Raw genomic sequence first — 72,089 nt, forward strand, 5'->3', positions numbered from 1 at the left:
AGCACGCTAAACGCATTCTCATCATATTTTCTAAACTGGATTTTTCTTGCAGTCAGATTTGCTCTGTGTTTGGGGAGCAGCATGCTTTTGCTAATGGCAGTGGGTGCGTAGCTACTGCCCATGCCTATTCCTGTATCCTGACATGAGGGAAAGAGTGGCATTGCTGTGCAAAGCATGGCAGATCTCTCTTCTGTCTATTAATAAATGCTGTGTACTTGAGGTGTCCTGCCTTCTCTCCTTCACAGTTCTGTAGGGCACAGGATTGCAGCAGAGCAAGTTGGGTATGAGTGCTCCGCACGCCTTCCAAACTGGATTGGTCTGGAGGTGTGGCCTCTACCTGTGTGACATGGGATAGGGGCGTGGCCGAAACCTGCCTCCTGTAGTTCTCTGCTTGCTAAAATTCTCACCTGCATACATCTTCTCAGCATCTCCTGTATCCAGGACACCAGCAGGGGATCCATATCTAGTCCTGCATTCTGGTTTCTCCATCGTCTGCCCTGTCTGTTTGCAAGTAAGTGCAGCATTGCTCACACTGACATTGCCCAATGCTGGGGTGTGTGTTTGTTTTTTTGTACTTAATCTAGCTAATCATATCTGTGTATATGCATGCAAAGAACTCACACAGGCTAGTGTATTTATGCATGCTGAACACTGTGCATGTAGAAGGCCTTTATGTTACACTGTTGGTATACATAGTTGTGTGTGTACAGAGACAGAAAACTTTATCCATGTATTGGCCACATTGCAATGAAAAGAATGCTGTGTTTGGTGTATTTTGTGTACCAGATGCATTAATAAATCCCTCTCCATTTGCATGTACATTACAGGGCCATCGCACTGTGAGCTCTCCAGGAAAATGGAGGAAGAAGTGAGTCCTGGAGTCCTGGAGTTAACTGACTTCAGTTATGAAGAGTGAGTACAAACTGGCACCATGCATTCGTACACATTTTTGCAAAATAACCTCATACACCAGTAAGGTAATTCATAAATAGGCTGTGCAGCGGGGTGCAACTAAATACGGGGACTTGTAATATTGGTAGAATGGTTTTATGAAGAGCTTTAGGTATTCAAGTACAGGTATGGGACCCATTATCCAGAATTCTCGGGACCTGGGGTTTTCCAGATAAGGGTTTTTTCCATAATTTGGATCTCCTACCCTAAGTCGACTTAATTATTTAAACAGTAATTAAACCCAATATTATTATTTTGGCTCCAATAAGGATTAATTATATCTTAGTTGGGATCAAGAACAAGGTACTGTTTTATTATTACAGAGAAAAAGGAAACCATTTTTAAAAATGTGAATTATTTGATTAAAATGGAGTCTATGGGAGACAGGCTTTCTGTAATTCGGAACTTTCTGGATAATGGGTTTCTGGATAAGGGGTCCAATACCTGTATACACTGTTACAGACTTGAGCTACAGAGGAGAGTATGCAGGCATGCTGGGTATTGTGCTCTTTCTGTTACTCACTAGACACTTAGCCAGTTGGGTAGCTAGTTTTTATTAACAGGCACTTGTAGCTGACAGATTTCACAATCATACAAAGACTAATTCTTTTTTAAGCAGCTACATGTGAGCCTTAAACAAGAATGTGGGTTGCATTATCTAGTAATTGGTTGACTTGCAGGTGTAGTTGGCCAATGGGTGATTTATACTGTTTACACCTTTTGGAGAATGTACTGTGAGTATAGAAGTATAGAAATATTATACTAATAACAATAATAAAGACCCGATGAGTAAAGAGATGAAGTACCGAGGACAAAGGGGGACACCTGGCAAAACAAATACAGAACAAAAGGGAAATTCAAAGGAACGAGACTTTAATGTGTAAATGTGTAATTAGAGTTCAGCCTACTGTAGCAAATGACAGGATCTGCAAGTCATTAACCCCAGTTAAGTGTGCCATGCTAAAAATTCTAGCCCCCCGTTGCTAGGGATTTGAGGTTGTTGCAGATGCCGATATGTGTCCTGCCCTTTAGCGGGGCAGGATGCAGTTTCCCTTTGCATTTCCCTGGCAAAATACTATAGCATTGTGTATATGATTGTTTGTGTGCGACAATATCAAATGCACCTACCCGCCCAGCCCTGGGTTTCATGTACAGATACATTACACACAAGTAAGGGTGCCCTGAAGGGATTTGCTAAACAGCTGTGGCTTCTGGAATGTCAATTTGTATTGTTGTAACAGATATATATGTGATGGGATACAATATAGATCATATTCTGTATCTTTTCTGAGAACTTTTGCAATGTATTTCTATTGTCCTTTGTCCATTCTTGCACGCTATGTTCCAATTAAGTGCATACTTATCATTGGGTGAAACAGCACTGCCCACAGGAAATTTCACCACTCTCTATTTACTTGACTGAGATTTTTTAGTGACATATTTCCGAATAGATAAAAATGAGAGTTTACGCTTTAATAAATATGACCCTAAAAGTCCTTTACAAGTCAATAGAAATTTCCCGCTGTACAACGGTGGTGCAGTCCATTTAACTATACCACATTGTGCTTCATTTCCGCCTGATAGAGGGGGGCTGGAAGTCTTTTTGACTTTCACTGAAATTGTTCTGCCCATTTTGTTTGGTGATGTGTTAATTTTTGTACTGTATAGTTGATTGTTTTGTTTTTTATTACAATTTTATATTAGTTTGCCATTTTTATTTATACTTAAAATATTTCAGTTCAGGAACCTAGAGATCCTAGCGCCAGGTATTAGTTCCACTACTGCAGTTTAGATGTAGCTCTTTTATATGCTGTTTAAGCTAGCGGAATAGCTAAGGGGAGCAGGAGGTGCTATGCACCCATTTAGCTTGAGGTAAGCAGGGGTTGGACCATAGCCATCGTCTGGGCAGGGTTTTTGTGATTGGATGTTTAGAAGACAAATGCTTGTGACAGGTTGCTTGGCCATACATTCTCAATTGGAAGTATACTGACTGCAAGTTCCATTGTGCTGGCTGTATTCAACAAATATAAAATCTGTATGGGACCTAATTATTCTGGGGGCACTGATGCATATTGGTACCTTAGATACTTCATTGTACATCCATCAGGGTCGGACTGGGGGGTGAAGGGCCCACCAGGGCTCCCGCCCCAGGGGCCCTGCAGGTGCCCCCACGTCCCTAATTCCCCCCCGCAGGGGCCCCCCTGACCCCCCTCGCAGGGCCCCCCACCCGACAGCCTCCCCCAATTGCGCGTAATTTAACGCATCAGGGGAGGAGCGTTCGGGCAGGGGGAGTGCCGGCAAGGGTCAGGTTCAACCCTGACATCCATACAGACAAGCACAGTGTCGGACTGGGCCCAGGGGCCCACCAGAAATCCTTAGACCCTAGGCCCGCTTTCCAAACTTTTTTTCCTTCTTTCCTCACTCAACCTCTTTATTCTCCTAGTCTCTTTTATTTACATGCTAGCATCTATTCTTCCATCTATTTATCCTCTTTGTTCCTATTCAGAAATAGGGAATGAGCATGAAACAGGCCAAATGGTCAGGAGCAGGAGGGCCCACTGGCACCTGGGCCCACCGGGAGTTTTCCTGGTATCCTAGTGGGCCAGTCCGACACTGTACAAGCATCCAGGGTTCTCAAGCTTTAGGCTTATAGCAGTGTAGTGTGTAGAAGATCTCCAGTTTATAGCAGAGCACAAGTAGCCCTTGATCCTCAGTTGCACAGAGCGCACACTCTTTTTTATATGTTACACTGTGTGTTAAGAATCTGTGCTACTCTTAGTGATCCTGTCAAAGTGATGGCTGGGAGCTGACCTTGTGGCTGTTTGGGTGGATGAAGAGCAAGTAAAACAGGTTGACTCTCAGAATGTCACTCTGCTGCTTCTCAGTATGGCACAGTTTGGCTCTGGGCACAAACCTTCATAGGGGTCTCAGCTCCATGCGCAGACCAAGCTCCATGCTTTCAATGGCATGTCTTGAAACAGTTCTCCCTATCTATCATTCAGTTCTCCCTATCTGTCATTCAGTTCTCCATATCTGTCAGTCAGTTCTCCATATCTGTCAGCTGGCTTCTGCTGCCAAACCAACTGTGCAGAGAATATACACAGCTAGCCATATATTCCATAGCAATTACAAATAACTTAAAAACCACTGACAATTTATTGTTTATATACAACTTCCATTCAGTAGTAGTAGCTTATAAATCCCTGCTCCCTGCCCACTCTCCTATTGGGAGCCAGGAGTCAGACCCTGTGGTTGCAGGGGGCCAGGGGGTCTGCTTCCTGGCTCCCAATGGCTCCTCTATTGTTACGCCACTGCCGTAAAGCATGACAGCATGGATCTTTTTGGAGAGAAAGGAAGTGGATGAAACCACATGAGTATCAGAAAATATTTGATTCTGTTCCAGCACCAAAAGCCTCTTATATGAAGATCCAATCTCCAGGGCCCTCCTACCAACCTCCTACCATCAGCCTTTACCTTCCTCTTCCTCCTTAACTTTGTGGCTGTGATCTGGGGAGGGGGCTTGGGATTGGGCTTGGTGTTCCGGCCTATTCCTACCCAGGCTGCATGTGCCCAATAATGAATGAAAATGTTGTGCGTATTGATGCCATTAATTAAAGGTACTTGCGTCCAAGCACATGCCTCACACACCGCTATAGTTACACTAATCACAAGTGCGCCTACTGGCAGCGGGGAACCCTGACGCTACTGACACCCTGAATATGGAGGTACTGACACGGGACCCAAAATGTCAGCCTCAGCTTGCAACGGATTCTCAAAAATGCATAGGAGTGTATTCATTTTGACTCAGACATGGTTACTACGGATACAACGGTGAAATGGCACTGGGGACAGCAATGCATTGTGGGAAGCTTTTTGCATCTAAAAACTTTGCAAACTTTGCTTTCGTGTTAAATAAGGCGTTAAAACTTTTTCAGTGTAAAAGTTATAAAAAAATCAGTTACAGTTACAAATATGTAGAGTTTTCCCTTCACATCCCCTACTGTAGCCTCTATCCTAAAGCCATACTTCCTGCTCACCCCATCCATCCTCTCCATGGTACTGCCCATCCTCTAAGCATCCTCTGTGCTCCCCTTTCCACCCCTCTCAGTCTCTCAGTCCCAGTCATGCTTTCTAACACTCTCTCCTTTACCTTCCCTCTTGCTCCATTTTCCTTCAGGTTTGCCTATTTTCTTATTTTTTCTCTACCACCCCCCCCCCCCCTCCCTTCCCCCAGTGTTTTTCCATTCCTACCTCTGCTCTTTCTCATTTGCTCCCTCTTCCTATTCTCTCTCCCCCCTCCACAGTCCCTGTGTTTGTTTCTTACTGGCTCAGACTGGGAGAGTCTGGAACAGGCAGGATAGGGGTGTGGGGAATTATTTGTGCTCACCGGAGGAGCCACAGGATTCAGGCAGCAGAGGGGATCATTACAACATATGATAGTTCTAAAGGGATGGGGCAGCTCAGGTGTGTGTGCCAAGTATTGGGCAAGTGTTGGGAATGGGGGTACCAAGTGCTAAGTCTGGGTATACTACCAGTCTCCAGAGTAGGGACCTGCAAAGTGACTGTGAGTAGAGAAAACACCTATTGGAGAGAGAATAAAAGGCAGCAGCCAGACAGACAGAGAGACAGACAGACGGATGGACGTACCACCCTTGCAATTAGGATCAGGCCATGGTCCTTTTCAGCAGGGTCATTCAGGGATGCCGACCGTATTGCTATTTTCAGAAGAGCTTGTTAGATTATCGACTTACAGGTTTTTTTTATAGGCTGTTTAACGTAAAGCGACACTGGAAACTCAGCGCTGCTCAGTATAAAAACAGAAATCTGATCCACAGAGCAGCCAACGATGGGCTCCTTCAGCGAAAGGAAAATGTAGCTATTAAAGGGGAAGTTTGTCATTAAGTTTTATTCCCCCCACACTCCTCTTCTGGTCACACACCCTACCAGTCACCTGAATTGGGCATCTATTAATGGCGCTGCAGGAGTGCTACATAAGGTGAGGAACAGCTCTGGCCGGATGCAATGTACTTACCCTTTAGTGTGATGTATTAAAGGAAACCCATCAGTTAATAGAGCTTCTCCAGCAGAATCCTGCATTGAAATCTGTTTTTTAAAAATGCAAAAATATTTTTTTACATTTCATTTTGAAATTTCACATGGGGCTAGCCATATTCTTCATTTCCCAGAGTGCTGCAGCCATGTGACCTGTGCTCTGATAAACTTCAGTCACACTTTACTGCTGAGCTGGAAATTAGAGTGATATCCCCCCCTCTCCCAGCAGCCAATCAACAGAACAATGGGAAGGGAGCAAGATAGCAGCTCCCAGTAGGTATCAGAATAGCACTCAATCGTAAGAAGCCAAGTCCAGCTTTGGACTCCTCCAGTTACATGGGAGTAGGAGAAACAATAGGTTAGCTGAAAGCAGTTCTAATGTGTAGCGCTGGCTCCTTCCGAAAGCTCAGAATTCCTGCAGTTACACACAGAGATGGTAGGTTCCTTGCAGAATGCTCCCAGGCACGCAGAGATTATTAATACAGCAGCTTTCAGTGCCAGTCTTCAGCCAATACATCAAAGTGATGGACTGGCAGGTTCTCTGCACCGGCGGCATTCTCAGAATGTTTGTTATTCTTAGCAGGTGAGAATATGACAGCCCAGTGTCACTAGAAATTGTTATGGCCCTCAAGGAAAATTCACAGGGGCCCTGACCAGTCCACCCACTCCTCAACTGAACCACAGGGCTAATCCCTTCCAGCTGCCTAGCACAGGCTAATGAATGCTAACTATGGGCAGCTCTATGAGCCATTAGCCCCGGTTGGGACTGGATTTAGAAAAGGACAGAAAGAGCATCTTCCCTGGGGCGACGAGCTTGTTGTTTTGAATGCCAATACCTCTGGGTCTTTCTCTCTTGTTAGAGTACTGTAGCATTATTGCACCTCACTGATCACTATCTAGTGCCTGTAGTCCCTCTGGGTTACCTCTGGGCCAACACAATGCCCATCAGGGGTGTGTTTAGGTCCGGTGCTGTCACACACAGCGTTTGCCGTGTCTTCCATAGAGCACCACGACGCCCTAACTCCACAGCTCTGTCGCTGGATTTCCTATGGAAACCCATGATGGAGGCTATAGGCATCCAAGGGCCCTCCAAAACCTGTCACCCTAGGCCTTATTATAAATACGCCCCTGTCCATTTTGTTGTAGGATCAGTGATTGTCAGAGACCAGTCCAACCCACTCTGCAATACCTACTGGCCTGTTTCTGGCACAGTTTGAGCTGCTTTGTACAGTACCGCACCAGACAGGGAAGGGCTTATTAAATAGAATAATAACACGTTATGTGCAGGTAGATGCGTCATACGTGACAGTGCCAACTGGCATCCTGTGAGTTCATAACATGTTATTACAATAAGCTCTATGTGGCAGGGACATCCTTCTTCTTGTCTCTAACACTTAAACTTGAATGCCCCGTGCACTTACCCCTCTTGAGTTCATAGTAATTATTACTTGTCATTCTTGCACAAAATGCCTCTAAACTACCATGAGTTAGCTACCCCTCCTGTCACTGCAACCAGGCATAGTGCAGCCTATTCCATTACTCCTGCTGGGCTGGGTGGGCAGGATGGTGCTTCTTTAGGCTGGGCAATTGGCTACATTTGTAATTCAGTTTCAGGGCAAGTGTTACCTGTATCCTGGGGTGGCTTCCTGGGCACTTTTGTTTTGCAGTCCTTTTTTTGAGCAAGGAGCAAATGCATGAAATCGCCCTATACAAGGAGCAAAGGAGGAAAAAGAAAAAGTTCCTCTGCTGTCAGCTAAATGAAAACAATACCCCCACAATGAATACTTAACCAACAGATAGTTTATATCATATTAAGTGCCTTATTAAAGGTCTTACCAAAATGAAATATATATATCTATCAGTAAATATTGCCCTTTTACATCCTTTTCTTTGATCCACCATTTAGTGATGGGCTGTGTGCTCCCTCATTTCCCTTTGATCTCCTGCACTGAATACTAAAAAAGATACAAATTTAATTAAATAAGTAGCTTTTGGCAGAGAGCCCAGAAAGTAACAAGCCCCCCCCCCCCCCCCGCACTGAGATACAATTGTAACTAATAAGTTAAACAGGTCTCTTGGGGGAACCGAGACTCGCTGCTTAATGGGCAATTTCAGCTTTTTTAACAAAACTGTAATTATACATAAAACAAGACCCCAAAACCCCCAGAAATATGTTCAACCTTTAAATAACCTGCCAAATTTAGTCAAATGGGAGTGGTATCTAGGGGGTGTGGTCGCTGTTTTATGCAATATATTTTTAGAGACCTGCACTGTTTGGGGGGCGGGGGTATAATTTTCATTTAACCCCCCTTATCAGGTGCTTACATACATACATACATACCATACAGCAAGGCCAGGGGTTTATTAATCACGCTGTGTAACAAGTGGTGCAAAACATTCCGTGTCGGACTGGGATACCAGGGGCCCACCAGGAAACCTTAGACCATGTGCCCACTCTCACTATTTTTCATCCATTTCTCACTCAACCTCTATATCAGGGGTAGGGAACCTATGGCTCGGGAGCCAGATGTGGCTCTTTTGATGGCTGCTTCTGGCTCGCTGCCAAATCTTTAATAAAAAAAATAAGCCTTAGAGCACATCTTCTGTCCGCCGAGCGCAGGCCAGGCCCTCCTCTGCATCGCATCCGCATCCGGCATCCGGCATCCTTGGGGCCAACCCTACCTTGCCCTGCAGCATCCGTGGCCATATTGTACATACTGTACATGTGGTGTTTATGGCTCTCTCAGCCAAAAAGGTTCCCGACCCCTGCTCTATATGATCCTATTTTTTTTCTTTAGGTACTATACTGTATATATTCAATTTGTTCCCATAGAGAAATAGGAAATGACCATTATTTAGGCCAAATGGTTAGAGGCAAGAGGGCTCAATGACACTTGGGCCCACTCGGAGTTTTCCTGGTATCCCTGTGGACCAGTGCGACACTGAAAACACCGGTGATGTTGCTCATAGCAGCCAATCAGATGCTTTGCTTTGTTTTAAAATCTAATTGATGATTGGTTGCCCTGGGCAACATCACTGAAAATGCTTCACTTTTTACACAGCATGATAAATATACCCCTTAATGTGCCCAAAATGCGTCAGATGTCCGGCCTTGCTTTATGGCGTAGTTTTTAGCAAAATAATTAAATAAAGTTACAATGCAGCTTTTTCTTTAATAAACTACTCACTTGGGCCTCATCATTTCCCAGCGAGCCTGACAAGTGAGGTTGGTGCCTGATGGTGGATACATTCGCACACCTCTGCCTGTGCTATTCAAAAAAGCCAGTAGGTGGCACCCAAGAATTTCACTGCCATTTTCAACATGATTTTTTTATTCCTCCCCCCCCCCCCCCTTGATTAGATTCACACAGACGCACACACACACACACACCTCCTCACTGGAAGCCAGGAATCACAACCTGCACCCATCACCGCTATACGGAAGCCCATAATGCTTCTATTTACACTCTGATACAGACATAGCTACATGCACCATGGAGCAGACACACGCTATTCTATACTAGCCTGCACGCTGATACCTACACACATACATATATCTATATATGTTTATATATATTTCTACAATTTCACACTTGCACAATGTGAAAAACAAGGCAGACATCAGCACCGGCTCTGATAGCCCAGCAATGATGCCTGCATAGATATGGCACCCACACACAATTGGATATTGCAGCTATAAAGACAAACACATGTCCATGCAGGCACCTAGTCACACATCTATACATACACACACATGCAAATATACACAGGCATCTAAATACCCACCCCTGGGTGCATGCAAATACACCTGCCTCTACACACAGCACCGACTGCCACCCCACAGACTGGCGTAGATGGGTGCTAGCACAACGCTTCCCTGTCTCATTATAAATAGAAGCATGCACTGGATCTCCTACTCTGCATCTCTGCCTGGCGTTGTCTGAAGTGGAGAGAAGATGCGAGGGTGATCATCATGGCTGCCATGTATGGGACCAGGCCCTTTATATGGTTTGGGGTATATGATGTTGGTTTGGGTATGACAGTTGTTGGTTTGGGATTGGGGCGGGTTGGATGGATAGAAATGTATTGGGAAGTCTGGGCTCTGGGAGAACACTGCTGAGGTCAGAATTGTTATGGTTTTTTTCTTCATTTTAAATATGATAGTTGAAGTTGTATGAAAATTGTTCCTTGTGTTGAATGGGCGTTTGGCAGATGGAAAATGTGGTGTGTCAGTTATCAATGCTTTACATGTGTTCTCTTACATATTTGGCCAGCTTGAGTCTCTTGTGCATGTAAAAGATTAATGTTTCATGTTCTGGGGGAATTGTAAAAAGTTAGGGGTCCCTGTTTTTGATGTTCTCTGGTCTTTTTGGTCCTATAAATTTAGGTTGGTGACCCTCTTGAGCTGACCATGTTAAATATTTGTGTATTACTCTGTGTATGTATCTAGTGATCCTATTTTATATGTGCTCTTGTTTTCTTGTTAGTGCTGCTCTTGTTGGGGTGAAGTTTGCAGTGTTACTGGGGCAGGGGTATAAAAGCAATACTGTTCTGTTTGAGAGAGACTCTCGGTATGTCCTTTATGGGTTACTGTACACGGTACACCACAGTTTGTGAATGGTACACCAGATTCACTTTCAGGACTGAGTGAGTGTGAGCGTTGTGTTGTGTCACTGAGGCTTTCTACTAGTGATGTGCGGGCCGGCCCAAAACCCCAGGGACTCATGGTTTTATCTGCAGGTTCAGAACAACATTTGCACGACAATAGGGGATTGCTGCAAAGCTCTTTCTGCTGCCATCCCCGCCTGCAAAGTAACTGAGCCCCACTTCTGGCAGTGTCTGTTTATAGGCACACATCTGCCCCTCTCGGTGACATCAGAGATGGTTTGGGTCAAGCGCAGATCTCTGGGTCGGGTTGAGAATGGGTCAGGAGTGGGCAAGTTAGGGGCAGGTAGGGTGTTGACTATTTATTGACCCACATATCACTACTTTCTAGAGTATCTGTAGAGATGGTGTGATGGCTTTTGTTCTCTTGTGCCAGCACCTATGAATTTGCCTACAAGATGGAGATATTACACATGAAGTTGGCACTGCATTTATACTTCTACGTATTCTTTGGTTTTATATATAAAAATGTGACTGTAAGTATACTACTGTGTGCTCTGGGGCTTTATATATGGAATCGGCATGTATATATCCTTCTTTGTGTTTTGGATATACATTGAGCTGGCCTTCGGATATAGTATGAAGGAATCTGTGCAGAAGATGACCCTAGTTAGCCTCCCAAGATAGCAAGATTCATGTCGCAAACAGGGTCAGACCAGCACTCTGGGATGCTGGGAAAAATCCTGGTGGCCCCTAGGCCTGCCTGAGATGGGGGACTAAGCCAGAGTGATAATGGCAGCTGGGGCTGGTATTTGCCAGTCAGCTGGGGGGATGCTGGTTTGCTATGTGGAAGATCTGCTGCACTCATTGAGAGGGCCCTAGAGATGTGCCAAACTACCTTTGTCCAACACTGGTACAAACATGGACCTTAGACCAGTGGTCTCCCAGCTCTAAGCTTTGGTCAATAGATATGGCTGAGATGGAAGGGATTTTTTTAGAAGTTAATTAATCCTTGTCACACTAAAGCAGAAGGAGACTCATGATGGACACTTGGACATAAGGAGGGAGATATTTGCAAGTGAGCCTCAACCCAAAAGCTTTGCCTGAATATAAGTGCTATAATATGGATGGGCTTATTGCACATGAAACATTCAAAAACAAGGCAGGTTGTGGGTGCCAGCTGTGAATCTTTGCCTGGCGCCCCCTGCAGGACAGTTTATTCATTCTTTGGCTCAGGCAAGCAGTAAAATTACTTCAAACTCTCAGTCCTGTGCTCTCTAACCCTGCTGCAAAATTGTCCTCAATTGTCAGGTTTAGAAGGTGTCATTAAATTGCACCTCGCTTGGGATTTTCCTGTTCCCTTTTCCTTTTTTTTTTAATTTGTCCCTATTATTATTACATTCCTGGTTGCTGGGAGACAGGCTCGGGAGCAGATTTTGTTGCTGCGGTGACAACAGCTTAGGGCAGCTAGCTATTAAGCACTATATGGTCATGTGCTCTGAAATTTATATATATATATATCTTCAGTAAGGTAACAGGCACTCACGAAAGGGCAATCAAAATTGCCTGGGTGCAGTCCGAAAAAAATGCAGAAATGTATACAGGATGGAAGGTACCGTACTCACAGGACTTAAAGAAAAAACTTCTTTATTTACAAAGTAGCATCTAACGTTTCGGCTGCCACTGCAGCCTTTCTCAAAGACAAAGAAGAACAGTGAAGGTGCACCTCATAAATCCAAAATGGTGGGAAAATAGTGACGTCATCAAGTGAAAAAAACACATACAATGCATACTGTCAGCAAAGTGCATAAAATAAACAAAAATGATAAAATAGTCACTATTTTCCCGCCATTTTGGATTTATGAGGTGCACCTTCACTGTTCTTCTTTGTCTTTGAGAAAGGCTGCAGTGGCAGCCGAAACGTTAGATGCTACTTTGTAAATAAAGAAGTTTTTTCTTTAAGTCCTGTGAGTACGGTACCTTCCATCCTGTGTATATATATATATATATATATATATATATACCTTCAATGAAGCACAGCACTCCCAACTCCAACGTGCACAGAAAAGTACTTGTATGTTTTTTTATATTCAATGGTGCTGGCCTGTGAAATTATATATATTTATAAATATAATATCTCGATACGTTACCTACAAGATAACAGCATATATTTGGAGGTTAGGGATCACTATATGGGAAAAATATGTATTCCCTATTTAAATGGATGACATTTACTAATCTTGTGTCACATGACTCGTGACTTATACAGATCATGGAAGTCCAAGGTGACTTACAAGCCCCTTTTTATAAATCACAGTATTTTTTTTTATAATACACAAGTGTTAAAGGGTCATGTAACACGGCCTGTGAATAGAACATGGAGCAGCATATCATACCCAGTAGTGCCCCAATTTAGATCCACTGTGCCCCCCCAGTTTAGATCCATTGTCAGTGTGCAACGTACGCAGTACCAGATGTGTAGTCACAGTTTGCAGCTTATGCTTTTGTTGGGTGTTTAGTATTGATATTCAGCTGACAAGGCTATTTTCAGGCTTGGCAGTTGCCCAAGATGCTAAAATTGGAAGTTTAGGAAGAATATTCTTACAGCATCCTGCACTAGAAGTGTCTTTAAATCTCCCACAATTTTGTAGCTCAGCAAATATATTCATATATATATCATCAATGTAAGGCAGGGAAATGGTCAGCCCATCAAGTTCTGGTGAACGACAGCTCCCAGCAGCCCCCACCTGTGCCAAAAGGTTGGCTATTTACTGCCACTGATCTTGTCATATGGCTGAAGTGGGAGTTATCTGCAGCCCCTTTTATTTCCACATCTGCTGCTTCTGCATGAATTATGTGCCTGGCTGGAAGCCATTGACACTGGCAGACTATATATCGCAGTGCACAGACTACTGCAGTCTATTGTTTGGCTCGAAGGCTAAACAGCCCTTTTACATGTGGGCATATAAACCCAGCCACCTCATGTATATATGTTTATTTCTATTTATATAGTGCTACTTGTCTACTTCACTCTACACTATACTGATAATACCCATGGGGGACAAACATTGTAATAATCTAATAATTATTTTTTTTACTTGTGCTTTAGTAGTTTTGTCTTATTTTCCATAACATTATTTGTTTAGATTTCTCATATATATATATATAGTTGAATAGTCCGGCACATCTGGTTACTCTGCCTCAGCTTAGCTTTCTATCCCCCTTGCACTTGAGTTAATGAATCAGCCGTAGGCATCTGTAGACAGCAGTGCAGTAAATGGTCAAAAGCCTTTCAGATAAAGGGTAAATAATTCTGCTTTGTCTTGTGGGACAGCGGCTCTGAAGCTGACAGTAGGGGGCAGATTTATCAAAACATCAGTTCTAATCCCGAATTGGAAAAATTCGGATTGGAAACGAAAATTTCTTAAGATCGCAAATATCACGAAAATGCTTACGAAAAAATCGTATTAGTCACGATAATATCGTATTGGCAATCCAAAAGTCAAGAAATTTTCATACTGAAAGATTGTAAACAGCGGCAAAACCGTTCCGATTTTTTCGCGCTAATAATACAAAAAGTTGCGAAAGCTCCGAAAAAGTCGTGCAAGCGTCGAAAAAGTCGCGTAAGATACGAAAAAGTTGCGGAAAATACGATTTGACCGATCGAACAAACGCTTGGAGTGTTCATGGATAAGTAAATGTGCCCCTAGGTCTGGAATCACTGCTGTAAAGCAAGACAGGACTGCTGAGAAGAAGCAGTCACTGTTTATTTCTGGTCATTGCCACCAAGCAAACAAGGCTGCTATCAGGAGTCATGGGGCCCTATACTATTAAGTTGGCAGGGCCCTAAGGGAGTAACCTGACCTCTAGGTGGGGGCCCTGCAACAAGTAAAATGGGGCCCCAATGTAAAAAATTAGGCCCATGTATGCATGGCTGTGCCCCCTGACCCACCCAACCATTCCCATTATGAACAAACCCCAGCCCATAATCCACCCAAACTTTGCCCATACATCCACAAGCCCCACTCCCTTTGCACGCTGCAAATTGAATTTTTACTTCTCTTGGACCCAGGGTCTTGGGGTAACAGAAAAAAACCCGGTGGGCCCCAACGGCCCAGATAAGACCCCTGCTGGCACTCCCCTGGGCCACTGATATCCCAACATGCCTGAAAATAACTATATTGTATGTCGGATCGGGGAGGGGGCTGGGCGGGTGGCAACGGCAGGGGCCACTTGGGGGGTATGGGGTCCCTGGGGAAGGAGCCCCGGGGGACCCTGCACCCCCCATTCCGACCCTGCTTGATCACCACTATGCCATGCGTTCACCATACGTACTTGCCAGCAACATAAATTCTATATTGCTGTCAGGGAAAGGGCTAAATGGGGAAAAGATTTGCCAAATCAGCAGTTACACATTTAGTATTTATTGCCCAGTGTTTTCCTGCAGGATTCTCCTGTTATGGCCGATCTTTGCCCCCGAACTTTGCCTTCAGGCCTTTGTGCCCAGTGCTTTTACGCCATGATTCCTATTCTGCATTAATAGGGTCAGTGTTACTTTGCCACTGAATCATTAACAGGGCATCCCAAGGCTTTCAGGTGCGGCTAGGGACAGTCTCAAAGAAAAGCAAATGGTGACAGTCTCTGCAGTCCTGGAGCACCAAGCGTTTTCATTTATAGGCGCCATGAGCAACGAGTATTTTAATCTGCCGTCAAGGGGGTAGGTGACGCTTGAACAAGTGTATTTGTTATATACGTAATAAATTACTAGCACTGTTCCTTGGTTCTGACTCGTGAAATCAGTTCTTAATTAGCTGGCTACACTGTTTCAGGAGTCAGAACCAGCAGTGTTGAGACTATAAACAGCCAGGCAGATTCTGCTTTCATTAGCACGTACATTTACAAATGATTATGTTATGGAAAGTTGCTTAAAATGACATTTTCTTTCATTATACAAAGAGCAGTCATAGTCATAGCAGACGCAGGGGGGGCATGTGAAACTTCTCATCCTTATATAACATTTTAAAAGTGTTTTTGGCACCCGGGGCAGTTTCAGGTGGTTTAGTGCTCAAGTTGTTTATTATCTCAGGGGCAGTGCCAGATTATACCCTCTCCATGCCCGCTTGTGCAAGCACTTATAAGACTGCTTGGAAATATGGATTTTCCAAGCAACAGCACTGGAGGGATTTAGGGGTGACTGGGGTGGCCCAATGTTCCATGCTTGATAAAGGGGTCACTTTGCCCCGAAACGTTGCACCTCTGCAATAAAGCTTTTTTAAAGGGCTAGTCCCGTTTGCAGCTCTCAGTGCCAGTGCTTTTGTCGTTATGTGGCCCAATGTTCCACTGCCTTTTTTTTAAAGGTTTTGCCTAAAGGTAGGTACCTGTCAGTGCACTACATACCTCATATACAATGGGGCTTGAGTTCCTTGTTATGATCACTACAGGCACAATGTTGCTTTGTGCAGTGAATGTGATTCCTCACTGCCGCACATCCTTCCTACTGTACCTCCTGTTACTGCTTCTTCCTTTCATCTCACGTTCCTTCCCCCTCATTCCTGCTGACCTTATTTTGCTTCTCCCTTGTTATTTCTTACACAGCTCAGACTCTTCTATTGGTTTGTCTTGTCCTCACCCCCCCCTTCTTTCTCATTGGCCTTATCTCTGAGTCTGTCCCTATTTCATTCATTCCCTGTCTGATCAGATCCCAGCTCCTGGACACTGATATGGATTATGAGCGTCCCAATGTTGAGACAATCAAATGCGTTGTGGTTGGAGACAACGCGGTGGGGAAAACACGTCTGATCTGCGCACGTGCCTGCAATGCCACCCTAACTCAGTACCAGCTCCTTGCCACCCACGTGCCAACTGTCTGGGCTATAGATCAATACAGAGTATGCCAAGAGGTGAGGAAACTCTTGATGACTTATAGAATCATGGTTACTGGCAACAACGCATTTCATGCCTTGAACCAGTAGTCACCCAACTATAAATTTATCTTTCAACCTATGGCAGGTGCTTGAACGCTCTCGGGATGTCGTTGATGATGTCAGCGTATCATTGCGGCTTTGGGATACATTTGGCGACCATCACAAAGACAGAAGATTCGCCTATGGGAGGTTGGTGATGGAGCATTTAAAAAGAAATAGGAGACAACTTCAACTTATAAGTAGGATATATAAGCAAATAATGTACTGTATGTACTGTCAAAAATAAGGATATTATAAGGATATTAAGTCGCAGAGGAGTTCTATGATACAGGTCATGAAACTCTAAGTTGACTTCATATTCTCATATTTTACAAAAGGGGGTGCATTATTTATTATAAAACACAAGTTTCAGTGAGTCATGTGACAGAAATGACATTGCTTAGCACTGATTATAACTGATGACATCACCAAGCACCATTTATAAGGATATAATTTCCAGAATATTCATGGCTCTTATGTATTATATATATTTATGGTTTATAGTATACTCCTTTCATATTCTCTTTCATCCTTCCACTTGCATTTTTATGGTTTAATTAGGTTTGTCTCTACCCTTAATTCGCAGGTCTGACGTAGTGGTCCTCTGCTTCTCTATTGCTAACCCCAACTCCCTCCAACATGTCCAGACCATGTGGTATCCAGAGATTAAGCATTTCTGCCCCCGCGCTCCTGTTATCCTTGTGGGATGCCAGCTGGACCTACGTTATGCTGATCTGGAAGCCGTCAACCGAGCTCGTCGTCCCCTGGCCAGGTTAAGTCTTCTTGCCCAAAACCAGAGGTCCCAAGAGCACTTGCCAGCTTGACTTGCTTTGTACAAATGTAGACAATAAGGGAAAGTAAAGTTTCATATGGTGCTAGCTACATGTTAGCAACATAGTTCTCTATGGGGCCTATGTATTATTATGGCTTTAGTAGAACACCAGCAGAAGGTTTAGATATTTGAAAATTCCAGTTAACTATTTAATAAAAACTATAATCTGTTCTAATTGCATGCAAACTGTTTCATGTAGCTATATTAGCTATCTAACGGGTGAACCTTTCCTATACCAGGCCAATTCGCCCCCAGGAGATTCTACCACCAGAAAAGGGCCGTGAAGTAGCCAAGGAGCTGGGAATTCCTTATTACGAGACGAGTGTAGTAGCACAGTGTGGCATCAAGGAAGTCTTTGATAACGCCATCAGGTCAGCCCTTATTTCTCGGCGTCACCTTCAGTTTTGGAAATCGCACCTGCGCAGTGTACGCAGGCCCCTGCCTCAGGCTCCATTCCTGCCTCCACGGCCTCCTCCTCCAGTTATCATAGTGCCTGACCCACCAACAAAGAGTGAAGACCACCCGGCACGGTTGTTGGAGGAGGCTTCCTGTGCTGATGTGGTGCTGGTGGTTCAGGAGAGAATTCGTATCTATGCTCACCGCATCTACCTCTCAACAGCCTCCTCTAAGTTTTGTGACTTGTTCCTTATGGAGGATGGGGACTCACCTACCCAAACCAGGGATCCTCTGCTGAGGGCCTCCAGTTTTGATGCCTGCGAGGTTTCAGGGGAATCAGAAGGAGCGGGTATGAGAGCATCCGCAAGTGATGGGACTCTCGGGAGGGAGTGCGGCAGAGACTTGTCCAGCTGGAGCAGGGCTTTTGAGAGCATCCACAGTGGAGTTCTTGAAGAGCCTCCGGGATACAGGGCACGCCGTGTAGCAGTGGTAAAAATGGACAGTTCAGTGAGGCCTGGGCCTTTCAGGGCAGTGCTGAAATTTCTGTACACTGGACGGTTGGATGAGAGGGAACCTGATCTCATGGAAGTAGCACACATTGCAGAGTTGTTAGAGGTGTTCGACCTACGTATGATGGTGGCAAATATCTTAAACAGAGAGGCCTTCATGAACCAGGAGATCACAAGGGCCTTCCATGTCAGAAGGAGCAATCGTGTCAAGGAGTGTCTTGCTAAAGGAACCTTCTCTGGTGAGGACCATAAAGGAATGTCCATATTGATAGATGCTGGGCCAGTCTAAAGTAAGACAGGGTGTAGGTGAGGTTATAGGCTATGGTTATGGGTTGGCTGTTTAATCTTCCTTGTTCTCTTTCCTGCCTTTGTTTATTAGATGTCACCTTTATGCTGGATGATGGGAGTATAAAAGCCCACAAGCCTCTGCTCATCTCTGGCTGTGACTGGATGGCAGCCATGTTTGGGGGTCCTTTTCTGGAGAGCAGTACCACTGAGGTAAGAAAGAGTATTAGCAAATCTGAGCAGGGTGAGAAAACAAAAGAAAAAGGAGCTTATGGTAGCTTATTGTAAATAGAACATTCCTTCTCTGCACATTTACATGAAAGGTGTACCCCTTACTCTTTCTTAGAACACGAGCATCTATTGGTTGAAAATAAGTGCCATGTATAAATATGCAGAGATGGTTGGCGCAGGCTGACACTTTGTGCCAGAATAAAAATCCAGTGCATGGTGCTAAATGGACAATGCAGTCCTGTACTTATTACCTGTTAGGGCGTGCTTTCTGGCCCTTTGCAGTATTTGGTACTCCCTAGTTTCCATGCCTAATTGAAGCCATCATGGCGCTCAACACCTGTACCCTATATTCAGAGCTATTTGAACTCCACTCCACCAGCGCACAGAGTTGCTACTTAGGGTGCAGTCTTCTGGGCAATATTGAAAGTGTGAAAAGTAAGAAACATTGCTCCTGTTTTTTGCACTTTGGACATTTCCCCTTGGTTCTGCCACTAGGTGGTGATGTTGTATTTTGGTCTGTTGAGACTGCAATGGGTGTACGGTATGTGGAACCTTTTCGTTTTCAATCTCATTGAGTGAAGAATATATTGTGCCTGTGAATAGGGAAAATTAAGATGACATGCAAGTGAGAGCTACAGGCGCAAGTGATTAGCTTGCTGATTTACACTCCCCTTGCCAGAGGCTCTATGGGATGTTAGCAGTGACATTGCCATCATTGCCTTGTCCTATAAGTGTCCTGTGTCAGCACTGTTACTTAATATAGAAGAATTATGTTCAGTATGCTGACACCATTATGTTTGTGGCCTGTCATGCAAGCATTTTCTGCCATTTTTGATCATGATATGGCCAGAAGAGGTGCTACAGGTATCAAATCCGTTATCCAGAAACCCATAATCCAGTTCTGGATTACGGAAAGGCTGTCCCCCGTAGACTCCATTATAAGCCAATAATACTAATTTTTAAAAATGATTTCCTTTTTCTCTGTAATAATAAAACAGTACCTGTACTTGATCCCAACTAAGATATAATTACCCCTTATTGGGGCAGAACAGCCCTATTGGGTTTATTTAATGGTTAAATGATTCCCTTTTCTCTGTAATAATAAAACAGTACCTGTACTTGATCCCAACTAAGATATAATTACCCCTTATTGGGGGCAGAACAGCCCTATTGGGTTTATTTAATGGTTAAATGATTCCCTTTTCTCTGTAATAATAAAACAGTACCTTGTACTTGATCCCAGCTAAGATACAATTAATTCTTTTTGGAAGCAAAACAATCCTGTTGGGTTTAATTAATGTTTAAATAATCTTTTAGTAGACTTAAGGTATGGAGATCCATATTATGGAAAGATCCCTTATCCAGAAATCCCAGGTCCCGAGCATTCTGGATAATGCATCCCATACCTGTATTACCATGGCAGCAAAAGCAGCATAATAGTATATTTAGTTACTGTGCAGAATGATCTCTATGTATATCGTTTGACGTAGCATTCATAAGAAATGAAAAAGAAAAGTAAACTCTGCTTCTAATGAGAGTATATTTTCTCTTTACAATGAGAAGTGGTTCTCCATTGGCTTGCAACTTTTTAAAAAAAAAAATACAGGCAAGTGGTGTTGGAGCAGCTAGGATGTGGCTAAGGATATCCTAAACAACTTAATTGTGATTGGCTGCTGTGATGTGCAACAAGTCAGTCTCTTGAGGGCTTAGTGGCAGATAGGTCAGTGAGATGAAGCTAAACTGAAGGAAACCTAAAACCAAAAATTAAAATATAATGTGCTCTGTCTGGTAAAACTGGCATGATTGCTTCAGATAGACTACTATAGTGTATATAAATAAGCTGCTGTGTAGCTATGGGGGGAGCCATTCAAGCTGAAATAGGGCTAAATGGTACAGGTTACGTAGCAGATAACAGATACACCCTGTAGAATACAACAGATTTAATTCTTAATTATTCTACAGAGTGCTGTGTATCCTGAGCCTTTTCTCCTCTTTCAGACCAAGTGGCTATCCCCAGTGCAGGCCAACAGTACATTATATTTTAATGTACTGTGATTTTACCTTTCCTTCTCCTGTAAGGCAGTTGTTTCCAAACTATGTGGCTGTATAACCCTTGGGGGGCTTGGATCAGTAGTGTGTGGGCTCAGCCTGAAGACTAGTTTGGGTGAGAATTGAGGAGAATTGCTATTTGCCATCCCACAGCCCTTCTAAAAAGTCAGTTAGAATAAGATTTGGGGTGAATATGTATATGCTGACCTAGATATTGCTACTAAAATTATAACTGAATGACTGATATAGCTGTACACATTTATTGGGCTAAGAGGGGCCCTGGCCAAAAGTTGGATGCTCTAACTCAGGGATCCCCAACCTTTTTCACCTGAGTGTCACAATCAGATGTAAAGAGTGTTGGTGAGCCACACAAGCATGAAAAAAGTTCCTTTGGGGATGCAAAATAAGGGCTGTGATTGGCTATTTGGTGGACTGCTGCTGGCCTACAGGAGGCTCTGCTTGGGGTAAAACTGTGTCTCTTTTCTTGCAAAACTTTCCTCCAAGCCAGAAATGTAAAAATGGCACCTACTTTGAGGCCACTGACATTGACATCAAAGGGGGAGGTGAGCAACATGTTGCCCCCGAGCCACTGGTTGGGGATCACTGCTCTAGTTGTTCTGGAACTGAAAAGGTTTCATATTAGTAGAGCAGTAAGTACTCATTCATAGGACATGTTCTTTCCCTATCAAACAGGTGGTGATTCCATATACCTCTCGGGGCAGTATGCGAGCTGTGTTGGAGTATCTGTATACTGGGCAGTTTAGTACCGGGTCAGACCTTGACCCGCTGGACCTCATCATACTTGCAAACAGGCTTTGCTTACCCCATCTTGTAGCACTAACAGGTAAGGCTGTAAGATACCCACACTGTAAAGGTTACCCCATCTTGTAGCACTAACAGGTAAGGCTGTAAGATACCCACACTGTAAAGGTTACCCCATCTTGTAGCGCTAACAGGTAAGGCTGTAAGATACCCACACTGTAAAGGTTACCCCATCTTGTAGCGCTAACAGGTAAGGCTGTAAGATACCCACACTGTAAAGGTTACCCCATCTTGTAGCGCTAACAGGTAAGGCTGTAAGATACCCACACTGTAAAGGTTACCCCATATTGTAGCGCTAACAGGTAAGGCTGTAAGATACCCACACTGTAAAGGTTACCCCATCTTGTAGCACTAACACGTAAGGCTGTAAGATACCCACACTGTAAAGGGTACCCCATCTTGTAGCGCTAACAGGTAAGGCTGTAAGATACCCACACTGTAAAGGTTACCCCATCTTGTAGCACTAACACGTAAGGCTGTAAGATACCCACACTGTAAAGGGTACCCCATCTTGTAGCACTAACACGTAAGGCTGTAAGATACCCACACTGTAAAGGTTACCCCATCTTGTAGCGCTAACAGGTAAGGCTGTAAGATACCCACACTGTAAAGGTTACCCCATCTTGTAGCGCTAACAGGTAAGGCTGTAAGATACCCACACTGTAAAGGTTACCCCATCTTGTAGCACTAACACGTAAGGCTGTAAGATACCCACACTGTAAAGGATACCCCATCTTGTAGCACTAACACGTAAGGCTGTAAGATACCCACACTGTAAAGGTTACCCCATCTTGTAGCGCTAACAGGTAAGGCTGTAAGATACCCACACTGTGAAGGGTACCCCATCTTTAGCACTAACACGTAAGGCTGTAAGATACCCACACTGTAAAGGTTACCCCATCTTGTAGCGCTAACAGGTAAGGCTGTAAGATACCCACACTGTAAAGGTTACCCCATCTTGTAGCGCTAACAGGTAAGGCTGTAAGACACCCACACTGTAAAGGTTACCCCATCTTGTAGCGCTAACAGGTAAGGCTGTAAGACACCCGTACTCAACACTGCCTTTCCTCTCTCAACACTAGTACCAAGCCATAAATATACAGTGCTATAAATAATATGAATATTTTTGTTTGCTCAGATATGTATAATTCAACATATTGAAAGGAAACCTTAATAGTCTGCCTCTGATTCACCTGAACCATTGCCCAACCATACCCTGTTACGGAGTCATTAAACTCCTCTCTCACCCTGTTCCATGTTGGAGTGAAGGAATCTGGAACTTGAGACCTCTGCTTGTTAAAGTAGGTGGTGCACAGATTCTCTGAAAAGGAAGAAGGACTTCAAGTCCCACAATCCAATACTTCCCAATGGAACAAGGTGAATGACTCTGTGAGCCTAAGGAGGGATGGGAATTGGTTCTTACAAGTTCATTATATAAATGAACTTCTGATGAGTTTAACACTGTGCCATTTACACAATTCCTAAGTCAAAGCTAAGTGTAGCTTAGGGAATATGCACAAATGCAATTACTTTTTCATATATGGACTGTATGCATGGACCTGTAAATGAGTACTCCCCGTAGTACACTAATTCAAGACTGAGGTGTCTGAAATGTGTCTTTATGGTTAATGGCGCTGAACGTTGTAAATAGATGCTTCAGTAACATTGAATTGTTTATTGATTTGTATATTGTATCTCAGAACAACACACAGTGTCAGTCATGTTGGATGCATCCCTGAATAACAAGGACATCGATGGAGAAGCTCTTATGTTACTGGAGGCTGCTCAGGTAATTCCCACATTCATGGTCTGTAAAATGGAGGAAAGTATAAGGGATGGAAGTAGAACTTGGCCAAGGTTAGGCAGTCATGGTGAGTGGGGTGGGTTGTTCCATATTAATTGCACCTGGACCTATTTTCCTTACCCTGAATAAGTGAATCCCATTCTGTCCACAAAAGTTACCCTGCTACAGAGCTTTCCTTCAGAATATCATATTTTTATTTTAATCAGCCCTGTAGCATCAGCTTATATGACAGGCAAACCTCATTTTCTGCTTGATAATTTAGGATGAAGCTTAGCTTCACATAATTTGGCCAGGGCACACTGAGCATGTGCAGTGTCACTGACACTCCTAACAAAATCCAAGATGTGACCCCCCCCCCCATGTCAACTTTGAATTACTGCATTATTACTGCAATAGGGATGTTAAAACTTTAGGCTGGTGCAATAAGTTATAAGTATATAAGTATATAAAATTTAGCATTTCAAGCCATATTTATTTTTAGGATTTAGTTCTCCTTTAGCCATTATCTTGCACAGATGGGTTATATAGTAAAATTATAGAGAAGACTACAAATAGACACCTGTTCAGCACATTTAGAATCACTGGTGTCAGGAATGAACTGTAATGGACTTATTCTTTCCTTCTCTGTACGTGCAGTTCCATGGAGCCGATCAGCTGGCAGCTTGGTGCATGCATCACATCTCTACCAACTATAACCGTGTCTGTAGGAAATTCCCACGTGACATCAAAGCTGTGTCTGCAGGTCAGTGATACTCTCTCTGTTCCACAAGGGCTTCTCTCCATATCTGTACTGTCTCCAAATATCCATCCCATGACCATGTGTATATCAGAGAGTAACTCACACCAACCAATCACAGGTTTTGTTTCAATATTTCTATGGCAGAAGACTTATAAAAGGTCATTGTTTACTGGATGCCATGGATTACTCCTCTGGTGCAAATGTGCGTTCACCTGTGCTATTTAAGGGCTTTTTCACTGCCACTTACAGGGGGTCTAACCCTTAATAACTAGTCTATCAGTCACCAATAATATACTATCTTATATATCATTACATTACTGGACCTGATGCAATCTTTGTGACTTTTATTATAGTTACACTATATATCCCTCTTAGTATCTGCCACTCATAACTTACTCATTTACTGTTCTTATTGACAGAAAACCAGCAGGCACTTGAGACCCAGCGCTGGCCCCCTGTTTGGTACCTAAAGGAGGAAGACCACTTTCAGAGAGCACAGAGGGAGCGTGAGAAAGAGACAGCCCTGCACCAGAAGAGACAGCCTAAGAGGCGCTGGTTGTTCTGGAACAACTCCCGTGCCGGCTCCTCTGCTACTCCGACTCCCTCCTCATCTGCTGTCGGCTGAGTCCTGCTCTTAACCCTCAGTATGTCTTCTCCCCCCTGAAAGTGGTGTGTGTGTGTGCGTAGAACGGGGGCCAGGGTAGGCCTTGGTATGTGGGCTCAAATGGCACTTTATAGGATGTTGCCCTCATTCCATTTTGTACAGATTCTGTTAAATAATAATTCATATTTTATACTTGAGAGAGGTGTAAATAGTGATATTTCCCTTCACAAAGACAAGAGCAGCACCATGTGGGGCTTCCACCAAAAATAGTCTGGGAACCATTGGAGGCACCATTAGATTGTTGCCTCTGCTGAGTCTGGCAAGATGGCAGCCCCATCTCAAATGCACCAATACAAATATGCACAAGCAATAATCTGTGCAAATACTATGCTGCGCTGCCTTGCTCCAGTCTTGTGAAGGGAAAGTCACTGGAAAAAGAATTCTTACTTTAATTGGCCACGTACGCAGAATTAGGTCAATAAGCAACAGAACCGTAAGGCTCCCTTTGCATGTGTGGCACAAACCCAAGCACTGAAGCTTATTTGCTGCCTATGCAGAGTAAGCAGCTGGTTTAGAAGTGATCTCCTTTGTCATATCCGTCTGATCTGGCCCTAAATGTGTGTGTGGTTAAATTGTATCCCTACTGGAACATATGGCCAACCCAAACCCACAGGGGAGTATCTAGATTCCTGTCTAGGTGTGCTTTTCTGCCTATAACAGCTGCTATGGCTTTGGGTCTTGCCCTCAGCTGCCAGTTTTTACTGCACAGGGGCAGGCAAGGGGGCCAAACATACTGCAGGGAAGGAGCTGGTAAGGCCAGAACTAGATGTAGTCAGGCAGGCCGGGTCTCTACCAAAAGGGACAGAAGCAGGGAACAGCAGTAGCAGAATCAGGACACCTACGAACAATGGCAGTGAGTGAGTGAGGGCAGAGAAGGGGGCAGACTGATGGATAACTCTGAGCACCTTATTGCCAGATTAGCAGCAGCTAAAGCAAGCTATGCCTACTTGGAAATACAAGGATTTCAAAGAAAGTGAACCAGGACCTAGTTGTCTGCTTATATAGATGTATAACAGACTGCATATAACCTGTAGGTCATTGGTTGGAATCCAGGCAGGAGGCAGGATGGTACTCTTACTTGGCCAGTGCTAAACTCAGGCAGCTCAGAAATAGCTGCTGCTGCAAATCTCTGTAGTACCAGAGGGAAGCACACAAAGCGCGGCTGGTCCTATCAGTCATTTCTATATCTACGTACATACACCAATGTGACCTTTCTTGGGATACCAACCAACTGATATATAGACAATCAACTTTTTGAACTGATCTGTTTCTGGCACTTTCTTCCTCTTCTCTCCCACAAAATCTAACAGAATAACCACCAAGAAGCATGGCGTTGGTGCATGTATAGCCAGCTATAGGGTGACGGCCGGGTCAGTTGGGGCAACTGTTGCTGTAAAGGCGCTGTAATGTTAGCTCCACCAACTATACAGATAGTAGAATCCTCCTCAGATATATGTAAACTCTGGCAATAACATGCACACTGGTTTGGGTGCAACACAGAACATTCTAAAGAATGTGGTTTCCATTATGGTCTCCTCTATGTGGTTTATAATCAGCATTTATACATCGCTTTTCTAGCTCCTGGTCCTCTGAAACAGGAAAACTTGTGCATGAGAGCTACTTTGGCAGAGGCGGCCATATGGCAACACTTGGCGGGTAGCAAACGATTAAGGAATGGTTGGCTGTGGTTGTGGGAAGCGTTATTGGGCCACTGGGTAAGGGGGAACAAACACAGCCCACCCCTGGCACAGTCAGGAAAAGCTTCCCATTGCCAGAAGACCAGATCTGTACCTTTACTGGTCACTTTGGTTGGAATTACAGCAAAAGTCTAGGCAACTGTGCCCTGTACACTGGACACTATAATACACTGTACATACGTGCGCACTGGCTGACTGTCTGTGCCTAATATATATTCCCTATGGAATCCGTGCTGGTTTGGGGGAAGAGGCAATGGATATAAAGGTCACTGTATATTTTGGGGCTAGTCTGGCACAATCTTATGTTTACAGAAAAATGAACATTTTCTTTTTTTAATAAAATGATAAAATTGCAAAAGATTGTGAGTGTGCAGTTTCTGCATAGGATTGCACGTATTCACTCTAATGATGGCATTGGATCTCTATACGAATACACAGGGGCGAAACCATAGCTATCATTAAAGAAAGCACGGGTGCACGGGATTGTATGTATTCACTCTAATGATGGCATTGGATCTCTATACGAATACACAGCGGCGAAACCATAGCTATCATTAAAGGAAAGTAGGATAACATGAAGCACGGGTGCACGGGATTGTATGTATTCATTTTATTGATCAGATATTAGCCCTATATGTTTGCATACGTGTGACTTGTATGTTAGGGGACCCTGGGACTCCCTCCAGCTTGTTGGACCCCCCAGTCATCTATAGAATTCCCTATCAAGTCACATGTACAGCTGCCTTGTACCAAGTGATTGGGCGCTAATGGCATTATTGACGCATTGGCAGACTAGAAGTCACCAACTTCAACTTTTAATGTACAACTTTAACATAATGCACAAAATACTGCGTGTATTGGAGGATGCCAACTGGCAACTGTTGCTATTACACTGGAATTAGGGGGAAATTCTGCATAATGAGTAAAAAAAATGTGAATTCGCCCAAAAATAACAATTTGTACATCGCATTGCGATTGTGTTAATAATGTAACGTTTAGTAAAGTGAAGTTTAAAAAAATATGACTTGATTATAAAAAAAAAATTACAACCACTTATGTGCTTTGTGTAGTGTCTCCCTCCTTCCTACTGTATAACAGCAGTACTGTCATGCTTTATGGCTGGGATTCTAGCTATCTTTATAGCACAGCCTTGGACCAACTGTGGTCTGAATCCTTTTACTGAACCCGTTGTTTATATTAAAGGGGTAGTTCACCTTGAAATGAACTTTTAGTATAATGTTTTAAGACAATTTGCAATTGGTCTTCATTTTTTTTTATTTTTAGTGGTGTTGTAGTGTTTTAGCTTTTTGTTCAGCAGCTCTCCAGTTTGGTATTTCAGTAGCTATCTGGTTACTAGGGTCTTATTTACCCTAGCAACCAGGCAATGGCTTAAATGAGAATTTGGAACGTGAATAGGAGAGGGACCGAATAGGAAGATAATAAAAAAAAGTAATAATAACAATAAAACTCGCAGAGCAATAGTTCTTGGCTGCCGGGGTGAAAAACTAGTGAAAACTAGAAAGAAACAGAAGAAGGCAAATAATTCTTAAACAATAAAATGTAAACAATGAAGACCAATTGCAAGGTATAGGACATTCTATAACATATATAACCGCCCCTTGCAGGTTTGTGCCCTCGACAGGATCAGTTAGCAAGAACACGGGTGAATTTATCAACGCTGGATAAAAATGCCTGTGGGCAGTAACCCATGGCAACCAATCAAACTGTTGCATTCATTGTTTTACCTTAAGCTGGCTGAGAAAAAAAAGGCAATCACTGACTGGTTGCTGTGGGTAACTGCCCACGTGCAAAATTGCCCAGTGGTGATAAATGAGCCCCAGTGAGTAAGAACACTCAGCAAGGCAAAGGAAACCAACCTGGGTATCTCCATTCAAGAAATGTTTCTAGTTTAAGTAAATTTCCGGCTATTATAGGACTATTTTAGGATAATCTGTCCCTAAACCAACACGACTGATGCAGCCATAGAGGCCTGGGCTACACACGCATACCTCCCACGCATACCTCCCTGCTTTACGCAGGACAGTCCCGATTTTGCCACGCTGTCCCTGATTCGCTCGTAAATGTCCCGCGGTGCAGAAGAAGCGGCTCCCGAGAGATGTGTGTGACGTCACGGGGAGAAGAAGAGCCGGGGGACACAGGCGGAGGAAGCAGACGGGAGGAGCGGGGGAGCCGCAGGAAGCAGGGGGAAGCTGAGGAGGATGTTGGGGAGGACGCTGGAAGGGGGCTGGAGGAAGGTAAGGGGCAGCTGGGGGACGCTGGAAGGGGCCTGGAGGAAGTTAAGGGGCAGCTGGGGGGAGCTGGAGGATACTAGGGGAGAGCTGAAGGATGTTGGGGAGGACACTGGGAGGGAGCTGGAGGATGCTGGGATGGAACTGGAGGACGCTGGGAGGAAGCTGGAAGATGTTGGGTGGATGCAGGGGGGAGCTGGAGGATGTTGGGTGGATGCTGAGGAGAGCTGGAGGATGTTGGGTGGATGCTGGGGGGAGCTGGAGGATGTTGGGTGGATGCTGGGGGAGCTGGAGGATGTTGGGAGGATGCTGGGGGAGCTGGAGGATGTTGGGTGGATGCTGGGGGGAGCTGGAGGATGTTGGGTGGATGCTGGAGGATGTTGGGTGGATGCAGGGGGGAGCTGGAGGATGTTGGGTGGATGCTGGGGAGAGCTGGAGGATGTTGGGTGGATGCTGGGGGGAGCTGGAGGATGTTGGGTGGATGCTGGGGGAGCTGGAGGATGTTGGGTGGATGCTGGGGGGAGCTGGAGGATGTTGGGTGGATGCTGGGGGAGCTGGAGGATGTTGGGTGGATGCTGGGGAGAGCTGGAGGATGTTGGGTGGATGCTGGGGGGAGCTGGAGGATGTTGGGTGGATGCTGGGGGAGCTGGAGGATGTTGGGTGGATGCTGGGGGGAGCTGGAGGATGTTGGGTGGATGCTGGGGAGAGCTGGAGGATGCTGCAGTTGGGAGCGGCCCAAAGTATGGGGACACTGGGGGAGAACCAGCAATGTTTTAGGGGGCCCTGGGCTGGTTTGGCTAGCAATGTTTTAGGGGGTCCCTGCTCTGGCACCAATTCAAAACATAACACCTGGCTACCAATGTTTTTGGGGGCCCTGGCTACCAATGTCTGTCATGAGTCATGTCATGTGTCATGATATACAGGTGCCACAGTGCGTAATGAAATCCTTAGAGCAACGATATGTCAGAAAATGATTGGGGCCTCCGTGTCTGTCTTCTGGTGCACTTTGTGTGTGTTATGCTTTACAGGTGTGGTTTTATAAAATGGGCCTGTTTTGGGAGGGCATGGCCATAAAGTGGGCGCGGCCTGAAAAATGTTGCCGCGCTACGTGCGGCAGACATTTTTGTCCCTCCTTCTACTTTTCACATGTTGGGAGGTATGCACACGGCTACACACGGCTGCCCCTACAAGCCATACGGTTTGGTAGAAACATTCAGCAGAAATATTGCTGGGTAGGGAGAATGCAACACAAAGAAATATTCTCAGGGAAACAGAAAGTATTTCCTTTTATGGCAACCGCCGGCAGCTTGCAATCAGTTTATAACCTTTACACCAGAATAATGATGAACCCACAAATTGATTTAGGGCTTTGCCCAAATGCAGTTGTTCTTAGCCCAATAATATCTAAAGGGGGGCTCTCATGTGACTTTTATGAGGGGCCCTCTGAAGGGTGGGAATGAATTTTGGCTTTAGATCACAATAACGTTTTTGATCATGGTACTTACTTTTAATATATAAAGAGGGATTAGGTACTGTATGTGGTCAGTGTCTAGGGAGAACTCTGGTGTAATGGGATCAAACTCACATGAGGCATGTTACAGGCATTATCTGATACATAATTGTCATCATCTACCCTTACCAGCGGGCACCTTCAGATAAGGTTATACACTGCTTTTTATCTGTGGGCATTACAGCTAGCTTTCACAGAGGCTGCCACGGGCCATTACTTTTTGGTTAGCCAAGGATCCAGTGTTGGCTGGTGTAAGGTAATATATGAATTATTATGGGTCTGTAGGGTTAACTTTCCCTATGGCTTGGAAATCCCCTACTGGTTGGAAATCCATTCGTTATGGCCAGCTAAGAGGTAGTTGGGAAGGGGTTGTTTCCATTTCCAGGTTACCTGTTACCTTGGCAGTTCCAGATTTGGCCAGGAGGTGTCAGTAGTTGTTAAGTCTCTATAAAGGAGAGGCACCATGTCCTTTCCCTTTGGTTTCCACCTCTGTTGGAAAGCTTGGGCAGATGTCCCAGTAGGGGCTCTCTTGCATAAAGCTGCCTAAGGTGGCTGGTCAGTTCTAAGCAGAAACAAACACAGGGCTTTCCCTGCAGTCATGAAAGGCAGATTCCAATAGAGACTGGACCCTAATATGCAGGAATAATATGACCAGGGCCAATGCCACTGATCAATAACCTTTGTCTCTTGACTTTCCATTCTTTCTCCCTGAGTCATTCTGCAGAGTAAAGACTTGGAGAATCATGGACAGAGATTGCGGTCAGTGACAGTTGGGGAGGTTTGCATTAAGCAATGGGATGCAGCCCCCACCCTGCCCATTATGGGAAGAGGTTGCAGCTTAGCATTGTGGTTTTGCTGAAGCAAGGCGGGCTTTGTGCATTCAGGCTGCCCATAGGCTGATCAGTTTATTATATGTGTATACACCACGTGGGGCAAAGTTGCGGTTGGCAAGTCTTCTCCTACATTCTCTTGAGGGTGAGGATAGTCAGCAATCATGACTTTTAACACCAGCAACAGCTGGGGCCATGTCCTCCAGGATTGGATAATCCCCAGTGTTCCTGCAGCTACATTGGCCCATAATTCCCAATGTTCCTTTAAGAACATTGGCCCATTACCCCCCATGTTCCTTTAGGTACATTGGCCCTTAATCACCACTGTTCCTTTAGGCACATTGGCCCATAATTCCCACTGTTCCTTTAGGCACATTGCCCCATAATCCCCATTGTTCCTTTAGGCACATTGCCCCATAATCCCCACTGTTCCTTTAGGCACATTGCCCCATAATCCCCACTGTTCCTTTAGGCACATTGCCCCATAATCCCCACTGTTCCTTTAGGCACATTGGCCCATAATTCCTAATGTTCCTTTAGGCACATTGGCCCATAATCCCCGCTGTTCCTTTAGGCACATTGGCCCATAATTCCCCATGTTCCTTTAGGCACATTGGCCCATAATCCCCACTGTTCCTTTAGGCACATTGGCCGTAATTCCCCATGTTTCTTTAGGCACATTGGCCCATAATCCCCACTGTTCCTTTAGGCACATTGGCCCATAATCCCCACTGGTCCTTTAGGCACATTGCCCCATAATCCCCACTGTTCCTTTAGGCACACTGCCCCATAGTCCCCACTGGTCCTTTAGGCACATTGCCCCATAATCCTCACTGTTCCTTTAGGCACACTGCCCCATAATCCCCACTGGTCCTTTAGGCACATTGCCCCATAATCCTCACTGTTCCTTTAGGCACACTGCCCCATAGTCCCCACTGGTCCTTTAGGCACATTGGCCCATAATCCCCACTGTTCCTTTAGGCACACTGCCCCATAATCCCCACTGGTCCTTTAGGCACATTGCCCCACTATCCCCAGTGTTCCTTTAGGCACATTGGCCCATAATCCCCACTGTTCCTTTAGGCACATTGGCCGTAATTCCCCATGTTTCTTTAGGCACATTGGCCCATAATCCCCACTGTTCCTTTAGGCACATTGGCCCATAATTCCCAATGTTCCTTTAGGCACACTGCCCCATAATCCCCACTGGTCCTTTAGGCACATTGGCCCATAATCCCCACTGTTCCTTTAGGCACACTGCCCCATAATCCCCACTGGTCCTTTAGGCACATTGCCCCACTATCCCCAGTGTTCCTTTAGGCACATTGGCCCATAATCCCCACTGTTCCTTTAGGCACATTGGCCCATAATCCCCAGTGTTCCTTTAGGTGCATTGGTCCATAATCCCCACTGTTCCTTTAGGCACATTGGCCCATAATCCCACTGTTCCTTTAGGCACATTGCCCCATAATCCCCACTGTTCCTTTAGGCACATTGCCCCATAATCCCCACTGTTCCTTTAGGCACATTGCCCCATAATCCCCATTGTTCCTTTAGGCACATTGCCCCATAATCCCCACTGTTCCTTTAGGCACATTGCCCCATAATCCTCACTGTTCCTTTAGGCACACTGCCCCATAGTCCCCACTGGTCCTTTAGGCACATTGGCCCATAATCCCCACTGTTCCTTTAGGCACACTGCCCCATAATCCCCACTGGTCCTTTAGGCACATTGCCCCACTATCCCCAGTGTTCCTTTAGGCACATTGCCCCATAATCCCCACTGTTCCTTTAGGCACACTGCCCCATAATCCCCACTGGTCCTTTAGGCACATTGCCCCACTATCCCCAGTGTTCCTTTAGGCACATTGCCCCACTATCCCCAGTGTTCCTTTAGGCACATTGGCCCATAATCCCCACTGTTCCTTTAGGCACATTGGCCGTAATTCCCCATGTTTCTTTAGGCACATTGGCCCATAATCCCCACTGTTCCTTTAGGCACATTGGCCCATAATTCCCAATGTTCCTTTAGGCACACTGCCCCATAATCCCCACTGGTCCTTTAGGCACATTGGCCCATAATCCCCACTGTTCCTTTAGGCACACTGCCCCATAATCCCCACTGGTCCTTTAGGCACATTGCCCCACTATCCCCAGTGTTCCTTTAGGCACATTGGCCCATAATCCCCAGTGTTCCTTTAGGTGCATTGGTCCATAATCCCCACTGTTCCTTTAGGCACATTGGCCCATAATCCCACTGTTCCTTTAGGCACATTGCCCCATAATCCCCACTGTTCCTTTAGGCACATTGGCCCATAATCCCACTGTTCCTTTAGGCACATTGCCCCATAATCCCCACTGTTCCTTTAGGCACATTGCCCCATAATCCCCATTGTTCCTTTAGGCACATTGCCCCACAATCCCCACTGTTCCTTTAGGCACATTGCCCCATAATCCCCACTGTTCCTTTAGGCACATTGGCCCATAATCCCCACTGTTCCTTTAGGCACATTGCCCCACAATCCCCACTGTTCCTTTAGGCACATTGCCCCATAATCCCCACTGTTCCTTTAGGAATAGTGTAGAATGCCATCAATGATATTTGTACCCTATGTTTATTTTACCATTTAGTGACAAAATTCATTGTATTTTTTACATTTTTAGATGTTTATTAAGTTTCTATTAACATGCAGACAAAAATCAACAATGTTTCTAATGCACATCCAGATATTAGTACATGTATGAATATTACTAATACAGAAATAAGCTGCACTCTTTTATCTAGTGGGCAAACCCTGGCCCTGCTAAAACCTGAATGGCAGCTCCATGGCTGCTTGGTACCTTCTATGAACCATATAAGAGCTAGTAGTAATAATAGTAGTAATAATAGTAGTAATGAGTACAGTGTATAGAAGCCTATTTAGCATTAGGTGCTCCGTTCCAGCCCTCAGCGCGGCTATTATGTGGAACTTGCACCCAACGCCGGTGTGACTCAGCTCCTCACATGATCTCCTTCCTGACTGAATTTCCTTTGGGGGAAGCGACAGGCAGCTCAAGAGCTTTGTAAGAAAATGAAAAATACTTCTCGGAAACAGAATGTTTCTAGAGAACAGAAGTACCTGAAACCCCTGCAGCCCCCCCATGTTCCTCCCAACATAGCCCTTTATAAAGTAGCACTAAAGGCAAATGCATGGCACAGGGATGAGCTGAAATCTTGGTGTATTCAACCCAGCATTCCCTTTGGAACAGCCATGTGTTCCCAGACTTTGAGATTGGAGCAGTATATTTGGGGCCCCCAATCAGAATACCAGCAATGCCTTATATGCCTTCTGCCAGGAAAGGTCTTTTATCTGATCAGCCCATATCACTGCATCCGCCTGGGTACAGACACACAGAATGGGTTTTTTGCACAATAATGCACATTTCCATGCTGAAAGCCGCTCTGTGTGTATCCAGGCAGATGCAGTGCCTCTCAGTGCAGACACAGGACAAGTTGAGGCCAGCAAATCACTGCAGAGCCCTTCTCATAAATGGGCAAAAGGGGCATCTGCCCAGGGCCAACTAGTATAGGAGGCCCATTAGCACATCTCTCATGTGGGATAACATTTGGCAGAAGCATCCTACAGAGATGGCAGACCCCTCATTATAATCAACTGGAAATGCTCTACATCTACACGATATTTCCTTGTGGCATCGCCACTTTGGCTGTTGGTTCAGGGTGGCACACCTGGGGATCATGTTTACTACAGTAAGCGCAGACCATTTCTTCACTGCCTGCCATAATACAGTATATTAAACTTGATGGTTATTCTATTCTTGGAACAGTTGGGGCCCACCAATGAAATTTTGCCCATGGCCTGCTGGTACCTTAAAGCAGCCCTGCCTTTGTTCTGTTACTGACAGACCCAGATTTGTGGTGAGGCCACAAAGGCTCGGGCCTAGGGTGGCATAAATTATGGGGCAGCGTGCCGCCCAGCCACATGTAAAGTGTGCTCACATACGGAGCACTGGGAACGGGACGTGCAGAAAACCTTAGCGTGTCCTGTCCCCAGTGCATATGCAACCTACAAGAATGTGCATGTATGCGATCCTGAAGGGGCAGGGAATGGGGACAGCCTCTGGGTGCCCGAAAATTAAATTCAGCCCTGGTTACTGACCTTCTCTCCCTTTCGTCTCTTGAGTGTTCCCTTTAATTTTCTGTTCAGTTCTTTCCCTGCCCCATCCCTGAGTTATTTCCAATGTCTTCATTATCCCTCCCTCACCCCCATTTTCCCCACAGCTTATTTGTGTGCGGTTGGAAAGGGGTGCCATGTGACTGGCTTTGGGAAGAAGGTGGGGAGGCCAATGTAGACTGCAGGACCTGGGGGGGGGGGGAGAGTTGGGTAGGAAGACGTGTTTTGGGAGGAGCAGTTTTATGGTACTTTGGTGGTTTCTGCTCCCCCACCCCATGTCCAAGTGAGTTTCTCCCCGTGACTATCAGTCCTAAGAGCACTGTTGTTCCTCTGCGATAGGTTGTGCAGTACAGGAAGAGTTAAATGTACAGGACAGTGATGCCATCAATTATTGGGTTCTATAACAGATGCCATTATGCTGGAGAATCTGTTGCCTTTATTATACTTTCTTGCATCTTGAACAGATATTTATTTATATAAAGCAATATCCCTCTCTCCTCTCACCTGGCAAAGGGGACGATTTATCAAGAACACTAAAATATCACTTCATGGAACATTCCGCTTCCTGAGATCTGTCATGAGACAGTAGGGTGCGACCAGGGAAACAGGTGCCAAACATTCCTTAGCGCTGAGGTGCTGGCACAGAATGCAGGCAGAGTGCTTGGCTCTGAAGAATTCATTTCAATATCATAGATAAGCACAAGGCCATTGGCTCATTTAGGCAATACAGGAAGTACCAACAGAAAATCTGATGGCAGAAAAGAACCAAATGATCTTTAGAAGGGTCTCCCTTTCCTAGATGATGTACTAGAGCTCACTCAACTGACTTCGGCACAAACAAAATGCATCAAAATAACTGACTCTGGCACAAATCCCCCCAGGTCCCCTAATCTTCTGTCATTGCTGGTTGCAAAGGCTTGTCCCTGTCCTGCAGAGCCAAAGGCCATACAATTGGGTCAGCCTGATTTGGCCATGATTTCAGAGCAAAGATCCGACAACACATAACCAGTTTTACCCACTAGTTTTTGGATAAAACCTTTTTCCAAACAGTCACATGTTCACTGACATTTGGAAATAAATAGAAATAGAAGACTTTTTTGGGGGTATTTACTTTTTGTTCTGTTTTTTTTGGTAAGAGTTTTTAATTTTATTACAAAAAAATAAATATTTAATTACGTACATAAATATAAAGTCTCTAGTTTATCTCAACATAGTCTCCTTTCTGCACAAGTATGCTGGCGATGGTTCTGGCAGGGGTGTGTAGATTAATGTCATGCAGAGAGGCGAGCAGGTCATTAACATCCCCGGGATTCTGCTGGTACCAGGCCCGTAACATGGCAATATTCTGCTCTCTGGCATTGTCTCTGTTATTCTCCTTGGCTTCCCAAACTGTGTTGTCAGAGAGACGCAGGCTTCGCATGAATTGAGCCCATTTTTCCATCGGCACATGTTCAACAAAGAGGTCCCAGGTTTGGCGGAATACTGTGGGACAAGGAAAGGAGAGGTTATGTTATAGGCCTGAAAGCATGGCAGGGCACAAGGGTATATTGCCTATGTCCCAAGGCAAGGGGGGGGGGGGGGTATTAAGAGTATTTTCCCCCTTTTCCTGCTCTAGCTTGTGTGAAGGTGCTACCAGCGCTGCATTCAGCAGGATCCATGCTGTGGGCCAGTGGGCTAGCACTAAGTGTACTCACTCACAGGCTGTACTCACTCACAGGCTGTACTCACTTGTTTCTTGCTCCTCACGATCCATTTCTCTTGCGAATGCCAGCTGCACCGGTATCAGGGGATTCTCTTCTCTGCCTGGGTTTTCAGTTATCTTGGAGACACATGAAGAGAGGAAGCTCTGTGTATACAGAACAAGCCTTGAACACAGTGTTGTACAGATACAGACAGGCAAGACATGCCACACGGGAAGCTACATAAATTTGTGTGTGGGAGGGGGGGGGGGAACAAAGGGAAATGAAGTTCACAGGGACCAAAGTTCATACAACTGGTTCTATGTGTACCAACATGTATAAAAGTCTATAATTATTTCTTACCAGAACGCAACAGAGATCATCTAGAAATTAAAAAAAAAAAAAAAAACAACAATTAAAAAGGTCAGTAGTGAGCAACCCAAATGCAAGCCTATTCCCTCACCCCTGTCCCCCCACCCAAACACTGGTCCATTTACACTCTCACCTCTTCCCAAGCACTCTGCCATTCCCTCACTCTCTTCTGCCAAGCACTCTGCCATTCCCTCACTCTCTTCTGCCAAACGCTATGCCATTCCCTCACTCTCTTCTGCCAAACGCTATGCCATTCCCTCACTCTCTTCTGCCAAACGCTATGCCATTCCCTCACTCTCTTCTGCCAAACGCTATGCCATTCCCTCACTCTTCTGCCAAACGCTATGCTATTCCCTCACTCTCTTCTGCCAAACACTATGCCATTCCATCACTCTCCTCAGCAAGTGATCTTTTCACTCACTTTCCCCAACCCAACGGCCAGCCCCCTGGCAATTCCCTCCTCCTTTCATTGGCCACTGCCTAAGCACTGCTGCAAGCATCATCTTCTGCCAGGACACTGCCCCATTCATTCTTCATTGCTTGGTTACTGGAAGATTTACTGTTCCACTGTTCCCCCATTCACTCTAAAGTTAAGGAGATGGGAGAGTGAATGGGACAAAGTCTTGGCAAGGTTTACAGTTTAAACCCTGCCACGACTTTGTCCAATTCACTCTCCATTCCTAGTGCATCCATCCCCCCTGCCCAAGCCCAAAGCACAATGGAGCTCATTCTCACCTTTGCACTGCTTTCGACATTTACACAGGACGACGACAATGAGAACCAGTAGAAGCAATGGAAGTACCAGCCAGAGCCAGACTATCCATGATCCTGTAGAAACAGTTTGGGATAAGTATTGCAAGGATTTGGGGGATAATAATAATAGGATTTTTCTCTAACATAACCTCATGTTTCCCTACTTGGGATAGGATAACATGCAAAGTGAGGGCAGGAGTAAAAAAAAAAGTAAAAAAAAAAAAAAAAAAGGCTTTCTATTTATCCGGTCTCTCTGTACAAAATATGCTTTATTATAAATACAATAATCCATTGAAGAACACTTCTCATAGTAATAACCCGTGTATTACAAGACATTACTTATACCTTCCTGCTACAAAAATGAGCATAATAGAGGGCAACTTGGAGGTCGGTGTTGTGTATAAAATGTACTCAGCATATGGGCATGTGCCATATAAAACTAATCGCACATGTGGGATGAGCAGACCTTCTAAAACAGGGGATAGATGAATGGACCAGCTTAGTTTAACCCCTTCCATAAACTTGTATGGATGAAGGCACACGGATACATCTATTCGGCTGTCCATACAGGAGACACATTCACTGAAAAGAACTGGAGAGGAAACTCAGGGTCAGACTGGCTGCCAAGGTACCAGAGGATTTCCCAGAGGGCCCCATTTTGGGAAAACTCCCATTAGGCCTTTCTTATTTCCACCATAAGCTTTTATAATCACTACACCATTTGGCACCGTCTCTCTCTAAATCAGTGATCCCCAACCAGTGGGTCGGAGGCAACATGTCACCAAACCCTTGGCTGTTGCTCCCCAAAACCCCCAAACCAGGGAGTTATTTTTGAATTCCTGACTTGGGGGCAAGTTTTGGTTGAATAAAAACAAGATTTACTACCAAATAAAGCCCCTGTAAGCTGATAGTGTGCATAGAGGCTGCCTAATAGCCAATCTTAGCCCTTGCCCCCGCTGCTCTAAATGAAGTAGGGCCCTGGATGGGAGGTTCCCGGGTGGGCCCTAGGCCCACAACGAGGAAACGTACCACTTTCAGCAGGTCCACACTGGCTATCTGATGTCGAGTTACACGGGAACTGCAGTTCCTGGCCTGGGGGGCACCTAGAGGCAAAATGACAACATGCAGTTACATGGAATGCAGGCAGATAACTATAAGTAATGAATGTTAGATCCATATACTAAAAACGTTACAAGTTTGAAGACTACTTACTTTTCGGTACACGTGAGGCACACTTCGCAGGGGTGATCAATGGGGCAGTAAGTACCTTTCTTGCAACGACATTCTGCATTTTGAGTGGCTGTGCAGGGTCGCACCTCCTCCTGATCTGCATGTACACAGGGTGGGGAGAGAACTTTAGTAAAATCAAGGCCCTCCAGCAACAGGTTAAACATATACTATAGGCTTATATACAGGGAGGCAGCAAACAGGTAGGCTCGCACTTAGCTTATGTGCATCACAGGGGGATCATTCAGTCAGTTATAAGTTTCATAAAAATAAAACCTTTTCATGTTTGTATTGTAAAAACATCTGCATGTGATGTGTGCATATATCTACGTGTGCAATTGGATAATCCCATACAGAAAATATGCCATTTGAAGTACAGGTATGGGATCCCTTATCCGGAAACCCGTTATCCAAAAAGTTCCAAATTACGGAAAGGCCATCTCCCATAGACTCCATTATAAACAAATAATTCCCATTTTTAAAAAGGATTTCCTTTTTCTCTGTAATAATAAAACAGTACCTGTACTTGATCCCAACTAAGATATAATTACCCCTTATTGGGGCAGAACAGCCCTATTGGGTTTATTTCATGGTTAAATGATTCCCTTTTCTCTGTAATAATAAAACAGTACCTGTACTTGATCCCAACTAAGATATAATTACCCCTTATTGGGGGCAGAACAGCCCTATTGGGTTTATTTAATGGTTAAATGATTCCCTTTTCTCTGTAATAATAAAACAGTACCTGTACTTGATCCCAACTAAGATATAATTACCCCTTATTGGGGGCAGAACAGCCCTATTGGGTTTATTTAATGGTTAAATGATTCCCTTTTCTCTGTAATAATAAAACAGTACCTGTACTTGATCCCAACTAAGATATAATTACCCATTATTGGGGGCAGAACAGTCCTATTGGGTTTATTTAATGGTTAAATGATTCCCTTTTCTCTGTAATAATAAACAGTACCTGTACTTGATCCCAACTAAGATATAATTACCCCTTATTGGGGGCAGAACAGCCCTATTGGGTTTATTTAATGGTTAAATGATTCCCTTTTCTCTGTAATAATAAAACAGTACCTGTACTTGATCCCAAAGATATAATTAATCCTCATTGGAGGCAAAACAAGCCTATGATTTTTAGCAGAATTAAGTTATGGTGATCCAAATTACGGAAAGATCCCTTATCCGGAAAACCCCAGGTGTGACAAGTGCAAGGCACCATGTGCTTTTACATAACCAATTTCATTATGAATAAGGAAACAGCAAGAATCTTTAATTTATTTTCTATGAAACAATTGCCCAATAATGGTTTCTGCCTTGTCCCATCACTGCTCAGCTCTTCCTGTTTTACTCTATTTCAGGTGTTTTTCATTCTGCCCAGGATATAGCCAGCTAATTCTGTCTCACCGTGTCACATGACATCGCACAGGAACAAACAAAACACGGCAGCTATACAATAAAAAATAAAATGTACTAAGGGCTCCGCCCATTTCCCCATGATTCAATAGGAATGTATCACAGGATCAGCAACCACAAGGCACATTTCCTTGCCAATGAACTTCATTTCTCCACGTAACCGCTTCTCTTGCCCAGGTTCCCTTTCTCTCCACATGAGAGTTCAGAGAAAGTGTCAGATTTTAAGCGGTGGGGTGTGAGGTGTGAAAGATCCCCTTTAATAGAGAGAATACTCTTTCTGCAAAAGAATCCCTTAAGGGCAGCGCAGAGATTCTAGGCACGTGCTAACGGCAGTCACTGAGCACAACCTGTTTCCCTCACAACTTCTGTGCTTGGAAGATGAATCAGAACAGACTGCGTTGGTCTCTGCCAGTTCATATACACATATGTAATCAAGGCCCTATCAGGATGGGGTTCTGAAATCAGTTGTGTGGAATTGGTTAATGCCTCTGTAAACCCATCTATGTTACTGGTTTCTGCTCCTTCCACTGTACGACCCCCCCCCCCCCCAGTACCACATCTGTGGCTATCAGCCTCTTCTCTCCCTTTCCTCTCATTGTCTTACATCGCGTTCCTGTTCCTACACATTTCCTCTCTGACATTAATCTCTCCTTTTCACTGCTTCCTCCTTTTAATCTGTGCGCTCAGACTCTGTGCGAGATACACATGCTAAGTATCACAATTTTGTTAGTCCAGGGCAATAAATTCACATTAACTACACCCTCTCCGCCAACACCAATCTGAAATCTTGGCTGTATCCTAAGCAGTAGCAGAGATTTGGTGCATTTCTTACAGACCCACACACACAAGGCAGCTATATAGACAGACAGACAGGGGCGGGCCAAGCCAACCGGGCGCCCTAGGCAACCCGGTCGGCCAATTCCGCCCACCTCCCCGCCCCCCCCCCCCCGAATGGCGCATGCGCGCCAAAGCACAGGAGGAGGTGCAGGGGGGGCGGTGCGATTAGATCGGTCATTACCTCCACTGCTAATGACAAGCGGTGGAGGCAATGACAAAGTAGCACTAGGGGTAGGCAGGAGAGGCTCCTGCCTGGCGCCCCCCAATCGTTGCGCCCTAGGCAGCTGCCTCTTCTGCCTACCCCTATTTCCGGCCCTGCCGACAGATACAAACACTTACCATCCCGACACCTCAAACAGGTGAGACAGTGGTCCAGCCCAGTTGGACCTTCACTATACGTGGAACCTGTGTGGCAGGAAGAACATTCTCCAATTGTGTCCGGCTTTGTGCAGGGTTTTTCCACAAACGTCCCTACAAATGAAGTCACACACAGAAGTCAAAACATGGAAAGAGACAAGGAGAGGGTTTAAGAAGTGGGATGAACCATGCAACCAGAGAGAGTCTTACATGGCAAGTTGCAGAACAGAAAGAAAGCTAGACAGATGAATGCTAATAAGAACATACAGCGGTTTCCCAGAGTGTATATGTACAAGCACATGGCAGTCAAGCCTACAGAAGCAGGAGAATAGTGGTTACCTGCAGGGCATCTCAGACACCGGATATTCCCTTCCTGGTAATACAAATCAGAGGATAATGGAAGTCCATTGGTGATGGGGGCCGCCTGGGGAGAGAGAATACAGCAGTTAATAATAGCCCCTGTCTCCCCTGCCCTGGGTAAGTGCACACACACAATTCCATAATATTTGCTTTAGAATATCTGTCCCTGAAAGACCTGTTGAGAGCTGCTTTGTCATTGTTTTGCCTGGCAACCGAGCAGAGCTGTGCAATAAGAGAGATATTACGAAAGGTACATCGTTTACCTTGGGACTCACAGGCAAAAGAATCCGCACGCGCTTTGTGCAACACAGTAACAGCCACTGGGAGAACTTACACAGGCCTTAGCAGAATACTGAGAGTACATAGCAAGCCCGATTGTGAGCTTGTGTGCCAAACTAACCTGCACTAGGCATGTTCTAATAATGTTCTCTACTGGAGCACTCAGTACCCAGTAGGGAAATGCCCAAAATTTACAGGAGGATCTCACTGGGGGCAGTAGGAACGTTGACTTACTAAGTCCCCATATAGAGAATTGACTTTAATCTCATGTGCCCCTACTACATATATGAGGAACTCTCTGCAGCTTTCCATTCAGATTAGCTGTCATGTACCAAGGCATCCATGCCATTCAGCCACCCATGTGGATGCCCAAATCAGGCAATTTCTGCCAATTACCCCAAACTTAACACCAGTATGGTGGGTGGGCCTTGGGCCCATCGAGGTGCCAATTGACTGCAGCCCAGTCAGTCAATCCAAATAGTCACTGCAAATGGAGCTGTAGGCACTGGAACGGATGCCGAAATCAACTTTGGTAAACTTTGACATTAAATGTATTCGGAAACCAGTCTGTTCTGGGCAAGAGGCCTAAGGGTGAATACCATCATGGGAAATGTGCAGTACAGTAAGTGACATTATCCTCATAGCATATGGATACACCCTGACATTCTTTCTATAGAGGTATTGCAAAATTATGTTGTACTTTCCCCAGTGCGGGGCAGGAAATGCCTGTAGATAGAGGCAGAAGATACAAACCCTGCTCACATATAATACATTGCACAGAAACATGAATGTAGTATAAGCAACAGATAATGAATCAAGGTACCAATTAACCAGACTGCACCAACTCAGCCCGCAGTCCTGCCGCTGAGTTCTAACACCCTCATAGAATAAAATGGCGTTCCACTACTCCAAGCAACCAGACAATCAAATCTGAAAAAAGTGAACGGATGGGAATCTATGAGGACCAGTTCCAGTTACAATAAAGCTGCTGCTAGTGTTCCATATAATAAACATGTAACTACTGCAAGTTGCTTTCGAAACCCATAACTAGTATAATCCGGTGACTGTATGCATCTTGACTACGCACTTCTCACACACACCTAGTTATCGGTCCCAAAAAATGCATGAAAGAAATCATGCAGAACCTGTTTCTCTAGTACATTTTCTTCTCCTTACGTCACCTTTTTCCATTCACCACAGCAAGGCTCTCAACTTGCCGCCAAAACCTTTGTCCACTCCCTAAAGAGTCACCTGTGCAGATTCACCATGGATTGTCACAAGCCTACATACCATAGAAACTCATCTCCTGTCCTTTCCAGTAACCTTATGTTTCAGTTGTTCCACCATCTCCTTAGCTTGCAGGCCCCAGTGAGCAGCATTGGTCCATTCCATTGTAAGTTCATTCACTGAAAGACTCTGTTTCTCTTTCGGTGGGCATATCGGGAGAAGAACCACTTGCTTGGCGACCTCGCCAAACAAGCCAATCTTCCCATGTACGGCCACCTTAAGCAAACAGAAATCCAGCACATACTACTAAAGGTGGGATAATTAAAGCAAATCTCCGATTGGTTGCTATGGCTTACATGGCACTATGCATATTTTGTAACAAACAAGCAGGGTTTAATGTAGCATAGGAACATAGCATTGCAACATTGCACTGGTTTGTACCTATCAGTGCACTACTGATCACTGGCGGCCGGCCTGGGCTATGTCTTTTCTCTCTCACACATATAGGGCTAATTTATAATCAATATTGGTCAACCAACTACAAACAATAAGGTCTTTGATTTTGTTTTCTAAATTGTAGCCTACTGTTCAATTCTTATTAGTATTTGTTGCATCTAAGTAACTTTATCAAAAAAGGTATGTAAATACGGCCATAAGCACTCACAGAAACGCTGCACTGAGTCCTCTATCAAAAGAAACAGGATTTCTTGTCTCCTTTTTTGTAAACATGTTCTTATGTATCTGACTTCCTCTCTCAGAAAAATCCTTCATTCCTGGGGCCGAAGTCAGGGTAGCTCTCTCCTCTTTCCCTTCTCCTGCTCCCTCCTCCCATAAACTTCATAAAACTCACTCTCCCCTCCCATCAGAATGTGTAATTTGAGCTACCAGCAGCTAGAGCTGCAGCAGGAAGCTATGAAGACCAAGCTAAAATGGCAGCTGCTATCTTAAACAAACAGTGGGAGCTTTCTGCAGAATAAATATAGTGTTCTAGGTGGCTCTAATGTGGCGAATCTATTGGCAGTAAAATGCCAAAATGATTTTCCTTCTCCTTTATACTTAAGTTTTGGCCCTATGGATTTTATGGCAGGTGGTACTTAAAAAGTTAAGGTAATCCTATTCATATTCCAGTTTCTCATTCAAACCACTGCCTGGTTGCTAGGGTAATTTGGACCCAAGCAACCATATAGCTGCTAAAATCCAAAACTGGAGTGCTGCTGAATTTAAGCTAAATATTTAAAACAAAAAACAAAAAAAAAAAAAATCACACAAAAGAAAAAGTGAAGACAAATAGCAAAATGTTTCAGAAAAGCACTCGCAACAACATAATAAAAAGTTCATTTCAAGGAGAACAACCTCTTTTAAGACAATAGCTCACAGGGAGATTAGTTATGGTTAACCTCAGGTAACTAATCTCCCCAAAATGCCTTTCTGCCGGCACAAAGTGAATCACCAGATGAAATCTAACAGTTCATTTGCACATTGTATGGCAAGTATGTACCAACATTGCAACTGAGTTGCGTTCTAGCGAGACACATGCGAGGTGTGTGCCTTTTCCTGCAGTCACCCATAGCACCTGGGTTTGCAGTTTCTCTTGCTACTGAATGAACTAACAGTAACCGAGGGAATGAACAGAAACTCCCCAATTTCTTCACTTCCGACTATGACTTTGCACATTAACCACTGCGTGCACCATGGCATTACACAGACACCACAAGTACGCAAAAGCGGTCATATTTAATCAGCAGTAGGTAGTCACACTAAAGGGAAAGAAATTACTATCTTAAGTTCATGAAACCACAAGTCACCGCTATCACCCAGTCCCTTGCCTGTCGGATGAGAGAAGGCCATACGTAAATGGGGGGGCGGGGGTACACATAGCTTTAAAGCTTAAAGAAGACTGAAAGTTAAAATTATCAAAACAACTTTAACCCCACAAGTGACTTTAGCTTTTCTTATTTAATTGTTAATTATTTTAAATTATCAACTGTTAGTTGGTTTAGCACAGCAACGAGAATTTCCCCATCCAGACATGCCCAGGCACCAGGCCCGGACCGGCAATCTGTGGAATCTGGCAAATGCCAGAGGGGCTGCTGTAAGATGCCATAGACAGTCACTATTTATTGGGCTGGTGGGGGGGGCTGTTTGGGCCACTGTGTAGTTGAAATGCCAGGGCCTATTCTGGATCCCAGTCTGGGCTTGCCGGGCACACAGGATTCCGTAGTTCCCAACACATTACTAAACTATGGATGTTTATATTTGTTGTTGGGAACAGAGAAAAATATAAATGTAACAGCTTTGAGTAAAGCTGGCCATACACGTACCAGTTAAATCACACAAAATCTAGTTTTGTAAAATTTTCGGGACACGTGTTGGCTCCGAATTATTGATCCGATAATTTTCCTACCATGGTGATCGCTCGTTTAGTAGATTTGTATTTTAAAGGCTTTATCCTACAATTCCAGTATGAATGTTAGTTTCAGATCATTGCATTTAAACATAAGACCAATATCCGAACATTTGGCGGAAGAAGACTAAGATCTGGACGTGTATGGCCAGCTTTAATGGCACTATCCTGACAGTATGGTCAGCATTCCTGGCCGGGGTCTGAATCACATGTGCACTGATCGGAGCGCAATGTAAGGTCATAGTCAAAGCCCCGGCATTTTTTTTTCGTCTTAAAGAGATAGTATAAAAAATTTTCAACATGAGCAAAACAGAACTTAGACTGCAAAATACCTTCTGCCTATTTAATTAAAAACCAAAATCCATATTTTTTTTATTTTACTATAAAGCAGTAATGAAGCACTGTTCAATTACACAGTAATCCAACTCGATAAGTTCCACCGGAGTAAAATGCACCCCTGGGTAATTTCTGGTGGAACGTCGTCATCTGGTATTAGTGCATCTTATCAATCCAAATAATAAAAAGATCTTTAGGGGTGAAAACGCACTGAGCTACTAGTAGCAGCTACTTTTTCAAGGCTACTAAATGCCAGAAAATACCCTGCCATAGACAATACTGAGAATTTTCTATTTTAGCAGCTGCTACTAATAGTGTTGTCTGTTTTTCTTCACCCTTAGTTAACTAAAAATAATAAAGAACATGGAAAGATAAAAGAACATGAAAAGGTTTTTTTGGGGGGGGGGGTTACTTGTCCTTGAAATAGCGCACAATAAGCCAATCCAAGGAAGAGATGACGGGGAAGCTTATCAGCAGCAGAGAGAAAAGGGACCTGTGACTACAAAGGAAGGACAAGGGTCCAAAGGCTGAAAACAAAATCAAGCGGTGTACTTTGTACAACACTATCATAACTGCTATCACATGATTTATATGTACAGGGTGCCATGGGTCTACCGATCTATCCATGAGTTAATGGGCAACATAATGCCAATAAACTGCAATAAAAAAGGTGCCAAAGTGGCTGTATCGGCATCATTCTATAGTGCTCACTTCCAACTGCAAATAAATAAACCCCATTGGCCGACTGTCTCAAAGGGGTGGTTCACCATCAGTGAACCATGTGTAATAGAACAGCATATTATACAACCAACTTTTCAATTAGACTTTTTTTTAATAATATAATAGTTTTTAAATTATTTTACTTTCTGACTTTTTCAAACAGGGGTTTTCAAAAAAAAAAACAAAAAACTATTGCTCTTTGAGGTTACAATTTTATTGTTACTTTATTTCACTTGTCTATTTAGGCCCTCCTTTATTCATATACCTGTCTCTCATTCAAACCACTGCCAGGTTGCAGGGCCGGAACTAGGGGAAGGCAGAAGAGGCAGCTGCCTAGGGCGCAACGATTGGGGGGCGCCAGGCAGGAGCGTCTCCTGCCTACCCCTAGTATGCGATCAGTAGTGCATTGCGCCGCTTTGCAGCGCACACCGCATCACGCCCCTCCCCCTGTTCAGACTGCGCATGCGCGTCAAAACACATGGGGGTTGGGGGGGCGGGGTGCGCGCAATGTAGGTGCAAGGGCGAGGTAGCCAACTGGGTTGCCTAGGGCGCCCGGTCGGCTAGGCCCGCCCCTGCCAGGTTAAATTGTACCAAGCAACCAGGCAGCTGCTGAAATTCCAAACTGGAGAGCTGCTGAACAAAAAGCCAAATAATTAAAAAAAACACGAATAAAGACCAATTGCAAAAAAAAGAATAGCACTCTCTACATATTCTAAAAGCTAATTTAATGGCAAACAACCCATTTAAAAGGGGATTTCATTGGATTAGGATTCTGCTAAAGGGTAGAAATTAAAGATCTAGGACAATTTTTTAACTGTATATAATGAAATTTAAATGGCTGGTTGCTGGGGGTTCATAAACATAGAAATGCACAGCTAATAAGAAGAAGCAATAAAGCAGGCAGAGGGGTCCTGAGTCAGGCTGGGGTAAGAACTTCCAATATCTGACGGCTCAGCAAAACCATGTTGATTTTTAATGGCCGGGAATTCCAGACTGCAAACACTGGCCAATTGTTATGAGGCTGCCTACTCACGGAATGTGTCTGGCCAATTGTCAGCCACTTTAATTCTAAGAGTTGTAGTTCAGCAAAACCTATAGACCATGGATTGCCAGTGCGTGTTTTACAGGATTATGGTGTAACTAAAGGCATTCAGGCTTCAGGGCCCCCCCTGCCCCCATATCATCAGCTTCTTCATGGAGTCCCGCAGAGTACCAGGCGTAACGTGGCCTTGGCAAAATGTTTGTCTGCACAGGAGAGGGGCATGCCCTGGCAGTTCCACCACTGACAAAAGGTTTAAATTAACTTCTAGAGACTCATCTCGGATGTCGATACACCTGGGAGCCATGGGTTGTTGGTAGGAGCTGTGGATGCGGGTACAGGTTATTGTACAGCGCTGCGGAATATGATGGCGCTTTATAAATAAATGTTAATAATAATACAGGTGCAGGGGGGTGGGTCTCAGTATAAGTATAACTCCTTAGCCTGTTGTTTGTTTGTTTGTTTGTTTGTTGTTTGCCTGCCGCTCACTTCTAATGTCGTCACCTAGTTTCTGGCAACAGCACTTTCAGTTCAATGGTGGTTAGCGGGTTCAGGAGCGGGTCAGAACTCTGCTTTGGGGTCTGGGTTTATTAACACTGGACCCATACAGTGACTTTCACTTTCTATAACTGTCCAAGGGAGAACTTTTTTCAACCTCAGCTACTATGTAACTATGTGGTCCCCAAAATATAGCAGGATCATAGCAATTAGCAAAAAGATAATTACATACAATCAAGCAGTAGCAAATGATTGAAGGCGCACAATGATACACAAGTAACTCACCAACAAGAAGATGCAGAAGAAGCAGAGGGTGAGTTTGGCCATGGGGGCATATCCAGTGCTCTCCCCTCTCGGGGCCATTAGCAGCTCCCCTGGGAAGCAAAATGCAGCTCTTCCCTTCTCAGTTACAATCCCAACGGTAAATCCTAAAGGCAGCAACACAGTCCTCCTCCTTATCTAACAATCCCGGTCTGGCTGATTCTATTTTGCGCTTTGGAACTTTGTACCGGTCTCAGCGTTACCGCCCCCTCTCCGACTCCTCCTAATGGCCGAACCCACTTGTGCTCCCAGCTGAACTATAGCAGGCGAAACTAAATCTTCATAAGGAGAGGGGAGGAGCGGGAGTGACGGCCAAGGCGAAGGCAAGAACTTGTTAGGGAAACAAGCAAACAAGTGTGTGAGTGGGGAGAGGGGCAGGGCACTGACGTCAGAACACAGGTTACTCAGCCTTGTTACTCTGAGCCTGCTATGTTACTACTACTGTCCTACTCCCTCACTCTCTGGGAAGGGACTGGGGCTGTGGGATAGCAGGTATAGTAGGGAGAGATGGTGCCTATAGTAGCAGTGGGGATAATAGCCTCTGGGAAGGGACTGGGGCTGTGGGATAGCAGGTATAGTAGGGAGAGATGGTGCCTATAGTAGCAGTGGGGGGATAATAGCCTCTGGGAAGGGACTGTGGCTGTGGGATAGCAGGTATAGTAGGGAGAGATGGTGCCTATAGTAGCAGTGGGGATAATAGCCTCTGGGAAGGGACTGGGGCTGTGGGATAGCAGGTATAGTAGGGAGAGATGGTGCCTATAGTAGCAGTGGGGATAATAGCCTCTGGGAAGGGACTGGGGCTGTGGGATAGCAGGTATAGTAAGGAGAGATGGTGCCTATAGTAGCAGTGGGGATAATAGCCTCTGGGAAGGGACTGGGGCTGTGGGATAGCAGGTATAGTAGGGAGAGATGGTGCCTATAGTAGCAGTGGGGGGATAATAGCCTTTGGGAAGGGACTGTGGCTGTGGATAGCAGGTATAGTAGGGAGAGATGGTGCCTATAGTAGCAGTGGGGATAATAGCCTCTGGGAAGGGACTGGGGCTGTGGGATAGCAGGTATAGTAGGGAGAGATGGTGCCTATAGTAGCAGTGGGATAATAGCCTCTGGGAAGGGACTGGGGCTGTGGGATAGCAGGTATAGTAAGGAGAGATGGTGCCTATAGTAGCAGTGGGGATAATAGCCTCTGGGAAGGGACTGGGGCTGTGGGATAGCAGGTATAGTAGGGAGAGATGGTGCCTATAGTAGCAGTGGGGGGATAATAGCCTTTGGGAAGGGACTGTGGCTGTGGGATAGCAGGTATAGTAGGGAGAGATGGTGCCTATAGTAGCAGTGGGGATAATAGCCTCTGGGAAGGGACTGGGGCTGTGGGATAGCAGGTATAGTAGGGAGAGATGGTGCCTATAGTAGCAGTGGGGATAATAGCCTCTGGGAAGGGACTGGGGCTGTGGGATAGCAGGTATAGTAGGGAGAGATGGTGCCTATAGTAGCAGTGGGGATAATAGCCTCTGGGAAGGGACTGGGGCTGTGGGATAGCAGGTATAGTAGGGAGAGATGGTGCCTATAGTAGCAGTGGGGGGGATAATAGCCTCTGGGAAGGGACTGTGGCTGTGGGATAGCAGGTATAGTAGGGAGAGATGGTGCCTATAGTAGCAGTGGGGGGATAATAGCCTCTGGGAAGGGACTGTGGCTGTGGGATAGCAGGTATAGTAGGGAGGGATGGTGCCTATAGTAGCAGTGGGGGGATAATAGCCTCTGGGAAGGGACTGTGGCTGTGGGATAGCAGGTATAGTAGGGAGAGATGGTGCCTATAGTAGCAGTGGGGGGATAATAGCCTCTGGGAAGGGACTGTGGCTGTGGGATAGCAGGTATAGTAGGGAGGGATGGTGCCTATAGTAGCAGTGGGGGGATAATAGCCTCTGGGAAGGGACTGTGGCTGTGGGATAGCAGGTATAGTAGGGAGAGATGGTGCCTATAGTAGCAGTGGGGGGATAATAGCCTCTGGGAAGGGACTGTGGCTGTGGGATAGCAGGTATAGTAGGGAGGGATGGTGCCTATAGTAGCAGTGGGGGGATAATAGCCTCTGGGAAGGGACTGTGGCTGTGGGATAGCAGGTATAGTAGGGAGAGATGGTGCCTATAGTAGCAGTGGGGGGATAATAGCCTCTGGGAAGGGACTGTGGCTGTGGGATAGCAGGTATAGTAGGGAGAGATGGTGCCTATAGTAGCAGTGGGGGAAAATAGCCTCTGGGAAGGGACTGGGGCTGTGGGATAGCAGGTATAGTAGGGAGAGATGGTGCCTATAGTAGCAGTGGGGGGATAATAGCCTCTGGGAAGGGACTGGGGCTGTGGGATAGCAGGTATAGTAGGGAGAGATGGTGCCTATAGTAGCAGTGGGGGATAATAGCCTCTGGGAAGGGACTGGGGCTGTGGGATAGCAGGTATAGTAGGGAGAGATGGTGCCTATAGTAGCAGTGGGGGGATAATAGCCTCTGGGAAGGGACTGTGGCTGTGGGATAGCAGGTATAGTAGGGAGAGATGGTGCCTATAGTAGCAGTGGGATAATATCCTCTGGGAAGGGACTGGGGCTGTGGGATAGCAGGTATAGTAGGGAGAGGTGGTGCCTATAGTAGCAGTGGGGGGATAATAGCCTCTGGGAAGGGACTGTGGCTGTGGGATAGCAGGTATAGTAGGGAGAGGTGGTGCCTATAGTAGCAGTGGGGGGATAATAGCCTCTGGGAAGGGATTGTGGCTGTGGGATAGCAGGTATAGTAGGGAGAGATGGTGTCTATAGTAGCAGTGGGGGGATAATAGCCTCTGGGAAGGGACTGGGGCTGTGGGATAGCAGGTATAGTAGGGAGAGATGGTGCCTATAGTAGCAGTGGGATAATAGCCTCTGGGAAGGGACTGTGGCTGTGGGATAGCAGGTATAGTAGGGAGAGATGGTGCCTATAGTAGCAGTGGGGGAATAATAGCCTCTGGGAAGGGATTGTGGCTGTGGGATAGCAGGTATAGTAGGGAGAGATGGTGTCTATAGTAGCAGTGGGGGGATAATAGCCCCTGGGAAGGGACTGGGGCTGTGGGATAGCAGGTATAGTAGGGAGAGATGGTGCCTATAGTAGCAGTGGGATAATAGCCTCTGGGAAGGGACTGGGGCTGTGGGAATAGCAGGTATAGTAGGGAGAGATGGTGCCTATAGTAGCAGTGGGATAATAGCCTCTGGGAAGGGACTGGGGCTGTGGGATAGCAGGTATAGTAGGGAGAGATGGTGCCTATAGTAGCAGTGGGGTAATAGCCTCTGGGAAGAGACTGTGGGATATATTATAGTAGGTAGAGATGTTTAGTCTATTAGTTATTTTGGGTTAAAAAAAAAACCAAATTCCATCAAGTTCAACCCCTCAAACAGTGCACATGTATATATATACTTATACAGACCTACAGTATGTACACACTCACATATATATATATATATATATATATAAACTATATATATATATAAATATATAGATCACAATAGCCTTGGATATTATGATTGATCAAGGAAGCATCTAAGCCCCTCTTGGCTAATATAATCTGTCATCATAAATCACCCAACATGGCATCCCACTGCCTCACTGCCCTCACTGTGAACAACCACCTGTACTGCTTTAACAGAAAGTTCTGCCCTCCAGTTCAAAGGAGGGGCCTTTGGTGCATTGATATTTTTGTTTTTATCTGCCTATAATCCCCACTAATGTACTTGTACAGAGTAATCATGTCCCCTCGCAAATTGCCTTTTCTCCTGAGAAAACAACCCCAACCTCGACAGTCTAACCTCATAGTTTAACCCTTCCATCCCCTTTACCAGTTTAGTTGCACGTCTCTGCACTCTCTCCAGCTCATTAATATCCTTCTTAAGGACTGGAACCCAAAACTGCCCCCCATACTCAGGGTGAGGCCTTACCAGGGACCTATAAAGGGGCAAAATTATGTTTTTATTTCTCAACCCTTTTTTTATGCAAAACAGTACTTTATATGCTGTAATCCCCTTTCCTTGGGCCGGGTTGGAGCTGCAGAGTGCCATTGAGCCCTATGGGAGACATTCCTTGGGCCGGGTTGGAGCTGCAGAGTGCCATTGAGCCCTATGGGAGACTTTCCTTGGGCCGGGTTGGAGCTGCAGAGTGCCATTGAGCCCTATGGGAGACTTTCCTTGGGCCGAGTTGGAGCTGCAGAGTGCCATTGAGCCCTATGGGAGACTTTCCTTGGGCCGGGTTGGAGCTGCAGAGTGCCATTGAGCCCTATGGGAGGCTTTCCTTGGGCCGGGTTGGAGCTGCAGAGTGCCATTGAGCCCTATGGGAGACTTTCCTTGGGCCGGGTTGGAGCTGCAGAGTGCCATTGAGCCCTATGGGAGACTTTCCTTGGGCCGGGTTGGAGCTGCAGAGTGCCATTGAGCCCTATGGGAGACTTTCCTTGGGCCGGGTTGGAGCTGCAGAGTGCCATTGAGCCCTATGGGAGACTTTCCTTGGGCCGGGTTGAAGCTGCAGAGTGCCATTGAGCCCTATGGGAGACTTTCCTTGGGCCGGGTTGGAGCTGCAGAGTGCCATTGAGCCCTATGGGAGACTTTCCTTGGGCCAGGTTGGAGCTGCAGAGTGCCATTGAGCCCTATGGGAGACTTTCCTTGGGCCGGGTTGGAGCTGCAGAGTGCCATTGAGCCCTATGGGAGGCTTTCCTTGGGCCAGGTTGGAGCTGCAGAGCGCCATTGAGCCCTATGGGAGACTTTCCTTGGGCCGGGTTGGAGCTGCAGAGCGCCATTGAGCCCTATGGGAGACTTTCCTTGGGCCGGGTTGGAGCTGCAGAGTGCCATTGAGCCCTATGGGAGGCTTTCCTTGGGACGGGTTGGAGCTGCAGAGCGCCATTGAGCCCTATGGGAGACTTTCCTTGGGCCGCGTTGGAGCTGCAGAGTGCCATTGAGCCCTATGGGAGACTTTCCTTGGGCTGGGTTGGAGCTGCAGAGTGCCATTGAGCCCTATGGGAGACTTTCCTTGGGCCGGGTTGGAGCTGCAGAATGCCATTGAGCCCTATGGGAGGCTTCCAAAATAATGCAAAGTCTGAAAGTTTTGCCCGCCGGTTACGAGCGCTCAATACGAAAAAGTCACGAAAATGTACGAGCAAATCGTAACGGCTACGAAAAAGTCGCGACTTTTTAAACAGGTGCCCAGTAAATTCTTGCTATGAGTTACTGCTCCTGGGCAAACTTAGTGCCTTCTATTACGTAACCCCCTTAATGAGTTACTGAGCCGCTGCTGGGAAACATCAGAGGAAAGAAAGGAAGGAAATACATCATGTGCTAGAAAAATGGTCTATGAATAAGAGCGGTTGGAAAAAAATATGCAAACGTTGACCAATTTTACTACTACGTTTTATAATTAGAATTCATAGCCGTAGCTACAGAATGGACTTTGCCAAACATCTAACTCCTTTATAGCAATTACGCCTGTTATTCCCCAGTGTTGCTTGCTAGTTTCTTTGAGGTAGGTTCTTACGACTTGGGGTATATGTTCAGATATGAGACACTGTTCATATTTGCCTTCTATAGTTCTACTAGTATCTACAACAGTAAGGAAAAAAAAGTGTAATGTTTGTCCCTATTACACAATGCTGGAGCCTCACGTGGCTCAGTGTGCTTTATAACTGTATCCCATGCTCCCATTCTCCCTCCAACCCCCTTCATTCCAGGTTAAATTTGAAATCCTGGCAGGGGAGGAGGGTCTAAAACACTGATCTTACAAATTGTAACTACTTCTCCACAGCCTACAGACAGCATGCAGGAACTACATAACCCACAATGCATTGTACTGTTCCTTATTGATATCACATGTGCAGGGAATTGTGGGATATGGAGCATGCAGGCTGAAGGCAAGCTGAGGACAGTCAACTACTGACTACAACTTAGTCAGCCAGATCAGCAGGAGGAGAGGGGGCCAGGCTTGGACCAATTCGGCAGCTAATCGGCCCATGTATGGGCACTTCCAACGGGCCTGCCCGACCGATATCTGGCCTGAAATCGGCCAGATCTCGATCAGGCAGGTTAGAAAATCGAATCAGATCGGGGACCGCATTGGCTCGTTGATACGGTCCCTTGACCGACTTTACTTATACCCATCATTATAATTCGATCATTTGGCCCCAGGGCCAAACAATCAAATTACCCTGGATTCTCCCGATATTGCCCACCCGGATCTGCCAGTGTATGGGGACCTTAAGAGGAAAGCACGATGGCCTGAATATGTGTTTTTTTTGGCAGTGTTTATGCACCTTTTTTTACATAAGACCAACTGAATGAGCTCATGTCACGGGATGTTTTTTTCACATTAATTTGTCAAATTTCTATGAACTTGAGTCAGAGGATGTTCACACTGAGGCTATACTTGACTCTCGAGTGGGGATTTTATTAATGTAAAGCAGTTCTGTTGTGACACCTTGGTCCTGGGCCTCTGCTTCCTGGTTCTTTACTAAGGGAGATAGCCAGCTTTGCTCTGGGTTCCAGTAAAATACAGAAAATCCTATTCCTATTGCTAAGCTTTCTGTAATGGCTAAACTATAGCGTCTTGATAATAGCTACAGGCTCCAGCCACTCAAAATGAGTAATTAAAGGAGAACCAAACCCTTTTGCAGTCACCTTGATCCACATCACACCCACATGCCTGTTGTATAGTCATTATTGAAGACCCAAGCAGGTTACCAGAAGTGACAGAACCAAGATAGAGGCTGCCAACCAGAGCTGAAATGTTGGGTCCCTGTACAAGTTACATGTGTGGGGCCCCATGGATACACACAGTACCAACATTTTTGGACACAACCCTTGTAGCAGGTAGGTTGGTTTTGTTGGCACAAAAGGTTAAACTTGCTGGAGTTGTCTTTTTCAACCACAGCTACTATGGTACAAATCCTCAAATCATTTCATTAAAAAGCAGGGGGTTAACTATAGAGAAAACAGACACTGCAACTGCTGGGGGGCCCAGGAACTGTAGGGGCCCGGTGGGGACTGATAAGCAGCTGCAATATATGTTCATGGAAAATGTCTTGTTCCCAAAGTTTAGGGGCCCAATGACTTTGCTGTGGGGCCCAACAATGAGCCATTCATTTTCTGGAAAGCTTATGTAGGAGATGCTCATATAATTTAGTAAATATATCCCAATATAAACATACATGCACGCCCAGATAATCAAAATCAGCCAAACTGTCAGACCAATTATGAGCCCTCATAATCAGCTATACTCAGTGGGAAAATCAGTAGTTATTGATAGAATAAAAATGAGCAGAATCTATTACTCATATGGGTAATGGGTAATGTCATATAGGCTATTTTGGGGCATTTTTAAATGTAGTCTGAGAAAGCCAATCCGCTGACCCCTGCTTGCTTCTCTGCACTAATAGGCACTGTGTTGGCCTGGGTGCAGACACAGAGTGGGTTTTGGCACAAAAATGCATACTTTGAATATACAGTATTTAGACTTTTTTTGTGACTTAATGTATATGTGTCTATGCACAGGGACCCATAGGGATAGTAGCTCTATGGCTTTAAATCCCCTACACTTTCTATTACTTAGCTACTAGGCAGAAGACACTGTATCTAGTTCCTCTAATTTGTATAATAGGCCCATGGGTTTGTGACCACTTCCTGTCACACTTTAATAAAGTGTTTGGAAAGGATGGAACTTCCTCTTTGGTCTTTGTCCATTGACCAAGGTGGATGTGTTTGGGAAGCCTGGCGTCAACAAGGCCCAGTACAGAGCTCTGCCCTTCTAGTGAATGTTTTGAAACAGATACCCCATGAACAAGGTTGAGCCAGATTACAGGACTACATGCTGTTATAACAGCGTGTTCTAGAAACATAAGATAGTCAGGAAAGCTCGAAAGAGCAGTCTTTATAGCTAAAGGTAGGATTGATAGCTGGTCCATTAGGTTCTGCTAGCCTAAGGGACTGCAGTAATAGAGAGCGATTCAGGTTATGCCTTTCTTTAATATTTCATATATTAATAATACTAATACAGGTATAGGACACCTTATCCAGAATGCTCGGGACCAAGGGTGCTCCGGATAAGGGGTCTTTCTGTAATTTGGATCTTCATACCTTGAGTCTACTAAAAAAATCAATAAAACCTTAATTAAACCCAACAGGATTATTTTGCATTCAGTAAGGATTAATTATATCTTAGTTGGGATCAAGTACAGGTACTGTTTTATTATTACAGAGAAAAGGGAATCATTTAACCATTAAATAAACCCAATAGGGCTGTTCTGCCCCAATAAGGGGTAATTATATCTTAGTTGGGATCAAGTACAGGTACTGTTTTATTATTACAGAGAAAAGGGAATCATTTAACCATTAAATAAACCCAATAGGATTGTTCTGCCCCCAATAAGGGGTAATTATATCTTAGTTGGGATCAAGTACAGGTACTGTTTTATTATTACAGAGAAAAGGGAATCATTTAACCATTAAATAAACCCAATAGGGCTGTTCTGCCCCCAATAAGGGGTAATTATATCTTAGTTGGGATCAAGTACAGGTACTGTTTTATTATTACAGAGAAAAGGGAATCATTTAACCATTAAATAAACCCAATAGGACTGTTCTGCCCCCAATAAGGATTAATTATATCTTAGTTGGGATCAAGTACAAAGCACTGTTTTATTTTTACAGTGAAAAAGGAAATCAATTTTAAAAATCTGAATTATTTGATTAAAATGGAGTCTATGGGAGACAGGCTTTCCGTAATTCGGAGCTTTCTGGATACCAGGTTTCCAGATAACGGATCCCATACCTGTATTCCCCCCTTTTACTGGGGTTACAGTTCCTTTGAGAAAGTAGAAAGTAGACAAATAATCCATATGAATAAGTGAATATTAAAGGGAATATATTGAGTAATAAATCAAGTGATCGTTACAATTAAATGATTATGTAAACTAAAAAAATATTTACACTATATACAGAGTAATAATAAATCAAATGATCGTTACAATTAAATGATTATTTAAACTAAGACAATATTTACACTATATACAGTTAGAGATTATTTATAGTGTACATTATTGTTGCCACCATAGTAATAGAATAGAGGTCAGTTTCTTCCCATCATGACTTCCCTCTGTCCTCCAGCGCCTCTGGTCTGCAGTCCTCACATGCTGGCTTGTCACAGGCTGCCCCCTCACTACAGTCCGGCGGGGCCACATTTCCAGCAAATGCCCCCACAGATAGCATCCCAAATGATGAGGGAAGATACCCCCCGAACTTGCCCACATCCTATTGAGTGAGTTTCTTAGATACAGAAATTAGTTTTATGGCTCCTGTAGCAAACATACAGCCCAAGTACCATTCATAGGAAAACACTTTGATATGTATAGTCTGGTGTGACTTGAAATGTAAGCTTCCTGGACAACTGGTTTTCTGGTAAGCCTACATTACCCATATACTCTGTGTAAAGGTCCCCATACACGGGCCGACTATAGCTGCCGATATCAGTCCCTTGGACCGATTCGGCAGCTAATCGGCCCGTGTATGGGGAGAGCAGAGCGGCCTGGCCAACCGATATCTGGCCTGAAATTGGCCAGATCTCGATCGGCCAGGTTAGAAAATCCGGTCGGATCGGGGACCGCATCGGCTCGTTGATGCGGTCCCCGAACCGACTGCCCCATAACCAAAAATGTAATCCGATCATTTGGCCCCAGGGCCAAACGATCGGATTATTTTTTTTTTAACTAAAAGCTCGTAGGTGGGGATATCGGGGGAAGATCCGCTCGCTTGGCGATCTCGCCAAGCGAGCGGATCTTACAGTGTATGGGGACCTTAAGACATGGAAGATATGAACACATACATATATAGAGATGAAAGGGGTTTTGCCTTTTAGGCAAACTTTTAGTATGTTATAGAATGGCCTATTCTTAGCAACTTTTCAATTAATTATTTGCATTCAATTTTATACTCACAAATGGGAGTCACTGACCCCAGCATCACAAAACATCATTTTAAAACAGCATTTTATTGTTATTGTTACTTTTTAATACAGGTATGTGACCCATTATCCAGAATGCTCGGCACCTGGGGGTTTTCGGAAGAGGGATCTTTCCATAATTTGGATCTCCATAACTCAAGTCTGCTAAAAATCATTTAAATATTGAATAAACCCAATAGACTTGTTTTGCCTCCAGTATGGATTAATTATATCTTAGTTGGGATCAAGTACAGGTACTGTTTTATTATTACAGAGAAAAGGGAATCATTTAACCATTAAATAAACCCAATAGGGCTGTTCTGCCCCCAATAAGGGGTAATTATATCTTAGTTGGGATCAAGTACAGGTACTGTTTTATTATTACAGAGAAAAGGGAATCATTTAACAAACCCAATAGGGCTGTTCTGCCCCCAATAAGGGGTAATTATATCTTAGTTGGGATCAAGTACAGGTACTGTTTTATTATTACAGAGAAAAGGGAATCATTTAACCATTAAATAAACCCAATAGGGCTGTTCTGCCCCCAATAAGGGGTAATTATATCTTAGTTGGGATCAAGTACAGGTACTGTTTTATTATCACAGAGAAAAAGGAAATCATGTATGTATGTATGTATATCTTTATTTATAAATCGCTACTTATGTACGCAGCGCTGTACAGTAGAATACATTAATACAAACAGGGGGTTAAAGTAATGGATAAATACAAAGAACAACAATAAAAACAAATAAATACAAGGTACAGTTGCAATAAGTCAGAAACACAAGATGAAGGAGGTCCCTGCCCCGTAGAGCTTACAATCTATATGGGAGGGGTAACTAACAGACACAAATAGGCAAATATAAGTGCTGTAGGACACAGTGGGTGACACTACAATATAAGTGCCAGTTCCCAGATTAGGTGCTGGGCGAGTGCTCCAAAAGGTAGTCTTTAAGTTTAGTTTTAAAAAGACTGGGGGAGGATTCTCTCCGGAGGAAATCAGGGAAGGCATTCCAAATGTAAGGGGCAGCAAGGCAGAAAGGTTTAAGGCGGGAAACCGCAGTAGTAGTGGGGGGCGCAACCAAACGATTGCTCTGCGAGGAACGAAGGAGTCGGCCAGGAACGTACGGAGACACAAGGGAAGAGATGTAGTGAGGGGCAGAGGAATGGAGGGCTTTGAAAGTTAAGAGATCTAAATCATTAGAATTATTGCTTATAATGGAGTCTGTGGGAGCTGGCCTTTCCGTAATTTGGAACTTTCTGGATAAGGGATCCCATACCTGTACTTAACTTGCTATTTAGGCCTGCTCTATTTATATTGCTATTTTTCTTTCAAACCACTGCCTGGTTGCTAGGTTAAATTGGACCCTAGCAACCAGAAGATTGTCTCAGTATAGCACTCTCTACTTTGAGAGTGCACAGCCCCTTTAACAATGGCAAAACCACGATGAGCAATAGTTACACTACTCCCTGATCCATTTTTTGCTGTAGGGGATCCAGACCACTTGACTAGAAACCCTAAAGATGTATTCTTTAACCTTCCAAGCAGTTTCCACAGTGGTGTCACAGAAGCCTGCTCTGCCTTATGACTGTACGTGACATGTTAAAAAATACTACCTCAATTGCTTGTAAACCCTGTGGATTGCCTTGGACAATAAAACCAGTTCTATTTTAAGCAAGAACCTCTGGTGTCTACCCCTTTCATTTATTTGTTTTACTTTGGCAATAGTCAAGTGAAGTTACACAACATCATCTCACCCTCCTCTTCCACTTAGTAGGTCTATCTGGGTAAGAGAGTCCATGTTCTTCCATTACAAATCTTTTTTAGCCAAGACAGGGTTACATGTGCATGCATGTGTTTGTATGTATTTTTCTGTACATAATATACAGAGCACTCTTCAGGGACAGTCACAAATAGGAGAAAATCATATGATAGCACAACAGATACATGACATATATGAAGCTACAATCTGAACTGACAAATAGAATTGGCAAATTGCAGACATCGCAACTTCAACTGAAGTTTACTCAGCAGCAAGAATTAATGATTAAAAAGCAAAAGAAAAAAGATGAAAAGTGGAAAATGAATGCTAATAAAACTAAAGGTTAACATCAAAAGGAGAGCAATAATGTAAACTAGTAAAGATTAACGGCAGCGGGGGAATAATAATAAAATAAACTAGCGGGTAACATCAAAAGGAGGATAATTATTATACTAAAGTTTAACATGTGCATGTGGGGGAACTCACTAAGGGCTCTGGCACACGGGGAGATTAGTCGCCCGCGACTAACCTTCTACCCACCATCAGATGTCTCTGCTAAATAACCTTTCTGTTCCGTTTAAATATCCGGAAAGGGTTTGTTACTGTGAGAGCTGTGACTTGAATAGTAATTGCCTGAACTCTGATAATACACTTGCAGGTCTGGCGGTTATTTGAATTCAATTCAACCAGAGAACATGATATCACTAGTGAGCTCTAAAATATTATCTTCTTGCTGAGGTACCCCCATGTTTGACAGATTCGTTGTTCATACTTTGGATATAGCATATGGGCAGCTGTAGTGTACTGCCGGTTTTGTTTGCTTTATAAATATAAGCTTTGTAAATGCCCAGAACAATGCAGTGGACAGGCACAGGCAGATAGCAGAGGGTAGCACAGACAGACATACAGATACTGGGCATGAAACAGGCCAAACGTCTTTATCTCTTATCTATTTGCAGCCCAGATTATATGGTTGTTTTGGGCTGATGTAATTCAGTCATGCCATAGGTGTAATATGAGGCCCATCCATCAAAAAATGTTTTTGCACCCTCAGCCGCACCCCAATCCCCACCCCTCATCATCATCATCATTTATTTATATAGCGCCAGCAAATTATGTAGCACTTTAATTTCTAAAGGACAGGGGTCTTACAATAATTTAACAAACAAGGGTTTAACAACAGGATCAGAGGGCCCCACTCGCAAGAGCTTACAATCTAAAGGAGTTAAGGGTACATTTGGAACAAAAGGAATATGTAAACAGATTGAAGATTTATGATACATAAATAAATGTCTGATCAAGGCAGAGAGTTCCAGAGACGGAAAGAAGCCCAGAAGAAGTCGGGGATGAAGTGATGAGAGGAGAAGCGGGGCGAAGGTCAGGGGCAGAGCGTCGGTTGCATGAATAAGTGAATTTTGAGATCAAAGCTAAAATATAGGAAGGGGACTTATTATTTGTAATGAATTTGATTCTACAGGAGATAAGTAACCAGTAAAAAGATATGCATAGGGGAGCGACTGATATGGAAAGGTGAGATAGAGCAGTGTATTGCACAGATAGGAGTGAAAAGCGATGTGTTGGAATGTCTGCAAGGAGTAAATGTGGCCATACAAAGGCAGATATCAGCTGGCGACTTTGATCCTTCAGACTGATTCAGCAGCTTATCTGCCCGTGTATGAGCACCACCAACAGGCCTACCCAGCCAACATCTGGCCTAAAATTGATTTTACCATGTATTGGTACAGTAGTCAAGGCGGGAAATAACAGACTGGATGAGTGTTTTAGTGCTCTTTTACTCACTCACTAGTGGCAGAGGGAGCTGGTGGAACTATACAGCAGTCCCCATGACTCTCCAGTCCCCTGTCTCTCACGGCTGAAGCTTTGTACATATACCACAGAGTCCTGCCCTATACCCTATGGGGGAGATTTATTAAGACTCGAACGCTCCGAGTGTATTTTCAACGATTTTTTCAGGCTGGCGCGACTTTTTCGTACGCTTGCGCAAAAAATTCGGAGAGGTTCTGCTGCTGTTTACAATCGTTCAGTACGAAAATTATGTGACTTTCACATTGCCAATGCGATATAATCGCAACTAATACGATTGTTTTGTAAGCATCTTTGTGATATTTGCGATCTTCAGAAATTATCGTATCCAATCCAAATTTTTCCCATTCGGGGTTCAAACTCGTGTTTTAATGAATCGGCCCCTATGTGTTTTTTGTTTCATGATTTGGCCTCCTCCAGGCTCCTTGTATCAATAGCACAACATTCTCTGAGAATCACACTTTCAATTTTGTGACAGAATTGGGAATACTGATAGAAATTAATGTTATGTGCTTCAGAATAGGGCTAACCCAGACCAGGGCCCACCTAGGAATATCCCAGTATTCCCGCAGCCCAGTCCCATCCTAGTATACTTCTGTGTAGATGCTGTAGGTAAGAACACTAGAGCTGTGAGCAGAGAAGAAGCTCAGAAATCCTTATCACCATATCCCTAGGCAGTGCAAAGGTGTGGCACAATCAGAATAATGAGCTCAGTGTGCAAATATGGTTGGTAAGTCAAGATTACAGTGTTTGGCTGCTCTTAGAGAATATATATATAAAAGGAAATAATGTACAAAGCTGAATATAGGGAGGTGCCGCTTGCTGAAACCCTAATATAACCAAAGAAGGCAAACTAGTAAACAGAACAAATAAACTCCAGTGATTGTGATTCTGTAAATCCATATAAGGAAACAAATACAAAGGCCTTGTCCTGATCTGATTGGTCAAACTGTCAGTAAAACATCAAACAGATGTGACTGCTCAGTTCATGTAGTCGGAGTCACCCACTGGGAGCATATTTATAATATTGTGTAAGCCAGCATTACTGATGATGTTGCCAATAGCAACCAATTAATGATTAGAATTGAACAGTCACCTACAAGTTAGAAAACTTAAGCAAAGATCTGATTGGTTGCTATGGGCAACATCACCGACGATGTTGACTTATAGTTGACACACTATAATAAATATGCCCCTAAGAGGTGTGTTTATTAACAATGAAGACAGAGATCACAGGTAAACTGTTTGTAAACCTTTGCTTTTGTTTTCTAACTTGTAGGTGAATGTTCAAATCCAATTGCTGATTAGTTGCTATGGGCAACATCACCAATGATCTTTGTCTCCAGTGTTAATAAATGTAAGCTAACTTTACTGTAAAGCTGGCCCTGCACACCATCAGAATTGCTACATGTATGGGCACATAACAGTGGGTGCAATCAATCTGTGTCAACTAAAGCAATGGCATACCACCCATCAGGACATACAGGGGCACACCAATGTTCTACCAAGACACACCCGCAATCTAGCCAAACCTAACCCACTACCCAGCAAGCACTGCCCCTTCTTGATGACGGCCTCTGGGGTATAGTGAGAATACCAAATCAGTGAATGGGAAAGTCAGAGCCTGACAGTGGGGTTCCTGAGAAATGCATTGCAACACAATTAGGGTTGCCACATCAACCCTTTAATCCCAGATACATATTGAATCCACTTCATGTATGGCTGATTTGAAATGAATGTAGCTGCATGCTACATGGCTGCTACAAATCACTTCATACTGCAAAATGCATCTGAATTGCTAATTAGCCGTGGAGAATGTGCATTTAATATGTGGCAGGAATTAAAGGGGTGATGTATTCTCTACATTTATCTAAGCATTCTATTTATCCTAAAGGTCCCCATACACGGGCCGACTATAGCTGCCGATATCGGTCCCTTGGACAGATTCGGCAGCTAATCGGCCCGTGTATGGGGAGAGCAGAGCGGCCTGGCCGACCGATATCTGGCCTGAAATTGGCCAGATCTCGATCGGCCAGGTTAGAAAATCCAGTCGGATCGGGGACCGCATCGGCTCGTTGATGCGGTCCCCGATCCGACTGCCCCATTGACGCCCACATAATCGGTCCCTTGGACAGATTCGGCAGCTAATCGGCCCGTGTATGGGGAGAGCAGAGCGGCCTGGCCGACCGATATCTGGCCTGAAATTGGCCAGATCTCGATCGGCCAGGTTAGAAAATCCAGTCGGATCGGGGACCGCATCGGCTCGTTGATGCGGTCCCCGATCCGACTGCCCCATTGACGCCCACATAATCGGTCCCTTGGACAGATTCGGCAGCTAATCGGCCCGTGTATGGGGAGAGCAGAGCGGCCTGGCCGACCGATATCTGGCCTGAAATTGGCCAGATCTCGATCGGCCAGGTTAGAAAATCCAGTCGGATCGGGGACCGCATCGGCTCGTTGATGCGGTCCCCGATCCGACTGCCCCATTGACGCCCACATAATCGGTCCCTTGGACAGATTCGGCAGCTAATCGGCCCGTGTATGGGGAGAGCAGAGCGGCCTGGCCGACCGATATCTGGCCTGAAATTGGCCAGATCTCGATCGGCCAGGTTAGAAAATCCAGTCGGATCGGGGACCGCATCGGCTCGTTGATGCGGTCCCCGATCCGACTGCCCCATTGACGCCCACATAATCGGTCCCTTGGACAGATTCGGCAGCTAATCGGCCCGTGTATGGGGAGAGCAGAGCGGCCTGGCCGACCGATATCTGGCCTGAAATTGGCCAGATCTCGATCGGCCAGGTTAGAAAATCCAGTCGGATCGGGGACCGCATCGGCTCGTTGATGCGGTCCCCGATCCGACTGCCCCATTGACGCCCACATAATCGGTCCCTTGGACAGATTCGGCAGCTAATCGGCCCGTGTATGGGGAGAGCAGAGCGGCCTGGCCGACCGATATCTGGCCTGAAATTGGCCAGATCTCGATCGGCCAGGTTAGAAAATCCAGTCGGATTGGGGACCGCATCGGCTCGTTGATGCGGTCCCCGATCCGACTGCCCCATTGACGCCCACATAATCCGATCGTTTGGCCCCAGGGCCAAACGATCGGATAATTTCTTTTTTTACCTAAATGCTCCCCGATATCGCCCACCCGTAGTTGGGGATATCGGGGGAAGATCCGCTCGCTTGGCGACATCGCCAAGCGAGCGGATCTGCTCGTCTATGGCCACCTTAACAGCCTTTGATGCTAAAGGCCCAGGGAAAACCCCCTTTCTGCCCTACCTTTGAATCTGCCCAGAGAGTACTGCTCATGAAATGACCCTAGAAGACCCAGTACTTGTTATAACTAGACTATGTAGTAAGCGGTCAGCCCTCTGATTTTTCCAACACACGGAGACACAACAAATACCAGTGCAGCCTGTCACTGCCTAGTGAATCCTTGTGTAGCCATGCCTGGCATGTGTCGTGTCTCCTTGTGTTCTGTAAGCAGAGACGCTGCACCGGCCCAGCAGAGTTCCACTCTCAGTAAACTGGGATTGACTATATAGAACTGGAACGGAATATACCTCTACTCTATCTCCAGTATTTGCTTATTTGAAATAAGCAGGCAGTAAGTATGTACAATATTCACCTGCATATGGTTTCCTCCTACACCTGCAGGCAGTACCTTCATAACCCTTTACAGAAAAATCGCAAAATCCTGCCCTGCCTTGGGGCATGGACTGATGTGAATGATATAAATCTATGTAACAAGCACATGGGGATCTCCAGTATTTGCTTAGTGAAAGGAAATGCCATTCTAAGGTTCTTTGCAATGTCATTTTTAAAATAATTTATATACACAGTTGCCACTGGAAGCAGCATTGGTTTATGCTGGTTCTGACTGGTGCAACAGTGTAGCAGAAGTGTTTTAGGTCTGTGGTTCACCTTTAAATTAACTTTTATTTGGTGTAGACATTGTTATACTGAGACAACTTGCAATTGGTTTTTATTATTATTTTTTTTGTGGTTTTTCTGTTATTTGGCTTTTTGTTCAGCAACTCTCCCATTTGGAATTTCAGCAGCTATCTGGCTTCTCAGGCTTTGTTTACCTTAGCAACCAGGCAGTGGAACATGAATAGCAGAGGGTCTAAAAAGAAAGATAAGGAATGAAAATTAACAATAATAATAAAAATGTAGCCTTGCACCAATAGTTTGTTTTAGCTGCAAGGGTCAGTGACCCCTATTTAAAAGAGGGAAGATGTAGAAGAGGAAGGCCACCCCTTTCTAGAAAAACTTTATAAATAAAGATATACATACATACATACATAACCCAGAACAAATATTTAACCAACAGATAATGTGTATCATATTAAGTGGCCTACTTAAGAATCTTACTAAACTGTATATACAGTATATATATATTAGTAAATATTGCCCTTTTACATCTTTTCCCGAGCCACCATTTTGTGATAGGCTGTGTGCTCCCTCAGAGATCAGCTGACAGGAAATAATGCAGCTCTGACTGTAACATGTATGTGTGCCCTTGGGTTTGTTTGCACCAGGGCCGAAACTAGGGGTAGGCAGAAGAGGCACGTGCCTGGGGTGCAACACTGGGGGGGTAACATCTTCTGCCCATTTACCCCTAGTTCCGGCCCGTCTGTACCTCCAGAAGCTTTCTGCTTCAGGAGTTAGTCCGGGCTGATAATGTTTTTCACACACACATACAAACAATACACAAGACTACATTCATAGCCTTGTATACTGCATATATGTATATATACAGTATATATATATATATATATATATATATATATACTGTATATGTCTATATCCTTAAGAAGGCTCCCTAGAGAAACGAAATGTCCTATGTACTTTTAATGAATGGCGTCAATTTGTGCAACCACTGCGTCCATTTTATAGTGACCACATCTGCGGTTCCAGTGACAAATGAGCCCTCTGGTGTCTATGCAATGGTCAGTTGAAGCAAGATACCCTCATGAGCTCATTCAGCTGGGCGTATGTAGTTAGGTGCATAAACACTATCTGAATTTCCAGAAATAAATATGAATGCATTTTATTTACATTTCATGGTGTTCTTCACTAAATGATGAAAATGCCCAGAACTGATATGACATTGTATTTATTTGCAGCACTTGCTGTAGTTTATGATAGAAGCCCCTCACATGTTGAGAATGAATTGTAATGTTCCCTTTATGTGTACACACAAGTTATAACACCAGCAAAGGCAGGATGCCCAGACCATACTGTATGCAGTACAGTTCTCCCCACACCATTTATGTGCACATTGGCTGCATTTTGTTAAGTTACAGACTAATGAACCTGAAGCACCCCAGGACAAGCAATGGCTGCCACTGAATGCAAACAGAATTAAAAAAACTAATTGTAATGAAAGGCTATGTATGCAGTACTAGCAGCAAAATTGTGTTGCACGACATGTTTCAATCCCAATTTGACACTTGACAAAAGGCCAGTTGGGCTTGAAACATGTGCAAAAAAACCCACAATTTTGCAGCTAGTACTGCATACGTAGACTTTTCTTTACAATTAGTTTTTGGATTGACACCCGTGGTGGAGGTGTATTACAAGAATAGGCTTTGTTAAAGGTTTTCATCCTGGGACCTAGGCGGCTGGTCACCAATTCTATACAGTCATTGAATGCTGTTAGTTGTAGTTAAACAGCACCAGCGACTAGATACAATGGGAAATAACCATCTGTGTTTCTTCAAGTCTTTTTGGTAGAAGAGTTTTCAGACAGGATTACATGAAATGATCATACAAAGCCCTGTAGGTCCCTATATCAGAGCTGAACAGGCGGCTGTGCATGGCAGATAATGGGACTTTCCAGCATGACTTTTCTTGATGTCATCACCTTCTGTCTTGCTCAAGCCCTGAGGCGTGCCTGCACTATCACAAGCAAGTGGAAAAAAGTGGGGCCCATGGCAATGCTGGAAGACTAGTGCCCTGTTGATGGATGGAATTACATCAGGTGCAAACTTTTAGTGGTTGTATAATAATATAATATTCCCTTGGCTGCCTTTCTCTTTAAGCCACCTTGCCTTTGATGCTGGATGATCTACAATGATGAGCTCTTAGGGTGAAGACACACAGAGCTACTAGTAGCAGCTACTTGTTGTGGCTACTAAAACAGACAATGCTGATCATTTACTGATAACTGTCCCTAAGTGTGTTTTAGCAGAGGCAATTCTCAGTATTGTCTATGGCAGGGTATTTTCTGGAATTTAATAGCTGTGAAAAGTAGCTGCTCCTAAGTAGCTCTGTGTGTCTTTTCCCTTAACCCTTCCCTAAAACAGCATTTTTGGGATTGTTTTCATTGGAGAAGAGGCACTTAAAGGGTGATATGCTAACTATGTATAAATATAAAGGGATCCGATAATAATTTCGCTAATGCTTTATTTATCAGCAGACACAAGAACACCCGTTCCATTTAGAAGAAAGGAGGTTCCCCTTCTTTCTCTCGCTGAATCAGTCATACTAGGAGATACATTAGATAGCTTCAAGAAGGGACTGGATGGCTTTTTAACAAGGGAATACAGGGTTATGGGAGATAGCTCTTAGTACATGTTGATCCAGGGACTTGTCCAATTTCCATCTTGGAGTCAGGAAGGATTTCCCGCCCCCAAATAAGAGAGGCTTCAGAAGGGTTTTTATGCCTTTGTTTAGATCAACTAGTAGTTAGTAAGGTTATGTATAGGCATATAAGGTTGAACTTGATGGACATGTGTCTTTTTACTATGTTACTATGTAACTATGTTGTCCCTTCTCTCCTTTGGTCTGTGTCTTGCCTTGTGTGCCAATGCAGTTCTGCCCCCGCTCTGCTTAATGCCTGCTCACGAAGGTAAATGGATTCCTTGCCCTGCACACTGCCCCTTGAACCATATACACCACCAAAAAAAAAACATCCGCCAGAAAGTGCAGAATGCTGTATCTGTCTGAATGCAAGCTCTGAGGGTGAATCAGTGTGCATTTGTGGGTCCAGAATGAAAGCATATACTGTGTTCTGTATGTTAGCTACTATGAGCACAAGCTCTGTGGGTGAGTGGGTGTCTAGGCTGAAGGTTATTCAGAGTGCATGTTCTATGGGCAGCTAAAAGTTGTTACTATAAGTGCAAGCTCTGTGGGTCACTGAAGTAGCTTCAGTGATTAGTGTGACTAAATCTCAATATCCTGTGCCTGATAGCTGCAAAACGAAATGGAGCGAGAAGTAGCAGGTACTCATTCCTGACATTGCTAGTATTATGGGCGCAAAGTACATTTCCTCCCCGTGATAACTTTCATGTCACTGCTAAATGACAGAGCTGCTGGCATTGAAATTCCAGTCCCATTGTCCCTGCGGATGAATTATTATGCAATAAGAACACACCCAGCTCTGCTATTTCCTTTGCCCTTTCCCTTATTAAAAAAGGTGATTTTCACTTGTACACATCGACATGGGGGGTTGTTATACAGAAATAAGGACAACGCTGGCCCCATGCATCTATGGCAAACCTTGCCCATGTCTCTGCTCTCAATAGCAAGTGCATTTACTGATAACTTTCCAACCATTGGAAAAAGTCGCTTAGAATTTTATTTTTTCTTTTCTTGTTCAAAATATGTTGTGCAACAGGTTAGATTATAAGGCAGCAGAATGGCTGCCGGAGGCCCTGGTGAGGGTGAAAGTTGCACAGAAACTGATGCTCTTTGCTGAGTCATATGGCTGGCTGGATAAGATAAGCAGTACAGGGGCCTAGGATAATCTTATCCTCCTAAAAACCAAAATAAGCCCTAACATTTCAAGTATACAAGGGCCCAAGCAGACCCTCACATGCCACATAAGTGGTGACTTTCTCTTCCCACGGTGCAAGATACTTCTGTTTTAGCAGCAAAGGGGGAAGATGGTCTTTGATTTCATTATAAGATATTGCAGGTGCCCAGATGCATGTGGGAATATAGTGGTAAATTCCCAGCTTCCTCTGATTCAACTATAACATGGTCACACAAAACATTCAACAAAATATAGAGGCCATGATGGGAGGTTGGGTTGGAAGGGTACCTACATCCAGGCCAATAGGCAGCTGTCAGCCACAATGCAGCCATATTTCTATATTCTGGCGGGGCCCCTTCAGAAGCTGCTTACCTTCATCAAGGCAGGCATTTGAAGTAATCTATATGTTACCTCTACATATAGGACTTTGTACTGTCCGTGCAATAATACAGTAAACCAGTGCTGTCCAACTTCTGTTGTACCGATGGCCGGAATTTTTCCGACCTACGTGGTGGAGGGCCGATAATGGAAGCCAGTTTTGACCACTCCCCTTTTTGAAACCGCACCCACTTGAAACCACACCCATGTTATCACATGACCATACCCATATTAATGGTTGTAGTACAGCAAAAACCTGCCATACTCTGCCTGCCCTACCCTGCCTGTGTGTGCCATACTCTGCCTTCCCTACCCTGCCTGTGTGTGCCATACTCTGCCTTCCCTACCCTGCCTGCGTGTGCCATACTTTCACTGTGTTTGCCATTCTTGGCTGGTTTGTGCCATACTTGTGTAACAGTTAATAGGGTGGTCCCCCAAATACTCAGCGCTTCTTGGTGGAGTTCTTTGAAACCAAATCTTCAGTATAGTAGAAACTGTGTGATCGTGTGCTGCCTCCTCATAAGAACAACCCTCCCTTTTTAGATGGGTCTCAGATGTGTGTAATCGTGTTGTGCCATACTTGGCCTGTGTGTGCCATACTCTGCCTGTGTGTGCCATACTCTGCCTGCCCTACCCTGCCTGTGTGTGCCATACTCTGCCTGCCCTACCCTGCCTGTGTGTGCCATACTCTGCCTGCCCTACCCTGCCTGTGTGTGCCATACTCTGCCTGCCCTACCTGTGTGTGCCATACTCTGCCTGCCCTACCCTGCCTGTGTGTGCCATACTCTGCCTGCCCTACCCTGCCTGTGTGTGCCATACTCTGCCTTCCCTACCGTGCCTGTGTGTGCCATACTCTGCTTGCCCTATGATGCCTGTGTGTATGGCACACACAGGCAGCCTACAGTGACACAATGCTGGCACTGCTCCTACAGTCTGTACAATAACTATGTATTAAAAAACTTTTTAATTGAAGAACCACCTCAGTATATGTTCTTTTTGTAGTGTGCAGGGTTTATTTGTGGGTTTCTACTGCTCCTGAGGTGTGAACAGGGGAACAATGGGGGTGATTACAGCCTGAGCCTAAGGTGTGAACACTGCAGGGGGTGAACAATGCAGAGATTAAAAGGTGTGAACAACACAGGGGATTACATGGTTTGTGAGTGATACTCAGTCCTTGTAATAAGTGGTATATAGGGAGAA

General features: G+C 44.7%; 2 protein-coding genes across 8 annotated transcripts; one reads left to right on the forward strand and one right to left on the reverse strand.

Moving 5' to 3' along the window:
• Positions 1-399: 399 nt before the first annotated feature.
• rhobtb2 (Rho related BTB domain containing 2) lies at positions 400-27,651 on the forward strand. 6 transcript variants are annotated; one of them, XM_002932706.5, is made up of 11 exons: positions 400-511; positions 828-912; positions 16,307-16,508; positions 16,618-16,721; positions 17,158-17,343; positions 17,643-18,547; positions 18,688-18,806; positions 21,567-21,717; positions 23,396-23,484; positions 24,136-24,241; positions 24,658-27,651. In XM_002932706.5, exons 2-11 carry the CDS (start codon positions 857-859, stop codon positions 24,861-24,863), a joined length of 2,124 nt encoding a protein of 707 aa, XP_002932752.2. In that variant the 5' UTR covers positions 400-511; positions 828-856; the 3' UTR covers positions 24,864-27,651. The 6 variants fall into 6 exon arrangements, 5 of the variants coding, with proteins under 5 accessions (XP_002932752.2, XP_004912584.1, XP_012814864.1 ...); XM_004912527.4 differs by lacking the exons at positions 400-511; positions 828-912 and adding an exon at positions 9,400-9,987; XM_004912526.4 differs by lacking the exons at positions 400-511; positions 828-912 and adding an exon at positions 14,969-15,325.
• Positions 27,652-35,908: 8,257 nt separating this feature from the next.
• On the reverse strand, positions 35,909-49,429 carry tnfrsf10b (tumor necrosis factor receptor superfamily member 10b). 2 transcript variants are annotated; one of them, XM_018092022.2, is made up of 9 exons: positions 49,156-49,429; positions 42,347-42,431; positions 41,990-42,121; positions 39,377-39,491; positions 39,194-39,267; positions 38,147-38,239; positions 37,403-37,422; positions 37,089-37,179; positions 35,909-36,842 (listed from the first exon to the last, which is right to left on the reverse strand). In XM_018092022.2, exons 1-9 carry the CDS (start codon positions 49,231-49,233, stop codon positions 36,556-36,558), a joined length of 975 nt encoding a protein of 324 aa, XP_017947511.1. In that variant the 5' UTR covers positions 49,234-49,429; the 3' UTR covers positions 35,909-36,555. The 2 variants fall into 2 exon arrangements, with proteins under 2 accessions (XP_017947511.1, NP_001004894.1); NM_001004894.1 differs by having other exon boundaries at positions 36,454-36,842; positions 37,089-37,206; positions 49,156-49,334.
• Between the last annotated feature and the right edge of the window lie 22,660 nt (positions 49,430-72,089).

Source organism: Xenopus tropicalis, chromosome 3, assembly GCF_000004195.4.
Source record: "Xenopus tropicalis strain Nigerian chromosome 3, UCB_Xtro_10.0, whole genome shotgun sequence".
Lineage (NCBI taxonomy): Eukaryota > Metazoa > Chordata > Amphibia > Anura > Pipidae > Xenopus > Xenopus tropicalis.

Bases quoted from the DNA above. Each gene is read 5' to 3' on its own strand.
- rhobtb2 (XM_004912526.4), top strand. From the start codon at position 15,237: ATGGTGACAGTCTCTGCAGTCCTGGAGCACCAAGCGTTTTCATTTATA. The intron at 16,509-16,617 runs GTGAGGAAACTC...AACCTATGGCAG, and splicing joins AATACAGAGTATGCCAAGAG to GTGCTTGAACGCTCTCGGGA. The intron at 23,485-24,135 runs GTAATTCCCACA...CTGTACGTGCAG, and splicing joins TGTTACTGGAGGCTGCTCAG to TTCCATGGAGCCGATCAGCT.
- tnfrsf10b (XM_018092022.2), bottom strand. From the start codon at position 49,233: ATGGCCCCGAGAGGGGAGAGCACTGGATATGCCCCCATGGCCAAACTC. The intron at 39,492-41,989 runs GTAAGTGTTTGT...GTGTACATGCAG, and splicing joins CTGTTTGAGGTGTCGGGATG to ATCAGGAGGAGGTGCGACCC. The intron at 37,180-37,402 runs GTAAGAAATAAT...TGTGTCTCCAAG, and splicing joins ATGATCTCTGTTGCGTTCTG to ATAACTGAAAACCCAGGCAG.